Source organism: Telopea speciosissima, chromosome 1 (assembly GCF_018873765.1).
Source record: "Telopea speciosissima isolate NSW1024214 ecotype Mountain lineage chromosome 1, Tspe_v1, whole genome shotgun sequence".
NCBI lineage: Eukaryota > Viridiplantae > Streptophyta > Magnoliopsida > Proteales > Proteaceae > Telopea > Telopea speciosissima.
In genome coordinates this window covers 71,618,727-71,690,815 of record NC_057916.1, presented here as the reverse complement: position 1 = coordinate 71,690,815, position 72,089 = coordinate 71,618,727, and the positions used below count along the sequence as shown (strand labels likewise).

Genomic DNA, 72,089 nt, shown 5'->3' with positions numbered 1-72,089 from the left:
CCGTCATCATCATCACCAGGAGTGGTGGCAAAATTTCAGTGTCTACAGTTTGCCCCTCTTTGGCCGAGGCCTGTACCAACAGTCGAAGGGTAAAGACAAAAGACCAACTAATTTTGTCATCAAGAGCATGTACTGCTGATGCTTTACTCAAAGGCGGCAGAGTTGCCAAAACAAGCGGTTAATCACGATGAAATCCTTCAATAAACCTCAAAAAAAGAAAAACTCGAGAAAAACCAAATCTTTATTATGTGAGGGTAATATGATACCACTCAACCAGAGTGGCCAAACAAGCGGTTAATTGAGATGAAATCTTTCGATAAACCTCAAAAGAAAAAATTCGAAAATAACCAAATCTTCATGGGTTAAATGACAACACCGCTCATTCGGCAACTCAAAGTAATTTCATTCCACACTCTTTTATCGGGTGACCCATCCGGTCATACGTCTAAGAGTAACGGTCTTCATTCTGTCATTCCACACTCTTTTATCAGGTGACCTATCCGGTCACACGTCTAAGAGTAACGGTCTTCATTCTGTCATTCCGCACTCTTTTATCGAATGACCTATCCAGTCACACGTCTAAGAGTAATGAGTAATGGTCTTCATTCTGTCATTCCGCACTCTTTTATCGGGTGACCCATCTGGTCACATGTCTAAGAGTAACGGTCTTCATTCTGTACTCTTCTGGTAAGTGACCTTTCAGTCTTTTACTTGAGAGTAACAGGCGACCCGAATGGTCAGAAATCAAAGACTTAGACGGCCAGGAATCTTTTGCTAAATTTTGAAGAATCATTCGTTAAATCTTGAAGAAGATTCAGACGGGTTGGAATCATTTGTTAAATCTAGAAAAAGATTTGGACGAGCTAGAAGTTAATGAGGAAATGACTCCACTTAACCGATAGAGAATGCATGAGGGTGATATGGCACCGCTTGTTCGAGAATCAAGTTTTGAGGGTGATACGGCACCGCTCAACCGATGGGTTGATACTTTTAAACACATAGTCGGGACAAAACCCTAAAATACTGGCTCAGCCTTTTAAACATATTGGTGAATTCTAAAATGCTGGCTCAGCATTTTAAACACATAGATCGAGACAAAACCCTAAAATACTGGTTCAATATTTTAAACATATTGGCGAAACTCTAAAATGCTTGCTTAGAAATTTAAATACATAGGTTGGGACAAAACCCTAAATTGCTGGCTCAACATTTTAAACATATTGGCGAAACTCTAAAATGCTGGCTCAACATTTTAAATACATAGGTTGGGACAAAACCCTAAAATGCTAGCTCAGCATTTTAAACATATTGGTGAAACTCTAGAATGCTGGCTCAACATTTTAAACATGTAGATCGGGATAGATCCCTAACATGTTGGCTCAGCATTTTAAACACATTGACGAAACTCTAAAATGCTGGCTCAGCATTTTAAACACATAGATCGAAATAGAACCCTAAAATGCTGGCTCAGCATTTTAAATATATTAGCGAAACTCTAAAATGCTGGCTCAACATTTTAAACATATTGGCGAAACTCTAAAATGATGGCTCAGCATTTTAAACACGTACATCGGGGCAAAACCTTAAAATGCCGGCTAGGGGCACCTACGAGTGTGTGTTTTCATTTATTTTTTTACACATATATTCACACATATGTGTATAATTTTTTTTTTTATGGCGCCGTGCGGGTCTCACTGCACCGTGGCAACACTCCACGGCGCCGTGGCTCCAGTCATCCCTGTCTATATATAGGGGGTCCCTCTTGATAATTTTTATCCTTTTGGACCCCTAGACTCTGTCATTTTTGCCCCTTTTTTGCTACTTTCGAGTGAGATGGCTTTTCGTAGACGTCCTCGTCAGTCTTCACACGGCCCTCTTTTGGGCAAGATCGATGCGAACGATCGGGAGGGCTGGTACCCATCCGGACCGACGCTGAGGGATACTTCGCGCCACATTTGTTGTGCCATCTAGGGGCAGTCGCAGGCGGTAAGCACACTTACCCTATCTTTTCTGTTGATTAATGCCATCGTAGGACTTATTTATTAATTACTATCATGAACCCCTAAGACTCGTAAACCAAGGCAAAGCCCTAATACCGTAACTTAGGCATTTCTAGGCACATAAACTGAGGCAAAACCAACTTAGACATTTTTAAGCCCGCGAAACTAAACAAAGAAGTATCATGCCAAATCAGGCATCTTTTGATGTGCAAATCGAGGTAAAGTCGTCGAATACCGAATTGGGTATCTTTTGGCGCACAAATCAAGGTAAAATACTAAAGTACAAACTTAGGCATTTTTTAGGTACGCAAATCAAGACCAAGCCGTCAGATACCAAATAGGACATCTTTTGATGCGTAAATCGAGGTAAAGCCGTCAGATATCAAATCGGGTACCTTTTGGCATGCAGATCGAGGCGAAGCCATCAGATACCAAACCAGATATCTTTTGGCTTGCAAATCGAGGTAAAGCTATCGAATACTAAATCAGGTATCTTTTGGCACACAAATCGAAGCAAAACCTTAAAATACCAACTTAGGCATTTTTAGCTATGCAAAACTAGGCAAAGCCATCCGATACCAAATCGAGCATCTTCTAGTACACAAATCGAGGTAAAGTCGTTGGATACCAAACTGAGTATCTTTTGATGTGCAAATCGAGGCAAAACCCTAAAATACCAACTTGGGCATTTTTTAGGTACGTAAAACTAGGCAAAGCTGTCTAATACCAAACCAAGCATCTTCCAAGGCGTAAATTGAGGTAAAGCTATCGAATACCAAACCAGGTATCTTTTAGTGCATAAATCGAGGCAAAACCTTAAAATACTAACTTAGGCATTTTTAGGTCCGTAAATCAAGACAAATCTGTCAGATGCTAAACCAGCCATCTTTTGACACAAATCGATGTAAACCCCTAAAATACCAACTTAGGCAATTTTTAGGTACGTAAAACTAGGCAAAGCCATCTGATACCAAACTGGGCATCTTCCAGCGCGTAAATTGAGATAAAGCCATCGGATACCAAATCGGGTATCTTTTGGCATGCAAATCGAGATAAAATCGTCAGATACCAAACCAGGTATCTTTTGGCATGCAGATCAAGGCAAAATCCTAAAACACCGACTTTAGCATTTTTAGGCACGTAAATCGAGGCAAAGCTATCATACACTAAATTAGGCATCTTTTGATGCACAAATCGAGGCGAAGCCATCAAATACCAAATCAGGTATCTTTTGGTGCATAAATCGAGGCAAGGTCCCAAAACACCAACTTAGGCACTTTTAGGCACGTAAATCAAAACAGAGCCCTGAAATGTCTGACTCCGTCATTTTTTAGACTTGTATTCTTATTTTCTCTTTATTTATTGGAATCTGGTCCTTTTTTTTCTAATGTTTTTACAGGGTAAGACCCTCCCGATGCCGAAGAAGTATTGTGGCACGGAGAGAGTGCGGGAGTGGCATGGAGAGCTTTGTCCGGAGGTACTATCCCGGGTGAGGCGGACTGGATTGGGGCATATTGCTACCTGCTTCGTCCTACAGCTGGACAGGTTGACAGTTTGGGCTTTAGTGGAGAGGTGGTGGCTGAGCACTCACACTTTCCACCTTTCACTAGGAGAGGTGACTGACACCTTTTGACTTTTACATGATTACGGGAGTTCCCTTTGGAGGGGTGCCCGTGACGCTAGCCCCGGAGGACTAGGAGGACCACCATGATTACTGGAGGAGCATGACAGGGATGCACGTCACTCATAGGGGCCTTCCTGCCGCCATTATGAGGTAGTTCTGGACAGAGAAGGGGGTGACAGACCAGTCGCCCTCCGTGGAGCATGACTAGATGGCCCGATGTTTTCTCCTATATTTGCTGGCCGAGGTCGTGCTCGGTGATATGATCGGGACCGTGACCGTCGACCTTGCCTTTTGCCAATTCTTCGAGGACTTTGACCTCGAGGTAGGGTACGACTGGGGGGTTCGGCTTATGCCCACCTCCTCTACATGATGGACTTCCTAGTCCTAGGTTCTCCGAATCTTATCAGGTGCTCTTATGTCATCTGGGTGAGTTTTATTCCCCTTCAAAAATTTTTTTGACTACTGTCTACCTTCATTTATTGATTTTTTCTTGTTTGTTATATATTTTTTTTCTATTGTTGTTCCCCACAGACATGGAGTTATAAGATTCTGGGCTTCCAGACTCCCTTTTTTAAGGGGGGGAGAGGACCATGGTATCACTTTTCCTAGGGCCGAGCGATGGTCCAAAGGGACTCTCTTGAAGAGCGACCGCCATAAGGATCTTCCTTCTGTTCGGGGCCTCCTGAAAGAGCTACGGCCCGAGGATGTGAGTTCAAGACTACTCTCTTTTATTTTACTCCTGATTTTACATTTATTTTACTTATCAATACTTTTTTTGTTTGGCAGGCCTCGCTTCGACCCTACCTTCTGGAGTATCTCCCTGAGCCTGCCCTATTCGCTTGGGGTTCCGCTCTCTGTTCCTGACAGATCCTCTTCGAGGGTCCGTGGGGGTTCCCCTTCTACCTAGGAGAGCGGGTGTCTTTGCAGTGGTCTGGGGAGAGGCTTATCCCTTGTCTCCCTCCAGCTCGCATGCATACCCCTTCCCTCTTGGAGCCGCATGAGATTGAGCACTTGAGGGCGGGCGAGCCGGTGGTGTAGTTGGCTTCTATTATAGGGGATTATCCCTCCTTCCTCTTTTCGAGAGACTGTCTGCATCCCTCTTACTCCTGAGGGCCCTCGGGTATGATTTCTTTATTCTTTGTTAATTAACCCAGAAATGTTTGAATCATGCTAACTGATTTTGGTTCTTTTGTAGTACCCTGTCCGCCCCCTCTTCCCTGGGAGCTTTGGTCAAGGGCAGTCTTTGCGTGCCTCTCGGATGATAGGGGTAGACCCCGAGGCAGAGACTTCTGGTGGAGTCCCTCCTCTAAGGTTAGCGGGTATGGATGACCACATCCCTTGCTACCGCCCATGGTTCATTAGACATACCGATCCGGGTTGGCCTGATATTGTATTGGGACCTCCCAACTCTCCAGATTGCGACCTAGGTCTCCCTCTTCAGTATGATGGGGTAAGCAAATCCTTTTTGTGTTTATTTAAGTTTGCAAAGTGAAAATCCTCACCTACTTTTCTTTATGCTTTTTTTTTGAGGTGACCGCGGGTTGGTACGCTGATATGCGACGCATGATGGCCAGCATGGATGAGGTCATCATATTAGGAGTAACCTAAAATGCCCTACCCAAAAACCAGCTCGGGTAGGAGCGATGCGCGCTGGTTGGTGTGCAATAAGGAATTAAAGTTGTACCTTCCCTCACAAGATGTCCTTTAGGGGATTGGCAAGCGCTGGATTCTATAATTGGTATCAGAATAGGTGGTCGCGAGTTCGAGTCTCCCCGGTGCCATGGGTGCTCTGTTATTGGGCGTGCATTTGAGGGAGGCAATTATTGGGAGTGACCCAAAATGCCCTGCCCAAATCCTAGTTCGGGCAGGAGCGATGCATGCTGGTTGATGTGCAATAAGGAATTAAAGTTGCACTTTCCCTCACAAGGCATCTTTTGGGGGATTAGCAAGCTCTTGATCCTACCAAATAATGGGAAATTAAAAATTTATCAATGAAATGCAAACAAATAACAAAGATAACACAAGAGATTTATAGTGGTTCGGCCAATACTTGCTTACGTCCACTCCTCTCACCTTAGAGAGAATTTTACTAAAATGAATCTTGAGTATGAGCAAGAGAACTCATACAAATCTTGATTAAGAACAAGAGAACTCAACTAATCTTGATTAAGAGCAAGAGGACTCACACAACGAACTAATCTTGATTAGTGAGCAAGTGGACTCAAACTGTTCTTGATTCCGAGCAAGAGGACTTAACTACACATAAAATGAAAAGTGTACTAAGATTAGGATTACCTCAACCTTAGATGTGTAAAATTATCTTTCACCTTTGAAGCTTGAAGCTAATTGAGGTAGAGTAGTCTTGAGTGTGTGAGCTTGTGATGATTTGACGCTTGAATGCTCACTTAGGCTATTGCAATTAGAGCTTGTGATAAAGTCTCTTAATGATGATTATTAGTAGTCATTAGAACCTTAAATAATAGTGTATTTATAGGCTAGGTAGCTCTAATTAATATGGAAACTGTCTTAAGATTGGATTGATTTAGACAGCCTTAATCCGGTATACCGTTTCCCAATCCGGTATGCCGGTTCACCAAATTTCCTAATATGAAACAAGGTGTAACGGTCAAATTACAACAGTTATGTCTTGATCCGGTATGCTGGATTATGATCCGGTATGCCCGTTCAGGGTGAAACACAGCAAGCCTTTGATCCAGTATGTTGGATTTCAATTCGACGTATGCTAGAAGCCTATTGTAGGCAATTTCCTGAGATTGCAACACTGATCCGGTATGCCGTTTTAGATCCGGTATACCGGTTCACCAAATTTCTGCTGAAATTTATTAAGTCATTTGATTCGGTATACCTTTTCACCAAATTTCTGCTGAAATTTGTTAAGTCCTTTATTGGACTTAGTTGGATGATTCCAAACGAGTTTAGTCACATGGATTGGGTTTAATTTAAACCTCCTAAAGTCCATCTAAATGAATGCATGCTTGTGTGTGCATTACATCAATTGTGACTTTAATTATGATACAACTTGATACAAATTAAACAAGTTTTATGAGGTCTTGTATCCCATTTGATTGAAGATAAGTCTTGAGTTGTGTTCTTCTATTCAAATATCTTAAAAGCTTTGACTTGGTACATCAATCTTTTAAGTGCTCACCCTTACTTGATGTTCCGCTCTTATCTATGCATCTTTTAGACAAGAGTTAGTACAATTCAGTTTATTTGTTATCATCAAAACATTTATATTATCATGATAGATGATTGGAGTTTATGTATGCGGACTTTTCCTCAACAATCTTTCCCTTTTTGATGATGACAAATATTAACCAAACATAATGCAATATTCAATAAAACATTAATTGCATAATAAGTTCAAAGAAAAAAACTACAACTTTTTCTTCCCATTTCTCTCCCCCTTTGACATGATCAAAAAGCGGGGATAGAAAGGAAAAGAACTTAATAAAAATTTGGTCCCCAAAGTGTGTTGGGTCCATCGATGTTAGTATCATACCTTTCTCTTGGTTTCCAGATCATTTGGTTACCATTTGCATTTTGGTTGCTATACCAATTTGGGTATGATTGGGAGTTCCAAGGTCTTTGGTTTTGAGGTACCTTATGTGGTCTTTGCATTTTGGGAGGATCTCTCCTATATTGATCATAATAAGGTCTTCTAGATTTGTAATATGCTTGATTCGTATTCTTTGATCCCATGTACTAATTTTTCCATCGAGTATAATGGCAGTCTCAAATTGAATGTCCCTTTTTGTTGTAGTTATTACATACAACAATTTGAGGGGTATTTGGACTTTGAGTCTTCCCTTTGGGATTGGGGTTCTTAACTTGAGGACTTTTCTTCCTGAAATAGCATTCCTCAAGAGAATGTCCCTTCTTTCTGCAGTAGTTACAATATTTATTTTTCTTTTCTCCCTTGCTTGCTATCTTACTTAAACTTGGCTTTTGGGTTTGTTTTGAACTCATGTTCACATCATAGCCTAGCCCTTCCTTGTTGAAAGGTGCTTTGGATGAAAATCCAAGTAAGATATCAAGATTCTTTTTACCATTAGTAAAAGATTCCAAGTCTTTACACAATTTTTCTTTTTCTTCTTCCAAGTCGTTAACTTGAGAATTTAAAGTCGTGTTTTGGTTTTTGAGGGTATTTATCTCTTTTAAGAGATTCTTTTTGATAGTAGCTAATTCCATGCTACTTTGGTAGAGGTCTTTAAAGGCTTCTTCTAATTCTAGAAAAGTCTTATCTTTATGAGATGGAGAAGTGGGGGTTACCTCATTTTGACTTTCTTCATCTTTAATAGCCACAAATGCAAGATTGGTTTGCTCTTCTTTTTGAGAATCTTCGTCTTCCTCTTCTTCATTGCTTGAATCAAAGGAATGTTCAGCTTTGTAGGCCTTCTTGTATTTCTTTATTTTTGGACAGTCTCCCCTGTAGTGTCCTGGTTTCCTACACTCATAGCACACAATGTCTTTTGAAAAAGATTCATTATTTTCTTTAAGAGCATTTTTACCTTTTTGATCTCTTGAGAATCTCCTCTTGTTGAATGAGGTTTTGCCTCTGTTCTTCAGGAACTTTGATAGCTTCTTTGAGAGATATTCGATCTCGTCATCAGATAGTTCTTCATCATCATCATAGATTTCATATGATTTGAACGCTACAACCTTCTTCTTCGGTTCTTTTGGTTCATCCTCCTTGGTGTCCGGTTTGAGTTCCATTTCATGGGTTTGGAGTGATCCCAACAATTCATCTAGACTTAGCTTGTCGATGTCCTTAGATTCTTTGATTGTTGTAGTCTTGGATCTCCATTCCTTTGAGAGAGATCTTAATATCTTTCGAACATTTTCAACATTGGAGTAAATCTTCCCTAAACCTTTCAGCTTGTTTATAATGTTAGTAAAACGAGTAAACATAACATATATGTCCTCATCATTTTTCATTTTAAATATCTCATATTCATTTACAAAAATATCAATCTTAGATTGTTTGACCTTTGAAGTACCTTCATAGGTTACAACGAGTTTGTCAAACATCTCCTTAGCAGAGTCACACATATAAGTCCTATTATATTCCTTCTCTCCCAAAGCACATTAGATGTAACTTATAGCTACATAATTGAGTTGCACTTTTGCTTTACCAGCTCGAGTCCACTCTTCTTTGGGTTTATCTATATTGTTTGGTCCATTCTTGATGACTTTCCATGCATCAATGTTATTGGCACAAACAAAATTCTTGAAGTGATTCTTCCAATAGAAAAATCCTTCACCTTTAAACAGGGTGATCGGAAAATAGTATATCCCTCAATCCTTCGATTGACAGAGGATTCCATGGTCTTAAATTCTTAGTTGGATTGAAAAATAATAACGGTCTTGAGCTCCCACTCTGATACCAAATGTAGGATCACCTGCTTGCCAATCCCCCAAAAGACTTCTTGTGAGGGAAGGTATAACTTTAATTCCTTATTGCATATCAACCAGCGCGCATTACTCTCGCCCGAGCCGGGATCTGGGTAGAGCATTTTGGGTCACTCCCAATAATCCTCCCCCAAATGCACGCCCAATAACAGAGCATCTATGGCACCAGGGAGACTCGAACTCGGGATCAAATGTGAATTCACCTAGACGAGGGTTGAATAGGTGAAAGTAGTGGAATATACCAAATAATGCGGAATTAAAAAGTTATCAATGAAATGCAAACAAATAACAAAAATAACACAAGAGATTTATAGTGGTTCGGCCAATACTTGCCTACATCCACTCCTCTCATCTTAGAGAGAATTTCACTAAAACAAATCTTGAGTATAAGCAAGAGAACTCGTACAAATCTTGATTAAGAGCAAGAGCACTAAACTAATCTTGATTAAGAGCAAGAGGACTCACACAATGAACTAATCTTGATTAATGAGCAAGAGGACTCAAGCTGCTCTTGATTCCGAGCAAGAGGACTCAACTACACATAAAATAAAAAGTGTACTAAGATTAGGATTACCTCAACCTTAGATGTGTAAAACTATCTTCCACCTTTGAAGCTTGAAGCTAATTGAGGTAGAGTAGTCCTGAGTGTGTGAGCTTGTGATGATTTGATGATTGAATACTCACTTAGGCTATTGCAATTAGAGCTTGTGATGAAGTCTCTTAATGATGATTATTAGTAATCATTAGAGCCTTAAACAATAGTGTATTTTTAGGCTAGGTAGCTCTAATTAATATGAAAACTGTCTTAAGATCGGATTGATTTAGACAGCCATAATCCGGTATACTGTTTCCCAATCCAGTATGCCAGTTCACCAAATTTCCTTATATGAAACAAGGTGTAACGGTCAAATTACAAGAGCTTTCCTTGAGAAGATGCTAACATGCAAGCCTGAAATTCTTTAATAGTTGGGGCTATCCTGACCTTTCCAAAATGGAAGACATGTAATTAAGGATCCCAACATTTGGATGCTTCTCTGAGTAGATTATGATGGAGCTTGAAAATCTGATTCTCCCAAGTATCGATAAATTGAGATCGCCCAACAACATAGGACCATTCACATGCATACGAAGGGTCCATTGACGTAACTGTTTGCCTAGCCCTTCTTTCTTTGGTCCTCGCATTATCCCTGCGTCAAGGATCCTGTTAGCACCTTGGACATTAATAAGTCTTCAGCTAATAACCAGCCCCTGACAACCCTAGGTACACTATAAGTCAAAAGGACAGATTTTAAAGACCAAGTGGCGGGATCTACCGCATTTGCAGGGGACGCCGGTTGGCGGGATTATGGAATGGGCTAACATAATGCCCTCTTTTTTTTGTTATTTTTTTTCCTTTTTTTTTTGAGACCTCACTCGAACACGCCGAGTTGCCTATGCATCCCTTAAGAGGAATCAGGTCGAACGTAGTTCAAGTTAATCAGAGGATTTAAACCAACCCCGAAAATCTTCCCTCTCAAGGTCAGTGAGATGCACCGCTTTGCCTGGCAATATTGCTCTCGCTCTGTGAGGACCACTTCAATTGGGTCAGAATTCTCCCCTTGGGTCATGTATCGGGGCCCTTTGCTTCCTCCTTCTTTGATGTTTGGAGAGCGTACCCCCTTGTAGGACACTCTACCCATTCTTTGCTGATCTGACTTTCACTCCCTTTTCCTCATTCATTCATCTTCTGGTAGATGATTGCCAAACAATACTCAAAAGGTAGGAACTTGAACTTCCACAGGTAAAATGGCCTCTACTCCATATGTTAGAGAATGCGGAGTTGCCCCAGCTGAGGTCCGAATTGATGTTTGGTAAGCCCATAAGGCTAGTGGGAGCTTCTCTTCCCAGTCATTGTGTGCATCTGTCAGCTTCTACAATATGACTTTCACATTCTTGTTAGTCGCTTCCACTGCTCCGTTGGTTTGAGACCTGTAGATAGTGGACTTATGCCTTTTATGCCAAATTTAGCACAAAGCTCTTCCACCTTTCCTTGGAAATGCAAGCCTTGATCTGAAATCCATTGTTGAAGTACACCATACCTGTAGATGATGTTTTGTTTTATGAACTTTGCTACCTCAGCAGCGGTTAGGACCACATAATATTGAGCCTCCACCCACTTGGTGAAATAGTCGATGGCGAGCTCGTGTCCATTGAAAGCCTTTGGATTTATCTTTCCTATCACGTCTATTCCCTAAGTAAGAAAGATGGTCATAGGGCATTCAACGAATGTAACCCTGTAGGAGAAATGTGTACAAATATTTGACATCAGTGGCATCCCTTGACGAAAGTGGCACAGTCGACTTCCGTCGTTGCCCAACAGTACTCCATTTTGAGCATTTTCTTGGTAAGCATCCTTGCGATCATATGGGGTCTGCAGATCCCTTGGTGAATTTCTTCCATAATGATCTGAGCTTGTTCCTTACCTGCGCATAGCAGTTGAATGCCATCATAAGACCTTTTATACAACAGGCTTCCTTGGAGAATGAATCGAGTAGCATGCTTTCGTAGATGCTTCTTCTCTCCTTCTATGAAGTATTTAGGGTATTTCCTATCAGCTCATACTAGGGGCCTCCCATTCTTGGTGAGTAGATCAACTGGCTCTTCGTATGCTGGGCCAATTCCCTCTCTTCTTTTTTTTTGTGCTCCTTTTTTGGAATTCTCATTCATCATCAATTTTTTTTTGCTTTTTTTTTTTTTTTGAATTCTCATTCAATTTTTTTTTTTGCTCTTTTCTTTCTCAGAAGCTTGAAAATGGGTTCACACGTCGTAGTTAAGCGAGATATGAATCTACTGATGTATTGGATGCGGCCTAAGAACCTTCGTACTTCATTCTTCCTCCTTGGTGCTGGCATTTTGGTGATGGCTTTAATTTTGTCAGGATGACCTTGCCAATCTGTTGATTTGACCATCATATCATCGACATATACTTCCACTTCTTGGTGCATCATGTCATGCAGTATGGCCGTAGCTGCTCCTTGATACGTTGCCCCAACATTTTTATTTTATTTTTTACAAAAGGCACCACTCTATAGAAAAATGTCCTCCATGGTGTAGTGAAGACTCGATTCTTTGGACACATGCTAATTTGGTTATGGCCAGAGAATCCATTCATAAATGATAGGAATGCATGGCCTGCAGTGTTGTCGACTAGTATGTCGATATAGGGCAACGGGAAATCATCCTTGGGGTTGACAAAAATCGACATATATTCCGATTTTCCCATCCTTCTTAGGAATCGGAACAATATTGGATAACCTCTGAGGGCCTTGAGTCACTTGGAGGTCTTGTATTCCATTGCTTGATGACCTCTTCCTTGATTTTCTCACTCCATTCCAGCCGCATCCGTCTTGGTTTCTGCTTGTCAGGGGAAGCATTTGGATATGTAGGTAGCCTATACTGCACAATTTTTGGGTCGATGCCAGGCACGTCTTTGTAAGACCAGGTGGAGACTTTCTTGAATTCCTTGAGGAGAGAGATCATTCGGGATACAAATTTTGATCATTCGAGGGCATTGGTCAGTTCTCAAATTTATAAGATGAGGTCCTCTTAGACGGGTTGAGCCTTTCTTTTCTCCAATTGTTTTAAGGACATTATCATCCTCAGAAGAATAAGAAGAAGAATAAGATGAGTAATACTCGGAATAAACAATTTTATTTATGATAAGAGGGGGTGTACAGACAGACTCAGTAGATTGGAAGTTTCCAACCTCCTTTGGGAAAGGAACTACAAACTCAGAAACAGACTCAGATAGGACTACATCAGAGCTGGCTACAACTTTTAGATTCAACAATGTGAAAATTTTTGTCACCCTTGTTCAGTTTGCTATGGATCCTTGTAGAAGTTATATAAGACATTGAGGTGCTGGCCCTCCTTCTTCCTCACTGATTGCTGCCATTTTGAATAGTCCATCAATTCCCTAATCCTCTTGGATTCCAGCCTCCCTTGCTTGATCTGGTTCCACAGCTACCCAACCATGGCTCATTGTTTTCACAGTAAGGAAAGTTCTCTCCTTCCTTCTTGAAATAAAGAATGCTTTTGATTGCATGGTTTCTTTGTTCCAAGACACCTTTCTTTGGAATTCTTCTTGAACTGGAGCCTAAACCATGACGATTAGTGTTGGCTTGTATCTTTGGGAGAGCTAGAATCTCCTGTTGGTTCTTTCCCGATCCCAATCCTGGAAAATATTTCTTCTCCTTCATGATCTTCGCAGATGCCCTGCTTGCCCTATAGACATGCACATCCATTAATTTCTTCTTTCTTTCGATTGGCTTGATCAAAAGGGTGGAATCCCCTTATTTGGAATCCTCTTGTAGCACATTCACTCCGTGAGTTGGCAAAGGATTTGCAGTCATATTTGGTTGTTGCTCAACTTGAGGTTTGACCTTGCCATCGTCGATCAAGTCTTGAATCGCATGCGTTAGGAATATGCACCTGTCCGTGTGATGCCCCTTCTGGTCATGATAGTGACAATAAAGACTGGACTTGTACCATGAAGGTGGATTGTTCAGATCCACATGCTTAGGGGGAACCAAGTCAATCATTCCTTCCTTTTTGAGCTTGATGAACAACAGTGTTGGCGTCATTCCTCCGAAGTTGAAGGCTCTTTTGGGAGGTTTCGGCTCTGCCTGGGTCACAAGAGGTGTGGTCCCTATGGTCATCACCTGCACTTCTGCCGTTTGGTGGCTTGTTGCTACTATATTTGCTTCTTTTGCTTTTGAGTTTTTCCTTCCAGAATAAGCTCCTGCAGCCTCTCGGTTTACACTCGATGCTTGTTTCTCCTTGAAGATTTTATCTTCCATCTTCTCCCCAGTGGTCATGAGTGCATCGAAGGTCTTGGTATGTTGGTAGTTTATCTCTTCATGATACTTACCATACAAAATTTCAAGCAAGATCTCTACTTGTTCCTTTTTTGTGGGACAAATCCACATCTTTGCAACCTTTTCCCTGAATCTTGCAACGAAATTCAAAAATTCTTCTCGGTGCAAAGTCTCTAGCTCCTTTTTAATGATGTCCATCTCAGTGTTATATGAATAATGCTTTATAAAGGCCTTTACCACAAATGCCCATGATCGGGTCTGGGTATGATTCAGTTGAGTCAACCATTTTGATGCGGATCCCGCCAGGGAATACAGAAAGACCCTTCTCCACTGATTTTTTGTAAGTCCCCAAGATCTAGCAATGGTGGCAAAGATCTTGAGGTGAGCTCTAGGGTCGCCTGATCCGTCGAACTTGTCCAACTTCCACTTGAAATCTTCAGGGAATTTCCCTGCGGAGAAGAACACCAATTTTTCTTTACTCTTGTCTTTAACTGCCACCTCAAGCTCTTCAACCCTTTCTCTTATTTTCTTTTCTACCTCAGTTTTGAGGGGATCCGCAAATTGACTGCCATCTCCTTCTTCTACCAGTATGGTCCTCGGAGTTTTGGGGGTCACAGAGGTAGTTCTTCTTACTTCTTGTTCTGCGGATCCAGTGCGGACCCTTCTTTGGAAATTTCATGGACTGACTGCGCCAATTGTGCCACGAGTTGTCGCACTTCTGCCATATCTGTTTGCAATCTCTCTATTTGGTGCTCTATGTGATTTTCAAATAGGTGATCGTCCATTGGATCCATGTTGCTCTCTAGTGATATCTCAGTCGATGAACTAGATGAATGGGAAGAGGATGGGGAACTTGAAAAGGATGATGGACTGGCTTGGATCAGTCTTCCACCTTGTCGGGCCCAGACTGGTGAGAACGGCATTTATTTTTCTGAGAAATGGAATTGTGCCTCTACGAAAAAGAGAAATCCTAGTTTAGATACTAAGAGTGAGTTTTATTTGAATAAAAAAACTTCCAAAATCAAATAATCGAGGACAATTTTTTTTTTTTTTTCTTTTCTTTTTATATATTGTTTTTGTATTTTATTTTATTTTGGCTCAAGTAATCGGAGTTGTCATCAGAATTTCTAATATTGTAGAAACTCCCTTAGAGCATACTTCAAATGCCATCGTCGCCCAAACATTTCTTAAAAGAAAAAATAAACAAACAAAGAAAAAAGTTTAGTTTCAGGTTCCTGATGATTATATCTTGAATCAATACGAGGTGCCCCATTTTTGAGGGACATGTAGGATTCCATTAGAAGGGAGTGGACCTCCATCTTTCTCCGAGGGACTATCGCGGGACTATGGAATTTTCTACTCCGAGCAGCGTCTCATTTTGAAGCCAGATTAGTCATCAAGTGACCTTAAACTCGGTCCTTCTTAAAGCTAACAAGGGTTAGTTTGTGTTGTACCCTAATCATATATGGTCTATTTTCCTATATGATGCATGCAACGGGTAGGCTAGTAGGACAGAAATAGGTCACCCTTGACAGAATCGATATACTTGTTGCTTACGCGAGTCATTTGCACATGGATCTTTTAATATACCTGGAGAGTAGGTCACACAATCTCAGAGTAATCGTGCTAGTGCCTTTTTTGAGTGGCTAAAGCACCCCATAGTGCACTAGTGATTACCCTCCCTGGTGATTCTAAACTCATACAGTAAATATTAAAGGCTGTGGCTTCGCCGTGAATTACCCATGACTACTCATGGGGTCCAACGACTAACCATGGGGTAAATGTGTTCCCATGCCATGTGTGTGTGTATGAAAGTGGTACAGGAAGCGGCTATCATCCGATCTTAGAGTACTTAGTATGACGTACCTCACCTCACCGGAGGTAAAGGTATGACAGGGAATACCCTCGTCATTCGATTTCACTTCGAGTACTATGCATGATGTAGTTAGTACACAGAAAAGTTAGCCACATAGATTTTCATACAAAATTGGAGAGAATATTCTTGCATTTATTGGTAGCATCTATTTTAGAAAGCTTGACCTCAAGTGGATGTTTATCCACTTATTCCTCAGTGGAGTCGCCACTATAAGTACCTCAGTTCCCGGTGATAGGGTTTCCTCAGCCTTATTGGCGACAGACTATTAATCTGATGTTATGGGGGTATCATTTTGATACATCATCATGTGGTAAGGGTCATACTTCATAAAAATATTAAAATATGTAAGTACCGGATCAAACTGAGAGGGGGGTGAATCAGTTTCCCCTTTTTTTGTTTTTTGTAAACAACTCGGTCGCTTATAGTCTCACCTCGCACCACCAGAATGTGGCCAGGTCTACCAAGACTATAAACCCACTCTGCAAAACAAGGATTAGTCTCCAACAAAAAAACAGCAGGCAATGAGACAAGATTTATGTGGTTCACCTCACAGTATGTGAAGGCTACGTCCATGGAGCAATACCACTTGGGGTTTCGTATATGCCCAATACTCAACTCAAAATACAGTAAGCCGCCCCTACGGCCAGGATACCCCTTACCCTGCTTTAACCTCTCACCTCAGTGAGGGCAAGGACCTCAATCCCAATATGATAATGGCCTCAGCATTACAATCAATCAATCCAAATAAACAAATTCAATCACAAACCCCACCCATAACAGATTACACTCTAGGTTCTACCCAATACATTCAAGAACAGGAACTAAACCTAGAGTAGAGATGTTTGTGATCATGTTTACCTTCTCAAAGGCAAACCTCCAACTACAAGTGAGTGCTGTGAGATCTTCAATAGCACGAATCAAGCACTCGAATCCATCGCCAACACCAGATCTAAGCTCTCAAATGATCTCCTTTACGCCTCTGCTCTCGAACCACGCCAGAAGATGGAACACTATTTCTCTCCGATTTCCTTCTTCTCTAGGGCTCTAAAAGTGCATTTTCGATCATATTAAGCAAATATATATACTTTCCAATAAATACCCTCTGGACCGATAATAAGAAAACGCAAGCCCAACAGAATACTGTACCATCAACCATTTGCTGATGACCACCACTGCCAAACCTTGTTGCCAACAATGACAACACTGCCACGAGCACTAATAAAATAAAATGAGGAGTCGCCACCTAGGGTTAGGGCCTAGGACCCAATGGGTGTAGCCCTGTCCGTTATGAACAGAAACGGGCTACATGATTCCATATGGTATGGTCAGAGATTCAAGTAAGGGGTCAGGTTACAAACATGGGAAGGTGTTAGGCACCCATCTTGCCCGACAAAAATTGGTCTTTCTGTTATAGTTACTGAAAGGGCGAATATTCTCTCTTTCTATGACAATGAGGCTATATAATGTACATTGTACCTATTTACACTATATACATTAAAACGGGAAAACACAAAAGACTACATTATAATGACAAAAATGTAATGATTATACCTTCATAGGGGTAAACCTTAGATCTTGACGATCCCCTGGCTCAGGGGAAGACGGATGAATGGACCAACACCGGTTCTTTGAACAAGGTAACGACTCTCTGGAAGTGTCTTTCGTCATCTGTAAACAGACAGAATAACGGCTAATAAAAAGGAACTTTCGTTATCTATAAGTAGATAGAATAATGGCTATAAGAAGAAAGTTTCGTTATCTCTAAGAACACAAAATAACGACGTGACTAGGAAGGGATCGCTCTTCGGATGTGTGGGTAATCGACGGATCTACCCAACACTCGAAACACCACTAAAAATTCACTCACAAAAGCCTGAAAGAGGGCAAAAATCGGATTGGGAGGGTCTCCCTAGGCTTGGAATTGCTTGAAATGAGGGGAGGGGGACCCTCCTATTTATAGGGGGTGTCCCACACTCATGGCGCTGTGGAGGACATATCCACGGTGCTGTGGATGACATCATCCTACTGACATCGTAGCTCTCCACAGCTGCGTGATTTAGTACCCTACTGCCATATGAGGCCTCCACAGGGCCGTGGGGCACTGCATGTGCACGGCACTGTGGATAGTGTGGTCCCCCTCTTTCCACTTTTTTGAGCCTAAATGGGCTTTTTTGGTGTTTAGAGTATGTCTGGGCTCATGGGCTTTGTCTTTCTGGTCTTAGGAAAGGGAAGGGGTACGACGTCTATCGTCTGTGTTTCGTCGTCATCATCGCCAAGGGTGGTGGCAAAATTTCAGTGTCTACATTGGGTGATTCCTTCCATTCCTCCCTATAATTTTAATGGGAAGAAGGGGTACTTTATATACAAGTGCTTGGTTGTTTGGGTCTGATTATGTCCTTAATTTGTTCCTCTTTGCGTGGTTTCTCTTCAGTTTGATTAGGCTGTAGGTTGGTCCATTTTTTTGTTGTAGAGCATTCTCTTTGTATTCTTCCTTGTTCTTTCCCCTTTTATTTTTTTGGAGGGAAAGATTTTCGATGCTTCGTTAATATATTTTTTCATTCATCAAAATAATAAAAAAAAAATTTCAATGATGGTACCAATATGAAACCATTAAGACAGAAGAAAGACCTAGAGTCCTATTTATAGATTGCAAGGCACTCTCCCATCAAGGTGTGCTAAATAGAGTAGGATTCTATTCCCTTAATTAGCAAGATTGAGTTTCCTTAATTAAATCGAAGTCTATATTGAGATATACTTGGTCAACAAGTTATGACCATTTGGGATACATAATTATAAATCAATAACTTAATTCCTACAAATTATTCATTTCACCAAGAAATTAAGAAGCTCTCACTTAAGTTTTTACCCATTGTACCAGATAATATATTCTTCTTCAAGACTGTAGTTTATTAGTCTGTGTGAATTAGTGTATTACTGCATTCATTAATTCATAATTAAGCCAACTAGGTCTTAATACCCATTGATAATACTATCAGTGTCATGAATATATAACCATGTGAAATTTCGATTGTGCTTATTCTTTGAAAGGACTTAGCTTACGAGGGCGGCTTAGTAATTTATTAGCCGCCATTATTGATTAGTTGATTACTTAGAACAAGCAACTATATAATATCCATTGTACTTCTCATGTACACATATAACTCTCACATTCTCCAACCAGTAGAACCATGCAGATATTTTTAAGAAGATTGAATAATTAAAGATCAATCAATCACTCACTATCCTGTTATATATGGCTCGAATAAAACCAGCTAGCTTTGCCTAGTCTTGACAAAACCAGCACCCATTTCTGGCTAAATTGACGGGTTTCTTTCTCTCCGTTTTGTTTTTATATGCGTTAAATCATTTTTCTCAATGCTTAGGAAAGATGGAACAAAATCACATTGACCATTGAAGCACCGACTTTGTCTCATTACTTGAAATGGTATAATTGATTTTCTTTTTCTTTTTGATCTATACATTTTGATTGTCTTTATGGGAAAGAGCTTCTAGTCAAGGTATTCGGCTCTCCTCCAGCAGTGGTGGGAGCTGGAGGATCTAGCCCAGCAAAAACAGTGGGGTTCTTGCTGCCGCTGCTACAGCGCCTTTGGCGACTCTGCCCGTGACCTCCCCATACTTCTTGCACTCGTCCGATCAGCCGAATGCTTCTTTGGTTACCATTGCTCTTGATGGGAATAAGTTTTCCACTTGGCACAGGGCAATGACGATGGCTCTTGAAGCCAAAAACAAAATTTCTTTCATTGATGGCTCGCTGCCCCGGCCTGTTGCGACTTCTCCTGACCTTCCCCACTAGATTAGGTGCAATAGTATGGTTCATTCATGGATCGTGCACTCGACTATTCCCACCATAGCACACAGTATTCTTTGGTTTGATTCAGCCAGGGACGCATCGCTTGATCTTCATACTCGGTTTTCTCAAAAGAACGCTATACGTTGCGCCATATCCACTCTCAGCCAGGGCATGGACTCCATATCTGCCAATTACACCACGTTGAAAGGTCACCGTGATGAATTATTTTCATATCGGTCTTTTCCGGCCTGCACTTGTGGCAGTGTTGTCGAGCTCCATGTGATCTCAAAAATAGACTATTTGATGGATTTTTTACAAGGATTAAATGATTCATATGTGGCTGTGCGCAGTCAGATTTTGCGTATGGACCCCTTGCCGTCAGTTCCGAAAACATATTCACCCTTACCTTCATGCCATTGCTCCCACCACACTTGATCATGCTGCCATGGCTACCACTTCCAAGGATCTCTCGGCATCTTCTGTTCAGCGATCAAAATCCCATTACCACTGCACATTTTGCGACATGGATGGACATTCTGAGTTTCGCTGCTTCAAAAAGCACAGTTACCCTATTGGTTGGACCCCTCGGCAGCCTAGGCATACTGGCGGCCGTGGGCAGTACCAGTCTTGTCCTCCCATGGCTGTCGCTATTGCTGCCACTGCAGAACCGAGTACCACGCAGGCACCCACTCTGACTACTACCCAGATTCAACATTTATTGTCCTTGGTGCCCACTGGTAACACCCACCCTCTGGCCAATCTTGTAGGTAACTATTGCTTCAACGCGTCTTTAGGCTCAAATCCTTGGATTTTGGATTCGGGTGCGACGGATCACATTGCCTCAGATTATAATTTATTTTCCACCATTATGCCTCATTCCCACCCTATCCCCATCACATTACCCGATGGCACCAAATCTCCTGTTACCCATATTGGTTCAATTTCTCTTACACCTTCTCTTGTTCCGCATAATGTTCTGTATGTTCCATCTTTTCGCTTCAATCTTTTATCCATTCCTATACTCACTTTTTCCACTAAATGTCATGTTCATTTTACTCATGCTTTGTGTACTTTTTAGGACCCATGCTTGAAGAAGATTTTTGCGACGGGTAGATGCGTTGGTGATCTTTACCTATTGGACCGATCCACTTCCCCAGTTGCTGTTGCTATTGATTCTAATTTCAACCTTTGGCATTGTCGCCTGGGTCACCCTGGTTATTCTCTTGTTTCTTCTTTAAAGACTTTGGACTCTGGAATTTCATTTACACATTGCTTATGTCATATTTGCCCATTGGCTAAACAGACTAGATTACCTTTTTTTAATAGTTCTATTACAACTACTGCATGCTTTGAATTGCTACACCTTGATGTTTGGGGCCCATATCGCACCACATCTCTATCTGGTGCCCCTTTTTTTCTAACCATTGTGGATGATTATTCTCGGGGAACCTGGTTTTATTTAATGCAGTCTAAATCTGAAGTTAATACCCTTATCCAGTCTTTTTTTGCAATGGTCGGAACCCAATTTGGGAAACCAATTAAAATGTTGCGTACTGATAATGGGTCTGAATTTTTTAATGCCCCAACCAATACATTCCTAGCCAGCCATGGGGTCATACACCAATCTAGTTGTGTTTCCAACCTTCAACAAAATGGGGTGGTAGAACGTAAACATCGCCACCTCCTTAACATTGCCTATGCCTTACGGTTTCAGGCCCACCTACCGCTTACTTTTTGGGGTGACTGTGTTTTGACGGCCGCATATTTGATAAACCATTTACCTACTCCTGTCCTTCACGGAAAGACCCCTTTTGAAATCCTATTTGGAACCAAACCGTCTCTCTCTCACTTGAGGGTTTTTGGTTGCCTCTGCTTTGCTCGTAATAGTTCCACCCTACACAAATTCAATCAGCGGGTTGCCCCAGGTATATTTCTAGGTTACCTGTTTGGACAGAAGGGTTTTCGAATTTATGATTTAGCTACTACAAAAATTTATGTTTCCCGAGATGTCACCTTCCATGAAACGATTTTTCCATTTAAAACTATTGATAGTTCTCCATCTTCACCTGTCTTACCACTTCCCCTCCCTGAACCTGATGACACGCCCCCTGCCCCACACCTGTTGAGGTACTCAACCCGGTCGAGGTTCCTACTCCGGTTGAGGTACCCAACCTGGTTGAAGCACCACCTCCCACCGTTCCTGTATCCACCCGCCCCCAACGTACCCATCAGATCCCTGTCCGATTCAAAGATTACCAATGTGATTTTACTCACCCCGCAAGCTCTTCTTCGACCATCCTTTCAGGTACATCTCATTCCCTAGTCAGTTTTTTACAGTATAACCGTTTTTCTGCACCACACCTTGCTTTTCTATCTTCCTTGTCTGGCAATACAGAGCCACATACTTTCACTGAGGCAATGAAATATCCGCACTGGTGGGATGCGATGCAAGCCGAGATATCGGCCCTAGCTGATAATAATACTTGGTCTCTTGTTCCTCTGCCTATTGGAAAGAAACCAATTGGTTCAAAGTGGGTTTTTAAAATCAAGCGGCATTCAGATGGCACGATTGAACGTTACAAAGCTTGATTGGTCGCTAAGGGTTACACTCAGATTAAGGGCCTTAATTATCATGACACTTTTGCCCCTGTAGCTAACCTGGTTACTATGCGAATGCTACTTGCCCTTGCGTCCGCCAAAGGCTGGGTTCTACACCAGATGGATGTCCATAATGCTTTCTTGCACGGGGACCTCGATGAGGATGTTTATATGATGCCCCCACCTGGATATCGCCGTAAGGGGGAGAATCTTGTTTGTAAGCTTCATAAATCTCTCTACGGCCTCAAGCAGGCTTCACGCCAATGGTTCTCAAAGTTTGCCACTGCTCTTCTGGAATTTGGATTCTCTCAATCCCAGGTAGATTACTCATTGTTTGTCTTAAGGTGTCATAGTGTCTCTGTCTTCATCATTTTATATGTGGATGACATTGTCATTATTGCCTCTGATGCCTCCTTAATAGCTGATGTAAAAGCCTTCCTCAGCCATCGCTTTCGTATCAAGGATCTGGGTACCCTGAAATATTTCCTGGGCATTGAGGTGGCTCGGTCTTCCTCTGGTTTTTGTCTATCCCAGCGAAAGTACGTGCTTGACATTTTGGCTGATAGTGGACTCACTGGCACTCGCCCTACCGATATACCCACGGAGCAGAATCTTCGTCTAACTGACTCTCATGGTGACTTATTGTCAGATCCTTCTATCTATCGCCGCCTGGTTGGTCGATTGATATATCTCACTGTTACTAGGCCTGACATTGTTTACACAGTCAACATCCTCAGCCAGTTCATGCACCAACCACACTAGCGCCACTTGGACGTTGCTCACAGGTTATTGAGATATTTTAAAGCTAGCCCGGGTCAAGGGATTTTTTTACCCTTTGATGGTTCACTTCAATTAAAGGCTTATTGTGACTCGGACTGGGCGACTTGTCCAATGACTCGACGCTCCATGGCAGGTTACTGTATTTTTTTGGGGTCTAGCCCGATTTCCTGGAAGACTAAGAAACAGACAACGATATCTCGCTCATCAGCAAAAGCTGAATACCGGCCCATGGTGGTTGCTACTTGTGAAATAACATGGATTACATCCCTCCTCCGTGATCTCGGTGTTTCCCCCACCACACCGACACCATTATACTGTGATAATCAGGCGGCTCTTCACATAGCATCCAATCCTGTCTTTCACAAGTGCACTAAGCACATTGAAATTGATTGTCATATTGTTCGTGAAAAGCTCCAACAAGGATTATTGCAACCCAGAAAAATAGCTAGTGCGGTCCAGATTGTAGATTTATTCACTAAGGCACTGGGTCGGGAACAATTCCATCTCATATGTTCCAAGCTGGGCGTTTGTAACTTGCACGCTCCACCTTGAGGGGGAGTCTTACCATCTATATTTTCATCCCAATTAGAATGATGAAGATATTGTGCAGATAAATCAGCTTGTAGATTAGTAGGAGATAAATCAGCCTGTATCTTTTCCTTCTTATAACTTACCTTATTATTTCATGTAATATTCCTATATAGTGATACACTCAATACAATCTTTCAAGCCATTCAAGGCAATTCAAACATATCCACGGATATTATCTTAATAGGGGTTTTGATCATTTCACTTCTAGTCAAGGTATTCGGTTCTCCTCTAGCAGTGGCGGGAGCTGAAGGATCCAGCCTAGCAAAAACAGGGGTGATTGGGTCATTTCATAGCCCCCCTGTAAAATGACCCAATCACCCCTGGGCTGGATCCTCCAGCTCCCGACACAGCTGGAGGAGAGCCAGGTTCCTAGTCAAGCGAAGAGAAAGGCAAAATGGCCAAGTTCCTCTTAGTTTAAATTAACAAACGTTTTCTTTTCAATGAGGGTAAAATCTGTCATTTCACATCTATGATCAAAAAGTGTGGGAGACAATGGTAATTCTTTAAAATGAAATAATAGAAAATCACTTTCAAAGTAATTCTGAAAACCCTCTTTTATCCCGGGCTTAAAGAACTTTTAGAAGTAAAACAAAGGGCAATCAAAAGAAAGCTACATGTTCTAAATACACCTATGGATGTGTTATTTAGAGAATCTGCATGGTTCGTTAATTGGTTGGTGCACCATAAGTCAGATCATCTTAATAATCCAACATGAGGACTTAGGCAGTTTAAATGCATAATAATTCTAGTTGTAAGATGAACTACTGGGATGAAAACCCGAGTAGCATCATTATTTAACAATTCCTTTTTGAAATTTATATTTTCCACTCTAAAAGATATCCAAATTATTAGTGTAAAATGATCGTGCTAACAATAATAATTATAATTATTTCATGATCTATTTGCAGTGGTTATAATTTTTATGTCAAATATAGGGTGAAGAAGGTATGGCCAAGGTTGATGTAAATGAACTTATCCAATTGGTGAACAGTGGTTTGCTCAGTTGGTTGATGGCTTGCCAATAGATTGCATCTCCCCCCCCCCCCCCCTTTAGGGGTAGTTAAAATTTTTTGTAGTTGTAATTAAAGTCTCATTTGGCAGTTAGATAGGGTAGACCAAACCAAAAAAAATAAAATAAAATAAAAAGAATAACCTATCCTATTGCAATTAACCAATTAAATCATGCAAACAAGAATTAGAATACCCAAAAAAAGTGGTTACTTAGAGTTGGGGCCAAGTGACTAGGTTGTTTGGGTAGTTCTTTCTTGTGTTATAGAAGCAGTTTAAGTGCTTAGGGATTGTAGGGGTGTGGTCCTTTGACCAGTCTTCTCAGTTGGCTAAGTTCTCTCAGGTAGGCCCTGATGTCTGGTGTCTCTAAATGTTTTGGGCTGACGTTGTCCTTGTTTCCTATTGTTTTGGGCTGATGTTGTCCTTGTTTCCTATTCGGATCTCCCCTCCAATTTGATTCGTCTGTAGGGATAGGTTGGTTTTTTTGTGTGGGGCTCTCTCCATGTATTTTTTTTTTTTTTTTCCTGTCCTCTCCTCTATTTTTGGAGGGAAAGATTTTTGTGCTTCATTGAATATATATTTTAAGGCCAAATGTTTTTTGTTCTAGGCACAGGCTGTGCCCAGACACATGGAGGTGGGCAAAATGACCACCCTGCCCCCATGAATGGCAGGCAGCACTGCGGTACAGAGAACAGCAGCCCATATTTTAATGACCAAAACAAAAAAAATGGCAAAACACTCATAGTAATCTAACACAGACCCCGGAAACGTACTAAGAATGTAGAATGAATCAATAAGAAGCAAGACAAATCAATTAAATAAAAAGCTAGCTAGCTTTTATTAATAAGATAATCACTTTATTCGAACAAGTTGTTACTTGTTGCAGCACAACACACTAATTACCATTACAAGGGGACTAGTGAAGCTCTAGAGGAATATAAAACACGATTAAATGAGGAACAATAATTCCTCAAATCATCCTATCATAACCATTCCAAAGTCCTAAAACATAAAAAGAGAGGAATAGAAGTGCAGGAAAAGAAAGCTAAAGCATAGCTATAATAAGTAAGGTGGCACACACACACGCGTAGGCCTAAGAGCACTGGTAGCCGGATGGGACGTTCTTTCCGCAATAATTCAAAAGCAAGCTCAAGGAGACAGGGACGTTAAGGTTAATGCCCAAGAGATTGGCCTTGATGGCAGTGCAAAGGCAAACAGCCGCATCAAGATCAACCAGATTGTGAACGAGACTGCAGCAAGAGCTAGTGGGTTGGGTTCCCAAAGTTACGTTGAGCAAGCTCTGCAGCACGTTGGCACAAACACCCAGCTTAAGGGTGTCTATAGGGCAACCGGTAGACGACGGTGGTGGTGGGCTAGATGACTGTGGTGGTGATGGTGGTGGGTTAGATGACTTTGGTGGTGATGATGGTGGTGGTGGTGACTTTGGTGACTTTGGTGGTGACTTAGGTGACTTTGGTGGTGAAGGTGATGGTTTGCAATGGGTACACTTTGGTGGTGGTGGTGGGCAATAGGTAGACGAGACCAAAGTGAAGAAAAGGATGTTGACCAAAAGGAGAAGGGCAGTTGATGATGCAGCCTTGGAAGCCATGATCAATCTGATCAAGAAGTAGTATTAGACTACAGAGAATAAAGCTCAAGTGCACAAGTAATAGGTTGTAAATGGGATACAACACTAATTAAGGTGTTCTGAGGTGAGGATGTTCATGTGGGTTGGTCTGGGTTTTATAGATGGAGATTTGGAATATAAAATTGTAATTTTGTGGTGGCACATGGCTAATTGGATCAACCAATGCCACATGCATGCACGGCAACGCACGCAAGTGGAGGACGCGTAGGGCCCTAATTGCAGAGAGAGGATTAGATGAATAAGCTTTCTTGTACTGTCTTGATTGATTCAAAGTTTATCAGTTAACACTCTTATTCTCTTAACAAGGAAAAATCACCGCTTTAAGTTTCAGCGATGAAACTGGATATTTGCAACGGTTGAACTTGGTTGAATTATACGGATTGGCCGTAACTCGATTGGGCCAAATAAGTATAAAATCGGGTTTAATCAGAATTTGACCGTGAAGCTTGCCATGGCAAGTGACTCACAAGTCACAACACAGGATCTTTATCCCATCCAGTTCCCCAGTGCCTCTAACAGGGAGGGGCAATGACCACCCTACCTCTACCTGAACACTTTGACCGGGTGGGATCCACCCAACCCCCTCCCCCCTTATTAGAGGCATTGGGGAACTGGGCCGGACAGGGAATTGGAGGAGATAATTTTTGAATCTTTATTCCCTCCAGTTCCCTGCCGGGCTCAGTCCCTCTAATGAGGGGGGGGGGTGGACCCCACCCGAGCAAGGGTAGGGTGGTCATTGCACCCCCCTTATTAGGGGGACTGGGGAACTGGCCGGGCAAGAAACTGGAGGGGATAATTTTTTGAGGGAGAATGGTCTCTCTCTCTCTCTCTCTCTCTCTCTCTCTCTCTCTCTCTCTCTCTCTCTCTCTCTCTCTCTCTCTCTCTCTCTCTCTCTGGGTGCACAACTTGAATGCTCATTACAGCTGGGATAAACCTTACACACCATGTACGAAGAGGGAAAAAGGCATTGTATGGATGTGTTTTTGGTTAATATTGTTGGTACGATGTCTTGTATTTCATTATTTATGGGAAAAATTTTTGAGGACCATTGTTTCGTTGATAATGATACAAGCCCTAAACCCCCATATATAGCGTCTCGTGGAGTACAATATAGAGAAACCTTATTCCTTAAACGTATAAAATTTCCTTTAGTATAAACGACTTTGGGGAAGAATCACCGGTACTTCTTGGTTTAAGTAGTTGAGATCAAGCTTCTCCAATAACATTTTCTTTGTAATGCAATATGAAAGAGTTGTGAGGATGAGTGACTGTAACCCTATTCTTCATTGATAGTGAAACATATCTCATCACCACGGACGTAGATAATCTTGGTGAACCATGTAAATCCTTGTGTTTGTTGTTTGTAATTTCTATTCTTTTCTGCATCATTTTAGGATTCGTTTTTCAACAAATATCACACATCATATATAGATGCCATTGATCAAAATGTCCTTATAAATTTGATTATTTTTCCACACCTAGTTAAAGTATAAAACATGGAATGCCACACAGGTGTTATCCCTAAAATGTTCATACATATAAGAAGAACGTTCACACCATCACCGGCCTTATCACCACAGAACTTCTGGGGTAGGGAATTTCTACTTCTGTTGAGCTCAAAAAAATCCTTCAAGAAACAAGTAGATTTGGAAGGACCTACAACTAGTGCATGCAGCTCTATTTGACAATTAAGGCTGCATCACCCTTCCCAGTTTCACACCCTTTTTTGAAGTTCCCTTCCCAGACTCACTAGTAATATCTATCCAGAAGTATTCCTTCCTTCTAGATTCTGCTCCTTTAAATTGATTCATTGATTGATTGTGAAAGGAAAGAGAGAGAGAGTCAAATCTATAAAATCTATAGCCCCATTTCGGAAAGACTTCTCTACTTCTAAGGTGGACAGTACTTCCATGCGCCCAATTTTGCCCAGCGTACAAGGCGGGCAAAAAATACCGCTTTACCCTCGCTCAGGCAGGGGCAAGATGATACTTTCCGCCACCTTGTATGTGGGGCAAAGTTGTGCGCACGAAAATACCGCACGCCTTGGAAGTAGAGGAGTCGGATCCCCATCAATCAAGTTTACATTCTACAATCTAAAACCACATGTTGTCGTTATTGTTTTTGGTTCATTCACAGTAATCATAAGTCAACTTTGCGTTACATTTCCGCCTTTTAGTGATATGTCGTTTTGTGTTGACTATGCGTTTAGCCACTTTTTTGTTCCCTTAACTTTACTCAGAAAACGGAATGCCCTGATTTTACGTCCACTTCAATTTGGCTTAGCCGTTGGCCTTGGCATGTCATCACAACTCAGAAACGTGTGGGCATGGGACCAAAGTGGCATGTAAGGGTGTTAAACGATTTGGTTCAGTTTGGTGCAAGTTTTTTTTAGGTAAAATCAAAATCAAATTGTTTATTAAAGGAAAAATTTCTTAGATCTACTGGATAAAAACAAAATTTACAAAAATGGTAGATGTAAAAAATGTTTACAATCACACGATACCACCTTGAACAGATTTACCAAATCTCCATATGACTAAAAAAACCTAACTGAACTACCTAAAATACCCTTAACCTCCTTCTTTCTTTTCACTTCGATTTTGTTTCTTTATTCAATCTTTTCATTTTTTTAATTTTTTAGTAACCCTACCCTTCTTCTTCTTCCTCAGACAAAGGAACACCAACAACCACTCTCTCCTCCCTCTCCCTGCAACAACCCACACCGCCTAGAAAAGGAACCTCCTTCCACATCAATAGTCTTCAGGGGAACCCGTCTATGGATCTGCCCAGCCCCTCTCCTTACTCCCTCTCCCTCCACCCAAACCGCCTAGAAAACGAACCTCCTTCCACGTAAATATGATAAAAGATAAGAGAATATATGGGAAAAATGATTGTTTTCCTTGACTTGAATCGATTATACATGGTGGCTTTTATAGCCAGAGGTGTACATGATCAGTTCCTTGATTTAAGCTAATGGAATCCTTAGTCAATGCTGATTGTTAGGAGTTAGGGGTATACAAGATAAGATACAGCTGATTACATGGGATAAGGATTACATCTACAGCTAATATACAGGATTGGATCAAGGGATGTGGTTGCTGAGATCGTGGAAATCAAATAATTTCCAATACCCCCCCTCAAGTTGGAGTGGGTTGATAGAGTTGAAACCCACCCAACTTGGCAATGAGATTGTGAAACTGATTCTGTCCAAGGGGCTTTGTGAAGACATCAGCCAATTGTCGAGTTGTGTGTATATGAGCAGTGCGGATAAGGCCACGCTGGATTTTCTCACGAACAAAGTGACAATCCAATTCAATGTGTTTAGTACGTTCGTGAAATACTGGATTAGCCGCAATGTGGAGTGCAGCCTAGTTGTCGCAGTAAAGGGTGGCGGGTTCAGTGTGGGGTATACCCAGGTCCGCAAGTAGATATAAGAGCCATTGCACTTCACAAGAAGCATGGGCCATGGCTCGGTACTCGGATTCAGCCGAAGACCGAGAGACGGTCGTTTGTTTCTTTGAACGCCATGAAATGGGGCTGTTACCGAGAAGAACACAATATCCGGTCGTGGAACGACGAGTGAACGAACAACTCGCCCAATCAGAATCAGTAAAGGCGTGAAGCTGCAGTGAACTGGTAGAGGGTAAGAAAATGCACTGGCCAGGACTTTGCTTAAGGTAGCGCAATACGCGAAGGGCAGCTTCATAATGAGGAGTGCGTGGAGTCTGCATGAATTGGCTTAGCACCTGCACACTGTAGGTGATATCTAGGCGTGTAAAAGTGAGGTAGATGAGGCGACCAATGAGGCGGCGATAAATGGAAGGATCGGGTATGGGGTCACCATCATCGAGGTTGAGTTTGAGATGCTGCTCCATAGGTGTGGGAGAAGGACAACAACCTAACATGCCCATATCATTTAATATGTCCAATGTATATTTGCGTTGACAAAGAAAGATGCCATCATCATTCCGCGAAACCTCTACGCCAAGGAAATATTGCAGTGGTCCTAAGTCCTTGATGTGGAAGACAGTACCCAAATGCCGTTTGATAGAGTCAATTTCGGCCATATCATTCCCTGTGATGACCAAGTCATCAACATAGACAAGAACAAAGGTTGAACCACATGCCGTATGCTTGGTAAATAAGGAATGATCGACTGTAGATTGTAGAAAGCCAGCTTGATTTAAGGCATCAGTGAGTTTGGCAAACCATTGGCGACCAGCCTGCTTTAGACCATACAAAGATTTTTGCAATCGACAGACTCGACGGTCCCCTTTCTTGCAATAGCCAGGTGGAAGGGTCATGTAAACCTCTTCATGGAGATCTCCATGCAGGAAAGCATTGGTCACATCTAATTGATGAAGAGACCAGTGTTTGATAGATGCGATAGCAAGGAGACAACGAACAGTGGTGTGCTTGGCGACCGGAGCAAAGGTCTCATGGTAATCGAGACCCTCTGTTTGGGTGTAGCCCTTAGCAACAAGACGGGCCTTGTAGCGTTCGATTGTGCCATCCGATCGAAATTTCACTCGATAAATCCATTTGCATCCAACAGTAGTCTTGTTAGGTGGTAATGTAGTGAGTGACCAAGTTTGATTTTTCTCAAGAGCGGCAATCTCTGCAGCCATAGCATCTCTCCATTTAGGATCCTGGACAGCTTGTTCAAACTTGGTGGGTTCAACAATAGAGTCTACAGAAGAGAGGAAAGCACGACACTGGGGTGATAAATTTGTGTAAGATAAAAAGTTGGAGATGGGGTGAGGAATACCTGGACGAGGTTCCGATGAAGCAGGAACAGCTGTGGAGACCATATTACATTGATAATCTTGTAGATAGGCGGGTGAACGACGAGTGCGGGTAGGACGGGGAGTGGGAGGATTGCTGGGTGGCAAAGCCTGTGGTGATGGGGGATGTGGGCTTGGTGATATGGGATGTGGGGTTGGTGATGGAGTGGGGAATGAGTCTACTGGTGGGTCGGTGAGTCCAATGTCAAATGGAGAGGAATAATGATCGGGAATTGGAGTAGGGAGAACTGGTGAGGTGGGAGTGGGGGATGGGACATCACGGAAAGGGAAAAATTTTTCATGAAAGATTACATCCCGGGAAGTGTAAATTTTCTTGGTTTCCATATCGTAGATACGATAGCCTTTTTGGCCAAAAGGGTAACCAACAAATATACCTGGTTTGGAGCGAGCATCGAATTTCTGGCGATGTGGGGAATGATTGTGTGCAAAAACAAGGCACCCAAATACATGCAAGTGTGCGTAAGATGGTGAGGTTTGTAACAACATTTCATGAGGAGATTTTCCAGAGAGGGCGGGAGTGGGTAATTTATTGATGAGGTAAGCCGCTGTGAGTACACATTCCCCCCAAAAAGAGATTGGTAGGTGACTTTGGAAACGGAGGGCCCGAGCAACTTCAAGGAGGTGGCGGTGTTTACGTTCGACCACCCCATTTTGCTGAGGTGTTCCTACACAACTGGTTTCATGGATAATTCCAAGCTGTTGGAAGATGGCCTGGAGGTCTTTGTCAAGAAATTCAACGCTGTTATCACTGCGGATTTTCTGTACACGCAATTTGTATTGGGTGGAAACAAGGGCCAAAAAAGCAGTGAGAAGACCTTTAGTTTCGGATTTATATTTCATGAGATAGAGCCATGTGCAGCGAGTGTAATCATCCACAATCGTCAAAAAATAATGAGATCCAGTGGAGCTAGGTGTATTGAACCGACCCCAAATGTCACAGTGTATAAGTTCAAAAGGAGATTTGGTGGATGTAGTACTTAAAGAAAATGGAAGACGGGAATGCTTTGCCAAGGGGCAAATATTACAAAATTCTAAATGAGAGACAACCACAGATGAATCATTTTTTGCAATTGTATGCAGCCGTGAGGATGATGGGTGACCAAGGCGCCAATGCCAAAGGTCATATGGAGAAGAAGCAGCGAGCAAAGTAGTGGGTTTGGTGAGGTAATAGAGTCCGTCACGAGCATGTCCCAGTCCAATCGTGTTCCTCGTTGACAGGTCCTGGAAGATACAGAAATCAGGGAAAAATGTTACGGAGCAATTCAAAGATTTTGTAATTTTTGAAATGGAGAGCAAATTGAACTGAAATGATGGGACATGCAATACATTATGGAGACAAAAATTAGAATTAATTTCCACAGAACCAATATTAGAAATAGAAGCATGAGTGCCATCTGGTTGTTGAACGGTCATGATACTAGGACTGGACTCTAGAGAACTCAATGAATTGATGGATGAGCAGATATGTTCATTAGCACCAGAATCGATGATCCACTCAGTGGGTGAAGAAACAACAGATGTGAGAGCAGTACCTGCTAAGTTCACACTAGGCGGAGTACTACCTTGTTGAAGGATGGTAAGTATTTGTGCATATTGATCAGCAGAGATGGTAGGATTCTGTGAGTTGGAGGCAGGTGTGGTATTCTCAATATGTCCTGCAGCTTGAAAACCCTTCGGCTGGGAAGGACTTGGCGATGCTTGCTTTGGAGGATAACCATGAAGCTTGTAACAGGTTGTCACTGTGTGACCAGTCCTTTTGCAATAAGTACAAGTATTAGAGGCAGAAGCATCTCCTTTCTTTGGAGGATATCCATGCAATTTGTAACAAGTATGGATGGTGTGGCCATCCATAGAACAATGGTCACAATGAGGTCGACCCTTTTGCCCACGTGAAATAAGGGCCGATGCTTCAGGTTTGGTACTAGAGATAGAAGATATCTCACGTTGCTTCTCCTCTTGTAGTGCTAGAGAATAAAGTTTTGCAACTGAAGGCAAAGGGTCTTGCAGAAGAACTTGACTCCTTAGAGGAGCAAAAGATTCATGAAGTCCTTGAAGAAACTTCATGGCATAATCCTGTTGAATAAATGCATTCAATTTATGCGAAGCGCCGCATTTGCAATCTGGCAAAGAGACATAAGATGTCAGTTCATCCCACAAACCTTTGAGTTTTGTGAAATAGGCAGTAACGGAAAGATTATGTTGCTTCCAATCAACGATATCTTGTTTGATCTGATAGATCTTGGTAGTATTTGGTTGAGAGAAACGATTCTGGAGTTCTGTCCAAATGGTATGAGCAGAATCTGCATAAATGACACTAGCTGCAAGTTCTGGAGTGAGGATCGAAGAAGCCAAGACGTCACCATATCGTTGACTCGTATCCATCGAGCATACTCGGTTGCGGCAGCATCCGGCATGGGTATTGTTCCATCGACAAACCCAAGCTTATTTTTTGCTCTTAAAGCCATCGTCATGGCACGAACCCAAGTATTGAAGTTGTCGCCATTCAGTGAAGGAGACGCAAGGATAGCCGTGGGACTATCGGAGTGATGGAGAGTATAGGGATTGTTAAAGGGGTCATTTGGTTGAGCAGCAGATGACGTATTGGTGGTGGGTTCTCCCATGAGAAGAGAAGAGAAAGGAGCGTAATCAGGTTCAACGCTCTGATACCATGATAAAAGATAAGAGAATATATGGGAAAAATGATTGTTTTCCTTGACTTGAATCGATTATACATGGTGGCTTTTATAGCCAGAGGTGTACATGATCAGTTCCTTGATTTAAGCTAATGGAATCCTTAGTCAATGCTGATTGTTAGGAGTTAGGGGTATACAAGATAAGATACAGCTGATTACATGGGATAAGGATTACATCTACAGCTAATATACAGGATTGGATCAAGGGATGTGGTTGCTGAGATCGTGGAAATCAAATAATTTCCAATAAAATAATCTCCAGGTGAACCCGTTTGTGGATCTGCCCGGCCCCAATGGTGCCATCCTTCTCAGCCAGAGGGCGTGATAGCCCGAGAACTGAACATACTGGCAGCGTGGCTGGAGGGGATAGGGCCGTCCAATCTTTTGAGTGAGAAGATGAATGATATGATATATTGACAATTTGAGAGAGAGAGAGAGAGAGAGAGAGAGAGAGAGAGAGAGAGAGAGAGAGAGAGAGAGAGATGGTAAAGGATTGTTCACGTTTGAGGCTTTTAACCTGTCAATTTTCTCCTTTTTTTGATCCTTAATTAATTATTCATGGATAAGTTTTTACTCTTTAAGTGTTTAAACATTTATGAGGTATTGTAGTATAAGTCTTCCTGCTATTTTTTATGGAAACGTTTTCCTGCTAATTGCTGAACAGGGAGTTTGGTGTTGGTGTCTGCAGAAAAGTGAGGATGTCTGTATCACAGAAAGCCTGTTTGTGTGGGTACGTGGGTTATAGTGTCCAAGACTTCCAACTCGAAGAACACTGAAAATGGTGAGCTTCCTTTTCTAGGCGGTGTAGGTGGAGAGAGGAGAGGTTGCATAGGAGAGGGGAAGGGGAGGAAGGTGGGAGTTAGGAGGAAGAAGGGTGGGGGGTCAGTAAGAAATGGAAAGGTTGAATAAAAAAAAAAGAACGAGGGGAGAGAGAGAGAGAGAGAGAATGATGCTGAGGGTATTTTGGGTTGTTTGTTTAACTCTTTTTACTTACACGGGAATTTGGTAAATCTTTTCAACTTGGTAACTTGTGATTGTAAAACATAAGTTTCATTTACCAGTTTTGTAAATCTTTTCATTATCTAGTAGATCTAAGCAATTTTCCTTTTATTAAATGGTTTCATATCTTGAATTGAAAACCGTTTATAAACGGAAAAAAAAATCCTGTGCATTGCCTTAATCTTGCGGTGCCTTGCAGTTTGGGTCTGAGAGCTCTACATGTGGAAGATGTGACATCCAACCGTGTCAAGATCGAAAAGAAAAAAAAATAGGGACAATCGAGCTTGCACCATCCACGTGTCGAGCTCTTAGGCCCGAACTGCAAGGCACTGCAAGATGAAGGAATTGGAGAGGATTTTAATCATTTATAAACAGTTTCGGTTTTATAAGATTTTTATAACTTTTTTTTTTATTCATATGGCTACTTTCCCATTGTCTTTTAATTTTTTTCTTCTAGAAATGGAAGTATGAATTGAATTCTTATATATTTTCTTTAAATAATTGTTTATTTGTACCATTACATATTTAATAATTATTTATTGTTACCATTAATGCTTAATTATTGTCATTACATAATGCGAATATTTGTTTCGATTTAAACGGTTTATCATCAGTTTAAACAGATTGGTTCGGTTTACACCATTTACCTAAACGGTTTCAATTTTTAAACCAAAACGAACAATTTATTAAACGGTTTCATGGTTCCGGTTTGATTTTGACACCCTTAGTTGCATGTTGATAATCACATCTATAATGATATGCGACCAAACACGTCAAAGAGTTTATAATCTCGCCGACTTGGGCTATACATTATGAAGGTGTGGTATGAAAATTATATGAAATAGTGATCAACATACCAATTTCTAAGTTGGTTTGGATTTCAAAACTGAATAAGCCCCATGAGACAAGTATTGGAGGTCTCATCAATAAGAGCCACCCAAATGCATATGCTTCATCTAAAGAAGATTATTTGGGACTGGGTCAAAATGTCCCAAATCATTAGCACAAGTCCTCGTAACTGAATGAGGCTTTACTTGTAAATAATGTGTATTTTTAAAAGACCTCAGTTACTGAATGAGGTAAATACACCACATAGCCTCGATAGTCAAAAGGAAGTTGATAACCAAAGTGTGCAATACATAAATGACCATAACACAATGATGCATAGGGATTCTCGAGATTAAAATGAAACAGAATTAAGAAAGTCAATTGCAACTGATTACATAAATGAGAAATCTTCCATTAACAAAATACATCAAAAGATCTAGCTAATCCCATATTAGTAACATTTCTCCTAGAAAACTTTAGGAGTTAAGCCCTTAGTTAGTGAATCAATAATCATGCTATTTGTAGTTATGCACTTTGAACCTAAAGTACTTCTATCGTTAGTAGAGGAACGAACTGTAGCAGAGTTTTCACATAATATCCTCAATGGCTTAGTTAGCGAATCAATAACCGATTTGGTATCCATCTTCTTGCTGCTCACGTCTTTGTTGCTCGTGTTATTTCCTCCATCATGTCAGATCCCTCTTCCCAAACCTCGGCTGATTCTCCCACCGCTCCGGCTTCAATGGCATTGCCTTTGCCTATGACCAGTACTGCCGCCATAGATCCTTCGTCACCTACTATCTTCACCATTCAGACAACCTAGGAACGCTCCTGGTTTCCACTCCTCTAGATGGTGATTAACTATCCCAACGCCACATCATGTGTATGGCTCTCTATGCCAAAAACAAAATGATGTTTGTGGATGGCACTGTCTTTAAGCCACTTGCTCCACCTTCCAACGTCCAGCTCTGGGTTTGATGCAACTTCATGGTTCTCTCTTGGATCTTGAATGTCCTCATTCGTACCATTGCCGATAGTGTTCTCTACGCAGATACTTCTCAGTCCGTTTGGTAGGACCTTGAAGAGCGCTTCTCTCGTAGTAATGCTCCACATATTTTCATCTCAAGTGCTCTATCTATACTATTCAACAAGGCACAGACTCTCTTGCTGCTTATTACACCCGCTTGATTCATCCTATGTTCTAGTTCCCACTTGCTCTTGTAGGGCGCAATCTGCTCTACATTCGGCCAATCAATAGGAACGGGTTTATCAGTTTCTGATGGGTCTCTCTGACGGCTACGCTGCCATCCATTCTAAGATCCTCAACATGGATCCCTTCCCATATGTCAACCATGCTTATCATCTTCTTCTCTAAGACAAACAACAACGGGAACTTTCCCTACCCGTGGCTGTTTTGGACACTGTTGCCATGATTGCCAATTGTCCTTCCCATGCCCCCCACCCCTCAATGCCAATTTAATCCATCTACTGGCCACAACAGAGGGCAAGGGAAGGGGCTCCTCTTTTATGATCAATGCCATGTGTATGGGCATACACGCTCCACCAGTTGGCGTACGTCTCCATGGTTAACCTCCAGGTCATCAACCTCATTCCGATTGCTCCACTCAGGGCTCCAAACAAGGTTCCACTCAAGGCCGCCATCCACAGCCCCATGTCACTGTTGTCGCCACCAACACCACCCCCGTTAATTCCCAGTCTCACACTAGATCAATTTTTAGCAGCTTCTTTCTTTATTGGGCTTGGACACCTCTCATTTCAATGCCAACTTCACAGGTATAGAGACTTGTTTATCTGTTTCAGGTACGGATTCTGCCCTTGGTTATTCAACTATGGGGATACTGATCACATGACTTGTGACGTTTCCAGTCTTATCCATTCCACCCCTACCTCATGTTACAAACTCGTTTGCCTCCCTAATGGTCTCACCGTACCCATCACCCACCGTGGTTCCAGGCCTTTTGGTCCTAATCTCATCCTTCAGGACGTTCTATTTATTCCCTCTTTCTAATTTAATTTGGTTTACAATTAGTAAATTAACACAATCCTTGAATTATGCTATTCTTTTTTTTTTTTTTCCATCCTTTTGTGCTCTATAGGACCTGTCAACGAAGAGGCTAATTGGGGCGGGAACAATGCATAATGGATTGTACCATTAATCTCCTTCCATATCCTCCATACATTCTCTGGTGGCTTCTCCTGCATTTCGTGATCCCTCTTCGACGATTTTGCATATGTGGCTACGCCACCCCTCCCCTGATCGTTTATCTTGTTTGCCTTCTTTTATTTCTAATGCTATCGAGCACCTTGTTTCCCCCATCCCCTGTAATGTTTCTCTTTTTTTTTTTTTTGGCTAAAGGTCAGCAAAGTATGTATTAATAAAAGTAAAAAGGGGTTACATGTAAGTCATGAAAACTACCATAAAGCCTTCACCGAAGTCAGGCCTTTCACCTTCGGCAATGCCATCAGCAAAAAACCTAACCCGACCAAACTAAGTTCAATAAAAAAGAGTGGAATAACCCAAGTCCCAAAAAAGAAAGGGGAATTATGTGATTCTATAGTAAGACCGTCCCTGTGCATCCCACGAGATTGCTTGAGCAATGAAGGAAGGGGAAGCTTGCTTGCCACATGTAAGATGATTTTCTTTTTGTTGCATGATTTTGCTAAGGCGTCTGCAGCGACGTTAGCTTCCCTGTAGCAATGTGTAATTCTCCATTGGATAGAGTCAAGGTAAGGAGAGATTGACCACCAAATTTGCATAAAACACCAAGGGATCTTGCGTGATAGAATTGCCACAACTGTAGCAGCAGAGTCGCTCTCAACCCAAAGCTTTGGAATCCCTAACTGCCGAGCCTCTTTAATGCCCACCAAGAAAGCTGCCATCTCCGCCATAAAGTTTGTTCCCACACCTTGAAAAGAAGCAAAGCATCGAATAGGAGCGCCTAAGCTGTTCCGAAAGATCCCACATGCTCCTGTAGAGCCTGGGTTCCCCAACAAAGATCCATCAATATTTAGTTTCGATCACCCTGTAGGAGGCAGCTTCCATTTTACCTCTAGTATAATTTTTGTTGGTGACTTAGAGATGGCGACATGCATTTTCCTTGCTAGGATCAAATCTTGGACAGATTTGACCTTCACTCCTTCGATGCTTAAGCAATCTGAGGCCTCTCTGAAGCACAAACGTACCACTTGGGAGTGGTGTCTCCTCAAATTTTCATATCTTCTCCTATTACGTTCCAACCATATTTGGTGACAAGTAATTATAAGCAGGGGTCTCCAAATGGTTGGCAGTGGTACAACCTTGTAATGTTTCTCGTTTAGCTAAACAATCTTGACTTCCTTTTCCTCTTAATAGTGAATGTCGCATCACCTTTTGTTCTTATTCATTGTGATAATTGCAACGGTTATCACACTGCATCTTACATTGGTGCACATTATTTTTTAACTTTAGTTGATGACTATTCTCGTAGTGTTTGGGTTTATTTAATGCGTAATAAATCTGAGACTTACCATTTACTTACTTATTTTTATGCCATGGTTCATATTAGATTTAATTCTCGTATCCAACAAATCCGTACTGATAATGGGATGGAATTTTTTCACAAACTTTGAAACTCTTTTTCTCCCAACATGGCATTTTTCACCAACATTCCTGTGTGGGACCCCCAACAAAATGGTGTAGCTGAATGTAAACATCGCCACCTACTCGAAGTTGGCCTTGTCCTATGTTTTCAAGCCCACTTACCTGTTAGCCTTTGGGGTGAATGTATCTTAAAGGTTGCCTATCTCGTCAACAGTCTCCCCAACCCCATCCTTGCTAGCAAGACCCCCATGAACTTCTTTTTAATAAGGTACCAACTTATCAATATCTTCGCATGTTTGGTTCACTATGCTATGTCCACAATCATGCCCTTGGTCACAATAAATTTGAGCCTAGGGCTATTCGTTGTATGTTTGTTGGATACCCTTATGGTCAAAAGGGCTATCGATTATTTGACCTCCAGTCCCACAAACTTTTCTTGTCTAAGGACGTCACTTTCCACGAAGGAATTTTTCCTTTTTTCCAATGGCCCCCTGTGAATTCACCACGCCCTCCACCATACTCCCTCTCCCTTTACCAGATACCCCCATCTCCCTTCCCATTCCCCCACCAAAGGTCATTCCATCCCCTTCCCCACTCCCCTCTTCCACCACCAAGACCCCCCATCCCTTCTTCCACCGTCCCACTCCACATCCCCTCCTCCACCATCCCCCTCCCCTCCTCCACCGTCCTCATCCCCTCCTTCCCTCCCTCCATCTCCCTCCACTTCGTCATTCTTCCCGTCTGCATACCCTTCCTCCCGTTTACAGGATTATGTGTGTTCCTCTGTATGTTCCCCCTCCATCATGCCGCAATTGCTAGTTAATACCCCCTACCCCATTCATAATTTTATGTCTTACCACCATTTTTCGGATTCCCATTTTTCTTTTCCCTCTACTCTCTCTTTTGAGCATGAACCTACCATTTTTAGTGAGGCTGTGAAACATCCCCATTGACGTAGCACCATGGAAGCATAAATTCTTGCACTAGACTAGAATAACACTTGGTCTATTTGCAGCTTCTTCCTGCAGGTCAATGGGGATGTTTCACAACCTCACTAAAAAAAAAACACTTGGTCTATTTGTAGCCTCTTCCTGCAGGTAAAACTCTTATCGGCTGCAAATGGGTCTACAAAATTAAGTGCCACATTGATGGCACTATTGAACGATATAAAGCCCGCCTCATGCATGGCTAAAGGCTATACCCAACAATTTGGCTTGGATTACACCGACACTTTTGACCCCGTACCCAAACTTGTCACTTTTTTCGCAATCTCCTTGCTATTGTAGCCATTCGCGGATGACACTTACATTAACTTGATGTTAATAATGCCTTCCTACACGGTAACTTACAAGAAGAGGCATACATACACTTTCCACCTGACTATTCAACCAAGGGGGAGACCCACATCTGCAAACTCAACAATTCATTATTTGGCCTCAAACAGGTGTAACAGAATTGGTTTGGTACCCTCACACGGGCCCTCATAGATGTTGGTTATCGATAGTTACTAGCCGATTATTCTCTCTTTGGTAAGTCGATTGGCTCCAGTTAAACTGCAGTTGTAGCTTGTTTAAGTGAACGATATTATTGTTGTTGGTAATGATCAACATGCAATTCAAGGGATGTTTTCTTTTCTCCAGCATCGATTTCACAGCAAGGACTTGGAGCAACTTAAATATTTCCTTGGGATTGAGTTCACCTGTTCACCGGCTGACATCTTCATCAATCAACATAAATATACATTGGATATTCTCTCTGAGTCTGGTTTACTTGCTACCAAGTCAATTATATTTCCTATGGAACAACAACTTTGCCTTGATAATGATATTGGTCTTCCATTGGCCAACCGTTCTCAATATCATCGCCTCATTGGTCATCTCATCTACCTCACCATCACTCGACCAGACATCACGTATTTCGTCAATACCCTAAGCCAGTTTATGCAAGCTCCACTGCAACCTCATTTAGATGCTGCTATGCGGGTTCTTTGTTACCTCAAATCATCTCCTGGAATGGATATTTTCTTCTCTTCTAAGAATGCTCTTCACCTTAACGCTTACTCTGATTCAGATTGTGCGGCTTGCCTCACTACACGGCGATCTGTCACTGGCTATGTCACTTTTCTAGGCAACAACCCCTTATCCTGGAAGTCTAAGAAACAAAGTACTGTATTTCTCTCTTCAGCAGAGGCCGAACACTGTTCCATGGCCATCACTACATGCGAGCTTGTCTGGCTCTGCTCCCTCTTGCATGATCTAGGCGTTTCCCATAAGACACCTATGCGCCTCTACTGTGACAATCAAGCTACCGTACACATAGCTGCCAATCTGTTTTTTCATAAGTGCACCAAACATATCGACATTGATTGCCATGTTGTTCGGGAACGTCTACAGTCTGGTTGTATTAGTACTGCCCATGTCTCTTCCCATATGCAGCTCAAAAAGCAGATAACAAAGGGAGAAACAATAGCGCAGACGACTAAAGTGGAGAACCAAATGACTAGGCAGCGGCAACATGATTGTTATATAGGATTACAATCGGTTGCCCTAAGACAATCTCTATACCAAGAAGGATTTTATTATGATTACATGTGAAATAAGGTTACCAGATATAACCCAAACTCTACATATGATATGGGTAATCCTATATGTCGGTTGATAGTATATTTAGCCCACGTACATGGATGAAACTGATGATCGAGGTCTGTCATCCATATATATATAAAGATTAATTAGCAGGAGGAACTATCCATTCATTGTGATGTCTACTTCAATTAGTCACTTATCAGAACTGATTTGGTTTGTGATGTGTACCTCATTTTGGATTAACGAGTAGAACCACAGGGCTTTGCAGATATTTTTAATAACTTCACTATTCTGATATATATGGTCGATAAAACCAGCCAGCTTTGCTAGTCTTGACAAAGCCAGCAACTATTGTAGGATAGAACAAATTATATTGACTTGCGAAGCACCGAATTTGTCTCATTACTTGCAATGGTACAATTTGATTGTCTTATTCTTTTCGATCTATACATTTTGATTCTCTTTTTATTAGGGAAATACCTTCTTGTCAAACGAAGAGAGAGAGACAAATTAAGAATGGGCTTGGAGGTAATCTTCCGTTTGCATTGGTAATTGGTAGGAAGGAAAACCGAGGCAGAGGACTTATAACTAGAGCTGATGTACAATCTACAAATACGGGAGAGGATTGTTGGGGGTATGATGTCTTCTATTCCGTTGCGTGCATTAGTGGGTTGATTCTGAAAGGCTGTTAAGAGGCTTGGCCCACCTTGTACGTTAATCTACGTTACTAGCGGGGTCATGACGAGCTAGCAGGTCCATGCGGCAGTTCTGGGGCAGCAGCCCTGAGGAAAATTTTTTTGAAGGCTATATGGGTATTTTGATAAAATTCCTGAATAGGGTTGAGGTATATATTTATAGCAAGGGTTAATTTCTTTCTCTACAATGATGCAATTTCAGAGAGGTGTGAGGATGAGCGGCTGTAATCCTATTCTTCATTGATAGCGAATCACGTAAATCTGTGTGAGCACTATGTGATTGTTTGTTTGTGATCTTCATTCTTAATTTCTTGCATCGTTATAGGTTCCATTTTTTACAGAGGATTCTATTGCTCACCTTACTTATTTACGACAGCTCAAAACTCAACTAGTCATCATTCTGAGCTCATATATAAAAGGGATTTTCTTATCGACGGCACTTTAAGATGTCAAATAATTTGTAATCTTATTTTTTTGCCCTCCCTAGGCCTGATTTGGTATAATTTCTATTTCAATTTAATGGGTGATTTTTATTTCAGAAATGGTTTTGTTTGAGTTTTACACCTTATTTCAGTGAAATAGAAATCAAATGGAATAAGTTTCTATTTCATTTGATTTCACTCTTGCTCTTTAAAGAACACATGGTTAATTTGATGGGCATAGTAATAATTTCATGTTGGAAATAAAACACCAGCCTTCTTTTTCTCCTAATGGTCTCACCACCACGTACCACTGCCACTGCCATCTCCACCTCCACCACCACCACCACCACATCCCCATCCCAACCCTGCCCTTGCCACCATCAGCCTTCCCAAAGAAATATAGAGAATCAATTCTCAGAAATTGAACTACAAAATGAATTTTTTTTACTTGAAATAATTCATATTGATACAACCAAAACAATTTCAATTTTTTGACCAAAAATCTATTTATTGACTATTTCATGAAATCGTTCCGAATGAAATAAGAAAAATCATACCAAATCTGGCCTTAGTGTAAACTAACGTACTTTTCATTTCAGTGAGGATAAAATTAGTCTGTTCACATGTATACTTAAAAAAAAATGTGTGAAACAGTGACAATCCTTGAAAATGAAATAATGGAAAGTCGATTTCAAAATAATTTTGAAAACCTTCTTTTATCCTTAACTAATTTTTAGGAATAAGACAAGTGACAATAAAAAAAAAGTTACATGCTCTAAATACACCAATAGAGGTGTCATTTAGACAATCCCCATTTAGATATATGAAATAAGAAAAATCATACCAAATCTGGCCTTAGTGTAAACTAACATACTTTTCATTTCAGTGAGGATAAAATTAGTCTGTTCACATGTATACTTAAAAAAAAATGTGTGAAACAGTGACGATCCTTGAAAATGAAATAATGGAAAGTCGATTCCAAAATAATTTTGAAAACCTTCTTTTATCCTTAAATAATTTTTAGGAATAAGACAAGTGACAATAAAAAAAAAGTTACATGTTCTAAATACACCAATAGAGGTGTCATTTAGACAATCCCCATTTAGATATTGTGCATGGTTTTTTGGGGAATCATAAGTCAGACCATCATAATAATCAACCATAAGGGCTTAGGCAGTGATAATATGTGATAACTAACCCAGTTGCCAATGATTTTCTTTGCTCTAGACGTCTGGGTATTCCTGAAACTCGTACGAAGCCTTTCAATTTTATTGTGTGCGCCTTCTTTTCCTTGGTTTAAACTAAATGTGGATGAGTATTCTATTGGAAATCTGGGTCATGCTGGTGGAGGCGGTATTATTCGTGACTCTCATGCTAGACTAATAGTTGCTTAAAATATTTTTTTTGGGATTTGTTCTAATTAACTATGAGGCTGAGTTCAAACTCTTATGGGAGGAATTGCAGTAGCTATGGAGATGGACATTCATAATCTTTGGATTGAGTGCGACTCTACTAGAATGGTAATTGCAGTATATTGTAAATATATTCATGGTTTGTTTATCAAAACTAGAGTTATCTTTAGACCTATTTATCTTCTATCAGGTGGAAGCTTTCCCACTGTTTTTGTGAAGCTAACCGGATGGCAGATTTCTTGGCCAAGGACACTGCTAAAAATTCCTTGTCTACCAATTCTCCTGATTTCCCACCTTCGGTGCAAGACGAGCTCTTAGTGGATGTATAGCATAGACCGAGATATCGGTTTCAGAGTCTGTAATTTTGTTCTATTTCTTGCCCTCAATCCTGCTGATGGCAATACCGTAAGTGGAGTTGGGGGTTCTAGGATTCTATTATTTTGTCTTTTTTGAATTGTATTTTTTTTGTTCTTTACTTAATACAAATGACCTTTTAGCGGGGAAAAAAAATAGTGATAAAAAACCCTATTTTCATCTTTATTTAACGAATGGATGTCTAAGATTGATGCAAATGAACCTTCGATGAATGCTGCATGAATCAATAATTAAGAAGCAAGACAAATCAATTAACTAAGGATATGCTTTTATTAATAAGAGAATCAAGTGATACTCATTACATTTCATAAACTACACAGACTCGCGTACATGGTCGACAGTTTGGCTAGTTTCCACTCTTTGGTTGCTTGAGCTATGTCCCCTGTCTAACCTTGTGTTGTAGCATGTTTTGCTTAATGAAGTTCTTCTTCATACCAAAATAAAAAAAACTACACAGATTCACTTTATTCCCAAGTAGTTACTTTTACAACACATTCCAAAGTCCTAAAACAGAAAGAGAGGAATAAAAGGGCTGAAAACAAAAAAAGGAAAAGAAAGCTAGAGCATATAAAGCTATTATAAGGTGACTGACACACACGCTAAGAGCACTGGTAGCCGGATGGGACGTTCTTTCCGCAATAATTCAATAGCAAGCTCAAGGAGACAGAGACGTTGAGGTTAATGCCCAAGATATTGGCCTTGATGGCCGTGCAAAGGCAAACAGCGGCATCAAGATCAACCAGATTTTGGATGAGACTGCAACAAGAGGAAGTGGGTGGGGTTCCCAAAGTTACGTTGAGCAAGCTCTGCAGCACGTTGGCACAAACACCCAGCTTAAGGGTGTCCATAGAGCAACCGGTAGACGGTGGTGGTGGTGGTGGGTTAGATGACTTTGGTGGTGGTGGTGGTGGGTTAGGCGACTTTGGTGGCGATGGTGGTGGTGGGTTGGGCGACTTTGGTGGTGATGGTGGTGGTGGTGGGTTAGGCGACTTTGGTGGTGATGATGGTGGTGGTGGTGGTGGAGAACACTCGTAGCCGGATGGGACGTTCTTTCCGCAATAATTCAATAGCAAACTCAAGGAGACAGGGATGTTGAGGTTAATGCCCAAGATATTGGCCTTGATGGCAGTGCAAAGGCAAACAGCAGCATCAAGATCAACCAGATTTTGGATGAGACTGCAGCAAGAGGACGATGCTGCGGTTCCCAAAGTTACGTTGAGCAAGCTCTGCAGCACGTTGGCACAAACACCCAGCTTAAGGGTGTCTATAGGGCAACCGGTAGACGGTGGTGGTGGTGGTGGGTTAGGTGACTTTGGTGGTGATGGTGGTGGTGGGTTGGGCGACTTTGGTGGTGGTGGGGGAGGGTTAGACGACTTTGGTGGCGATGGTGGTGGTGGGTTGGGCGACTTTGGAGGTGATGGTGGTAGTGGTGGTGGTGGGTTGGGCGACTTTGGTGGCGATGGTGGTAGTGGTGGTGGGGGATTAGGCGACTTTGGTGGCGTTGGTGATGGTGGTGGTGGGTTAGGCGACTTTGGTGGTGATGGTGGTGGTGGGTTAGGCGACTTTGGTGGCGATGGTGGTAGTGGTGGTGGGGGATTAGGCGACTTTGGTGGCGATGGTGATGGTGGTGGTGGGTTAGGCGACTTTGGTGGTGATGGTGGTGGTGGGTTGGGCGACTTTGGTGGAGATGGTGGTAGTGGTGGTGGGGGGTTAGGCGATTTTGGTGGCGATGGTGATGGTGGTGGTGGGTTAGGCGACTTTGGTGGTGATGGTGGTGGTGGGTTGGGCGACTTGGGTGGCGATGGTGGTAGTGGTGGTGGGGGGTTAGGCAATTTTGGTGGCGATGGCGATGGTGGTGGTGGGTTAGGCGACTTTGGTGGTGATGGTGGTGGTGGGTTGGGCGACTTTGGTGGCGATGGTGGTAGTGGTGGTGGGGGGTTAGGCGACTTTGGTGGGGATGGTGGTGGTGGGTTAGGCAACTTTGGTGGTGAAGGTGGTGGTGGGTTGGGCGACTTTGGTGGCGATGATGGTGGTGGTGGGTTGGGCAACTTTGGTGGTGATGGTGGTGGTAGTGGTGGTGGTGGGGTAGGTGACATTGGTGGTGATGGTGGTGGTGGGTTAGGTGACTTTGGTGGTGGTGGTAGGTTTGGTGACTTTGGTGGTGGCTTATGTGGATTTGGTGGTGGGTTTGGTGACTTTGGTGGTGGCTTATGTGGTGGCTTATGTGGATTTGGTGGTGGCTTATGTGGTGGCTTATGTGACTTTGATGGTGGTGGTGGTGGGCAAATGGTAGATGAGACCAAAGTGAAGAAAAGGATGTTGAGCATAAGGAGAAGGGCGGTTGATGCAACCTTGGAAGCCATGATCTCAAGTAGTTTTACACTGCAGAAAGGTTGAAGTGCGCAAGTAATAGGTGTAAATGAGATACAACACTAAGGTGTCAATGACTAGCTCTGTGTTCTGTGGTGAGAATGTTCATGGGTTGGTCTGGGTTTTATACATGCATGGCAGCACAAGTGGTGGACGTATAGGGCCCTAATTAGAGATAGAAGACTTGAAGCTTACTGTGTACAGTATCTTGATATTTTTTTTAATGAAAAACAAAACATACCATTGAAAAAGAAACTTACATACATTATCTACATGACCACAGCAGATATCTTATCGGTATGAGCCTTATATGCCAACTTATGATCGATAGATATAATATCTCTTATTTTTTTTACAGTATTCACAGACTGAAAAGATTTCATCAAGCGAGAGGTATCAAGAAGAAGACTGAACACCTCCCAAGGCCACCCTTTTGATGTTTACTGAGTAAGCCATGTTACGACTTGCTCTTAGTCCATCCATACCATTAACGACGTCCACTCATGATCCTTTGCTTGCTGCAACCCTTGAAACATTCCATGAATTTCCGATTCTTGTGGCGACCCTACAAAACCATTATTCACTGCAACCATGCATGATAAATTTAGAATCATGTAGGAAAATGGATCGGATGACCATCCGGCCATACCCGAATCTGGCTCAAAACTACCATCACAAATAAGGAATCACTCTACCCCTCCAAATAATCTTTGGCAATCTTCTAGGATAAAAGGACATCGGAGACTTGAGGAACTAAGTTTTCTTTAGGAGGGAGAAGAAAATTTAACTCATAGGTCCACTTTTAAATAAGTCGAACAATGCTGACCAGGTTTAGCTTTTCATTCTTAAAAATAACAGAATTCTGAAGCATCCATATGAAATAAAAGGTCATGATGGCTAATGTAGAAACAATACATTTTTTCTTAGATTTACTAGTGGTAGGATCAGATATAAGCGAAGCAACCAAGTCATAGATTGAAGGTGATGAAAAGAATTCCGTCCTCAATTCCAGAGGTCCAGCTGCAAAGATTCTTTTAGAAACCTCACAGGACAAAAACAAATGCCACCCACTTTCGACTTCCTTATTACACATATTATAGTAAGGATTAATAGATAAGAAGAACTGAAGCTGACACTTGGTACGTAGAAATAACATTGACAAGAACTTTCCATAGAAACTTGCAAAACTTTGGGTGAATATTCAAATGTCAAAAGTTCCAACTCAATTTTCTTGTTGAGTTTGAAGCCTTTCCCACAGGAATCCACCATGCGATGTCTTTGAATGTGGAAAAGCTTTGGGTGGAATGTGATTCTCTTTCAGTGGTGATGTGCATTTTAAGTCAGCGTATACCGTTGATTTATCAACAGAGATGGTGGCATTACAAGCGGTACCTGGAAAACACCTCTTGGAGAGTTTCTCATTGCTTCTGGGAGGTTAACAGTGTCGCGGATAGACTGGCGAAACATGCATCAACTACATCAACTAGCACAGATTGGGATAGCCCCCTCCCCCCCCCCCCTTTCCTCACTGATGATATTACTTGGGATGCTCTTACGAAACCTAGATACAGGTTCTTGTAATTTTGTTTTGTTTGATTGGGTTACTACTCTGCTGATGGCCATGCCGAAGGTGGACTAGTAGCTCAATGATGTTTTCTTTCATTCTTTTGGTTTGGTGATAGTAATATAATTCATTGCTGATCTTTAGCAAAAAAAAATAAAATGCAATAATAACTTAAAAACAATCTAAAAGGTTAGATCTAAGGATCACATAGATTATGAGTACTAAGGGGAATACGACAGATGACATTAACTATATCAGCAGGAAAAAGAGATTGGAGAACATTCATATTCCAAGACCCATTCACAATTAACTCATTAATATTATTAAAAAAAGGTTGGGCTGAATAGAATCACAAATTTTAAAATTTTCTAGTAATGGAATCCATGGATCGCGCCAAATTGAGATTCTACACCTGTTACCGACTTGTCAACAAATCATATTCTTCAATAATGGCACTACCTTAATCACATTATTCCAAATAATAGAACCACATCGGCCTAAGGTAAACTCATGAAAAAAAGATCATGAGGTGGGGAATTTTTTCTCCTGTGCTTCTAGTAATTTGTTTCTTTTCCCTTCGTTTAATATTTTTGATCTTTTAGTAAAAAAACAAATCTAACCCAAAGCAACTCAGGCTGGGAGAGCAAATGCTATGCTAATTTTAAAGAAAGGCTTTATTATGGATAGCCATAGACCTAAATCCAAGCCCTCCCAATGATTTTGGCTTACAAAGAACAAACATATATACCACGCAACGGGACTCCATTTCCTATTACTATCCCCCTCCCCCATCCAGAACCTCGCATTAATAGAGTCCAACGACTTTGAACATAACTTTTCAGGCATCATAAAACAAGAGATCCAATAGGTTGGAATAGAGCTCAACACAGATTTAATTAGAACTGCCCCTCCAGCTTGAGACAAAAGGGGGATTTTCCAGCCTCCTAATTTCTTTTCTAACTTTTGAACTAAATGATACGAGTCCTTCCTTGAAAAGAACTTAGGAGTACCTTGATAAGAATACTTGTCTAAAACCGGCCCAACTCCAAGGCTACAACGTACTATATTCTTAATATTATCACCAACATGCTTAGAGAACACTACCTCACTCTTAACAAAATTAATTTGCAGACTAGAAATGCCTTGAAACAAGTTTAGGATGGCATGCATGTAAGTAGAAATATCATTTTTATTAGCACGACAAAAAATAAACGTATCATTTGCAAAAAGAAGATGAGTGATTATGAGGACTACGGGTTTTGGGGGTGGGTGGGGGGGGGGGGGGGAATCAGGGATTTGGCTCCTGCCCTGCAGTGGCAGCGAGAGCTGGAGTGTCCAGCACCCCCTGAGATCTCTTCACCTGCCCTTAGTAGTATCCAACGGCCTTAATTAATAATACTCAAATTTAATCCCATTTGGTTCCCATCTTCCTCTCTCATCCTATGAACCCGACCCAAACAACGAAAACTGCACCGGCGTGGAAGAAAGGAGATAGCCAGGGGAAGTGGAATAGAGAAGTTGCAAAATGTTCGAAAGATCCTACTACACACCTGCAAAGCTGTTGTCAAGGAAGGGCATTTCGAGTAGGCACCGTCGAAGCTTTTCCTCCCTTTCCTAATTTAATGGCACCAAGAAGAAGACCATCGGGGCCCGTCTGTACTTGCTTATTTACTCTGGCTGTGCTGTGTTCTCCTCTCAGGAAATGACAACCTCGACGGTCTTAGGCTTGGACGATATAGAGTTTGTTAGGGTTTAGGGTTTAAGCACAAGGTTGCTTAAAGCATTACACCCTGAGTATCTAGTTTGGAATACCCAGACTGCTGCCTCCAGCTAGTATATATAGAAAAACTAGGGTTTAGGTCGGATGGGCTAATTACTAGATTGCCCCTCACAGCCTGGGCATTAACACAAGTAGGATTATATTAGAACATATGAAGGGATATTACATAAATACCCTTACAATCTCCTCCTATGTTCTACATATATCCATTACACATGTATAGGAACCATTGTTCAATTAGTAATTGAATCAATATAAATTGAATAAATTGAATATCAATAATCCAATAAATCAAATAAGAAATAAGTAAACTTCAAGAAATAAAACTAGGGTTTTAGATCAAAACTAAATCCAACAATAAATCCGAAGTTCCACATGCAAGTGGCTAAACCAAAAGAAATAATCAAAAGGAAAAGTCCTTGCAATCCATGTGACTTTACTCATCAAGTAAGTCATCCTCATCGAGATCCAGATTCAACCGCTCTCCTCCATCTTTGCCATTCTCTGTAATTTGTCAAATATGAATTCAATCATTTGCACAATAGTATCTAGTTCAACAATAAGAACTTAGTACATTTCATATATGGCTGAAGGTAAATCAAAAAATAATAAGCATCATCATCAAGTTTCTTTACAAGAACTCGATCCTATATAGTCTCTATCATAAGGACCATACCATGTTTCCATTTGGAATACTGTGTTCGTCATATCAGTCATAGATTTATGTTGTATCATCAAATTTGGAATGGTACACCATACTATGAAAGACATGTCATCAAATTTGGAATGACATAAAGACTAGCACAATATCATTGAAACATATCAGACATTTTTCATATTCCTTTGTGGAATAACAAAGTAAGGAGACTTCACATGAAAATTTGCTACACCATCAATTTTGGAATGGTTTCACAAACCCCCATACTTAGTAACCTAACTAAGTTATCTGAAACATGTAAACTGCCCCGAATGCTTACCAAGGATAGATGAGATTCAAATAATTCAAAATAATACTGGGTTAGGTTAAGACCTAACTAAATGGTCTTTAACCCCATCTCCCCTGTAGTTTTGAATGTTCGATCTTTGTTCAATCCCTTTGTAAGGGCATCGGTCGTATTATCCTTCGATCTCACATCAATCAAAGTGATAATCCCTTGTTCTGTTCTATAATTCAGCATGCCCTGTTTCAGCCTGATGTGTCTCCTCTTGCCATTAAAGAGTGAGTTATTCACAATCGTCTTTGTTGCTTGATTATCACAGAATATAGATATAGAGTTTAACTTAAAACTCCTCAATGGAATATCCATGATCAGATCCTTTATCCACTCTACTTCATCTCCCGCAGAAGCTAGAGCATAAAGTTCTGATTCATAGATGGCAGAGCAATACTAGTCTGTCTCTTGGATTTCTATGCTACAGCTGCTCCTCCTAGTGTAAATACATAACCACTGGTGGATCTGCTGTCTCCCAAATCTGAGCAGCAAGATGTATCAGAATATCCTTCCAAAGTTGGAGGATGTCCAGTATAACATAAAGCATAACCTTGAGTACCCCTAAGGTATCTCATCAGCCTCGATAGGGCATCCCAATGCTCTTTTATAGGATTACTAGTGAAACGACTCAGCATGCCTACCGTAAAGGCTATGTCTGGCCTAGTGCAACTCATTGCATACATGAGACTACCAATCAGTTTAGAATAATCTAACTAATTCACGGTGTCACCTGTGTTAGGTTTCAAACATTTGTTATAGTCATAGGGTGTCTCAATCGGCTTACAATCACTGTATCCCCAACTAGAAAGTAGCTTCTCAATGTAATGAGTCTGACTAAGGGTGATCCCTTGCTCACTAAAGCTTACTCTCATCCCAAGAATGGTGTCTACCACACCAAGATCTTTCATGTCAAATTCTTTGGACAAGGTTTCTTTAATGTCACTCACTACAGAGAGATCAGAACCTAGAATCAACATGTCGTCTACATACAAGCAAATAATCGCGACCTTGTTTGACTCAGACAAAAAAAAAAGGCACTTATCCGAGTTGCTGGTTTGAAAACCAAGGCTCTTTACTGTCTTGTCAAACTTCTCATGCCACAATTTAGATGCTTGTTTAAGACCATAGAGAGATTTGTTTAATTTCCAAACTCTTTTTTCAGAACCTTCCATGGTAAACACTTCAGGTTGGGTCATGTAGATTTCTTCTGTTAGGTCTCCATTAAGGAAAGTTGTTTTTACATCCATTTGATGCACAACATAGTGCTCAATAGATGATATGACAAGAAGAATCCTTATTGTTGCCAAATGGCAGACCGGGGAGTAGATGTCAAAATAATCTATCCCTCTCACCTGTTTATAGCCCTTAGCTACTAATCGTACTTTATACCTGGCTATAGACCCATCCGGATTAAGTTTCTTCTTCAGTACCCACTTACACCCTATTGTCTTGGCCCCTCTAGGCAGATCAACAAGGTGTTAGGTCTCATTCTGCATTAAAGAGCTCATTTCCTCATCAATGGCTTCTTTCCATAACAGTGAGTCCCTAAATCTCATCGCTTCCTTATAGGTGGATGGATCAGCCTCTAAATGGTAGGTCACAAAATCCTCACCAAAATTCTTGGGTACTCGATCTCTAGTAGATACTCTTCTAGATTCTGATTCAAGGAGCATTGTGGGAGTAGTGTCAGAAACAATTGGTTCAAATTCCAAAGGTGATTCTGTAACCACTTCAGTCAGACCAGGTACGGTCAGGCCTTTATCTCTAAGGAATTTATCCTCAAAGAATATAGCATCCCTAGATTCTATCACCACATTAGTTGATAGATCGAAAAACCGGTCTGCAGCACTATCTTCTGCACAACCTAGATATACACAAGTATTTATTCTAGTTCCCACCTTAGGTCTCCTAGGGTCTTGTATCCTAACATAAGCTATACAACCCCAAACCTTAAGAGTGTCATATCTACAGGGATGATTATGCCATAGTTCATAAGGTGTAGAAGTCGATTTTGAATGTGGTAGTCTATTTAGAATGTGATTTGCAGTCAACACTGCTTCTCCCCAATAGCAAGAGGGCATGCCAGCTGTCAATAACATGGAGTTTAACATCTTTGTTAACGTCCTGTTCTTTCTTTCAGCTATGCCATTTGATTGAGGTGAGTAAGGAGCAGAGTTTCAAGGATTATGCTCACAGAGGCACGAGAATTCCTTGAACTCACAATTTGTATTCTCCTCCCCTATCACTTCTAAATCTTTTAATTTTCAAGTTCAACTGATTTTCTACCCTATTCTTGAAAATTTTAAATTTTTCAAAAGCTTCATCTTTAGATTTTAACAGGGATAAATGACAATATCTAGAAAAATCGTCTATAAATGTTATCAAATACTTCCGACCTCCTCTAGTTGTGTAGCTTTTAAAGTCACAAATGTCAGAATGTATAAGTTCAAGAAGTTGAGTGCTCCTAGAAACCGGTCTGAACGATTTTCTAGTTATTTTGGTTTGAGCACACACTTCACATCTGTTAAATCTAATTGAAGTATCTAACGGTAAATTATGAGTTTTAGCTAGTTTGAGCATTTTCCTATAGTTCACATGTCCTAACCTACAATGTAGTATTTTGGGATCAATTGAATTATAGTTAACCTGGTTTATTGTCTCATTAGCTAAACTCAACCTAAACATACCATTCAAATTATAAGCACATCCAAAATAAAAGGAGTTAACAGACAATGTTACTCTACCACTACTAAAAGTAATAGACATGCCAGCATCAAGCAAAATTCCAATGAAAATTAAATTCTTTTCAAAACCAAGAAAGATTTTAACATTTTTCAAAGTTAATATTTTACCTGATGATAGAACCAGGTTCACTGTCCCTTGTTGAGCCACTTCCACGACGTCTCCATTTGCAACAGTGATAGCCTCTGCTACTTGAACAACATCAGTGAGCAGGTCCTTGCTATTGCAAACATGACAAGTCGCTCCAGAGTCTAACCACCAATCTGTAGATGTACTGGCCAACCCCTTACCCTTGCCAACCATGGCAACAAAGTTAGTAGGCTCAGTCTTGTCCACCAACATGTGAACTTCCTTCTGTAGTGTGTCAGTGTTCCCTTTCTTAGGACCCCTACACTCAGATGCATAGTGACCCCACTTTCCACAGTTGCGGCACTTGCCCCTCTTTTTAAAATTAGTCTTTTTGGCCTCCAACTGTTGGGGTTCTTTCTTAGGTGGCTTGGACTGCCTAGGATATTTCTTGGGTTGTGAAACCAAATTGGCAGATGTCTGTTGTTGTTTCACCATCTCCAAGTTATTCCTGGCTCTGTTCTCATCTTCGATTCTAATGAACCGTTTGAGATCATCCAGCTCCACTTGTGTTTTCTTTCTATGCATCTCAGTTTTAAAGGAATGCCAGGTAGAGGGTAACTTAAAGATAATTGCACCCACTAAGAATGCATCAACAACAGGGATGTTTTCTTGGTTCAATTTTGTTCTCAAGTTCTCAAAGTCTGTTACTTGTGGAAGTATCTCCTTATCTTCTTGAAACTTGAAGTCCATAAACTTGTCAACCAAGTGAGTTTTTGATAGGTCCTCCTCCTTTTTGAATTGGGCTTCTAGGTTTTCCCAAATCTCTTTTGCAGACTCATATTTACTATAGGTCTCTGCCAGCCTATCTGACAGGCAGTTCAATAGGTAGTCTTTGCAAAAATCCTCATCACTTATCCATTGGGCTTCAGTTAAGTCTGTACAATCAGAAAAAGAATTTACTATAGTGTAGAAAATATTGAGGTACTTCAGTCCAAACTGAGTCCTCCTTTTCCAAGAACTAAACTCAGAGCCACTAAAGCTTTTCAATTTGATCATCTCAATTGGAACAGCATGTTTCTCCATTGTTAAGTGATTTGTTTATATCCCATGCAAAAATTCAAATAAAAAATAAATGCTTCAAAGAACAATCACACCTGGAATGAAGAACCCTGGATTTGGATGGCGAAAGAAAAGATCACGATAGTGCGACGACGTCGGCGCTGGTGTTGACTCTAATGGTGTAGATCCGATTCGATTTTGTACAGCCGAAATCAAGAGGAAATAAGATTCTCACAAGTTCTTTTAACTTCTGATTTTTGTCTTCTTCTGTTTTGTCTTTTTCTACCTTTCCTTTTTTTTTTTTTTTCTTTTTTTTTTTTTTTTCAATGGTCAAATCAAAGGAAATAGAAAATAGCAAACTTTCTGCCAACGAATTTTGCAAAATTCGTATTCTGCAAAAGCCCCTTTCTCTCTCTTCTTTTTTATCAAATCAACAATACTGTTTTTTTTTTTTCAATCAAATCAAAAGATCAAACAAAAGCTATAGACAAAAAAATGCCAGATCCCCTCCAAATTTCAGATCAATACAGTAGGCTGCCTAAGCTTTTCCTTTTTAACTAGCCATTGATGTCAGTACTACTGTTGCGTCATTATCAATGATGACTTAGAATATCAAAACCAAAGCCTTGATTGAAGAAAACCAAAAAACGGTTCTTTTCCTTTTTTTTTTTTTTATCAATCAAATCAAAACTTTGGCAAAAGACAAAAATCTAGCCAAATCTGCAGATTCTTTTCTAACCAGAACTTAGAAGAAGGAACCCAATGTTGATCGCACAATTTTTGAAGCTTTCTTCCAAATTAAAACCCTTGACCAACGATCGCAGATAATATCAAAAGCGTGAATCCAATCTTCAAATGTAATGCGATCTCCAAACAGAATTGTGAATCTGAAAATTCAAGTCGATCTTGATCATAGAAAAACAAAAATCCTAATGCTTTAAGATTGTTAGGGTTTAGGGTTTAAGCACAAGGTTGCTTAAAGCATTACCCCCTGAGTATCTAGTTTGGAATATCCAGACTGCTGCCTCCAGCTAGTATATATAGGAAAACTAGGGTTTAGGTCAGATGGACTAATTACTAGATTGCCCATCACAGCCTAGGCATTAACACAAGTAAGATTATATTAGAACATATGAAGGGATATTACATAAATACCCTTACAAAGTTGTGGGTGCACCTGCTTCAATACCAAGTACAGATACCTCTTGAATACTACCCTAACAACACTCACCCCACTCCTCCTTTTCCTCCTCTTTGTCCCATCACCTTCACTCTTTGGTGGTCTTCCCCTCTTTCTTGTTCCCTTCCCTTCCTCTCCATGCCCAACCCCAGCTTCAAGTTTTGAGGCGCCAGCTTATCTTCTTTTCTCGGAGTAGGAAAACGAGGAGGAAGTCCCCCTGGACTAGGGGTTTTGATCACCTGGTTATTCGTCTCTTCTTTAATGTTCTGTTCCATTGCGACCTTTAAGGGCTTTTTGGTGGGTATTGCCGCTCTGATGCGGGTTGTAAGCACAGCGACTTCCACACTCTCTGCAACCACTTTCGTTGTTGTCATCTTCACCACCTCCTTCCTCGCTCGCCTTGGAGCCATTCTTTCTCTTTTCGAAATCAAACAATCTCTTATGAAATGGGAAAAACAAATCCCAATTTTTGCCTTTGAATTGATGGAAAACAAAATAAGAGTAGAGATGGAGTTGGGGTTGTGAACAAGTGGTTCATGGTTGAAGCTAAGTTCCCGTTAAGATCTGCCACTAGGCTCATCGTGGTTGTTGAATCGAAGTGGGGTATACTTAAAAGAACAAATTCCTGAAGCCAAAAGCCAAGCGATGAAGCAAAACTAGTAAGCTAAAATGAGAAACTGGAGAGAAAAGATTTAAGAGAAGCTACCCAACTGCAAGTTCGAGAGAGAGAGAGAGATGTGAGTTGATGATGTGGGGTGGTCAGAGGTTTGCTGCTACTGCTGGTATTACACATGGATTGTGTTTCAATACTCGCTTTCCACATAAAATAACTGCATAGAGAAGAAGAAGAGAAAGAAGAAACAAGCAGGGAATTAACGTGGTTCAGCTCTTGAGAGCCTACATCCACCGATCAACCTCCCACTCAACTTGTTTTTTTGGGGAGAACTCTATTATCTTTAAATAGATTACAATGAGAGTGATTTTTATGTTTAATATGGAAACTACAATCACACTTTGATCCTATCTTATTCCCTACTATAATGGGATTGAGATAAGGATTAGAATGGCTACAATTATGGGCTGTCAATCCGATCTCACCAACACTCCCCCTCCAAGTTGGAGTGAAGATTCCATCTGAAGTCAACTTGGATATCAAGGCTTGAAAAACAGACTTGGAGAGAGCTTTGGTAAACACATCAGCCAACTGGTCTTCACTTCGAATATAGGGCATTTCAACAATTTTCTCTTGCACCTTTTCTCTCACAAAATGGCAGTCAACTTCTATATGTTTTATCCTTTCGTGAAAGACAGGGTTTGAGGTAATATGAATGGCAGCTTGATTGTCACAAAATAATTTCATCGGTACATTCGGAGTACCAAAACCCAATTCTTGAACCAACAATCAAAGCCAGACCAACTCACTAGTGGTAGAGGCCATGGCTCTGTACTCTGTTTCTTACTTTTCCAGGTAACTAGACTACCCCCAACAAATGTACAAAAACCAGAAGTGGATCTTCTGTCCGAAGGGCTACCAGCCCAATCAGCATCAGCATACCCTATGATTTTAGCATGCCCATGTTTCTCCATAAGCACTCCTCGTCCTAGACAGGACTTTAGGTATCGCAATATCCGATCAACAAGAGCCATGTGCCCTTCTGTAGGGGCATGCATGAATTGACTGACATAGCTAACGGCGTAGGCAATATCAGGCCGTGTGATACTCAAGTAGATTAACTTTCCTACCAACCTCTGAAACCGACCAATGTCTGTCATTGGGGTCAAGTTGTCAACAAATTTACTACTGTAATCCATAGGTGACTCAGCAGGCGCGGCTCCCAACTTCCCGGTCTCTTTTAAGAGATCAAGAACATACTTTCTTTGAGATAAAAACAAGCCCTTACTTGAATGAGCAATTTCAATACCAAGGAAATATCGCAACTGCCCCAAATCATTGATGTCAAACTCCTTATTTAAATGTCGCTTCAGAGACTCGATTTCCAGGAGATTGTTACCTGTGACAATAATATCGTCGACATGGACGAGAACAACCACGGTCCCTTTGCTATTGTGTTTAATAAACAACAAGGAATCTGACTTTCCCTTTGTGAAACCAACTCCTTCAAGAGCAGTGCTTAATCTTTCATACCAAGCACGTGGCGATTGTTTAAGCCCATATATAGCATTGTTAAGCTTACAGACAGCTCCAGATTGTTGCTCCAAGTGATGTCCAGGGGGGACAGCCATATAAACTTCTTCCTCCAAATCTCCTTGCAAGAATGCATTCTTGACGTCCATTTGGAAGAGCGGCCAATCATTATTAACAGCAATAGACATCAAAACTCTTACAGTATTCATTTTCGCAACAGGTGCGAAGGTCTCTTTGTAATCTTCCCCATATGTTTGAGTGTACCCTTTCGCAACCAAGCGGGCCTTGTAGCGCTCAATAGACCCATCATTCCTGTATTTGATTTTATACACCCAGCGGCAACCCACAGAATGTTTTCCTTTAGGTAAAGTAGTAATGCTCCAAGTGTTGTTTCTACTGAGTGCTTCTAGCTCTTCCTTCATAGCCTTTTGCCAAACAGGGGAATTTTTTGCTTCAAGAAAATTTGCAGGTTCTTTGTGAGTATCAATGGCAGATAAGAATGCCCTAAATCTGGGAGAAATATTGTCATATCCCACATAATCCTGTATAGGAAACCGAGTGGAGTAATATGTGGTGAAGTCTCGAAGCCTGGTTGATGGCTGAGAGATGCGAGTAGACCTGTGAACAGGTGGTGCAACAGTAGTTGCTTCACTTTGATCACCTACATCACCAATTGTATCAACAGTAGGTGTATCAGTATGACTAGTTTGGTCATGAGCATGAGCCTCGATCTGGCTGATTGGACCATGAATATTACCATCACCATCACGAGGTTCATTGGATGCATTATTATCAATTTTTGGCATAGGGACAGCTTCAACATCAAGGTCACTGTAATCACTATAATTGGGTCTTTTCCCACATGCGGTCTCCCCCTGAAGGTGGTCCCTATGAGAAAAAAACATGCGAGTCTCATCAAATATGACATCACGAGAGAAATAGACTTTGCGAGTGGAGGGGTCAAAACACTTATATCCTTTCTTGACGGAAGAATATCCCAAGGAAACACATTTATGAGCCCTAGGATCAAGTTTTCCACTAGGGGAATGTACAAAGCACACACTCCCAAAAACACGTAGATGAGACAAGCTAATGGGACGTCCCAAAAGAATTTCTATGGCTGACTTGTATTGTAGAATTTTGCTGGGAAGCCGATTGATAAGGTAACAACTGGTTAGAACCGCATCTGACCAGTAGGGCTTAGACAAATGCCCATAAAATAATAATGAACGGGTTACTTCAAGAAGATGACGGTTTTTCCGTTCAGCCACTCCGTTTTGTTGAGGAGTGCCAACACAGGAGGTTTGGTGCACAACCCCAAGGCTCTTAAGAAATGTTTGAAAAGGAGTATTTGTATACTCAGTGCCATTATCAGTTTGAAGAACCTTAAGTTTCGTGCCATATTGAGTGTGAACCAAATTGCGGAAATCCTTAAACACTTGAAGAACCTCACTTTTAGAAGTCAGAAGATAAAGCCAAGTGGAACGAGACATATCATCAATAAAAGTGACAAAAAATTTAAATCCATCCCTAGAATCAACCGGGGCAAGGCCCCACACATCCGAATGAAGAAGAGAAAATAATTCAGTAGCTTTATGAGTGCTAGAATAAAAAGGTAACCGGTGCTGCTTCGAAAAACAACATGTATCACAAGAACTGGAATCCAAAGTAAACTCTGAATTTATGTGAGAGAGCACATTATCTGAGGGGTGCCCCATACGCAAATGCCAAAGCTGAGTAGTAGCATCTTTATTTTTTCTTGCAATCAAGGCTTCTCTTGGAAAGTCCAGAACATAAAGACCATTGTGAAATCGTCCTTCACCAATCGTCTTCCCTGTGAGTTTGTCCTGAAACACTACCTTTTGATGGGAAAACACAATATTGCAATTCAAATCTTTAGTGAGCTTAGTGACAGATAATAAGTTGGAAGACAGATCTAGCACAAATAACACATCACAATTTGTAGAAAATAAATTTAATGTTCCACAACCAAGTACTGGAACTTGCATGCCATTTGCAACAGTAATTGGGGAATGAGACCCATTAGAGAGTGCACGAAAATTAGATAAACCATAAGATGTACTACACATGATCAGTTACTCCCGAATCTATAATAAAATAATTATGAGTATTTAAAGCGGCTAAGGCAAGAGAATTACCAGAGTGAGCCATATTGCTCGAATCGGGTGCAGCAGGAGAACTGTTTGCTTGTAACAGCAGTTGAAGCTGGGAAGCAATCTTTCCCAGAGAGGTTTGAAAATCAGGAGTCGCATTCTGAGTTGCAACTTTTGCATCACCCCCTTTATCTTTGTTGAGCTGAAGATGCAGATACAACTTCCAACAGCGATCCTTAGTATGCCCATCCTTGTTACAGTGCTCGCAGTGAAATTTTGAATTGCGAGGTTTGCCCTTGTTTTTATCAGAGGCAGATCAGTTATCAGAACCTGATTGGGATTTTGAAGAGTTGGTAGCAGCATGGGCTGAGATTTCAGCCAAATCTCCACCTGATTTGGAATCAAGATTCATCACTCGACGTCGAGTCTCTTCCCTTTGTATGGTGGCACAGACCGTGGCAAAAGATGGGAGAACAGGATTCATGAGAATTTGTCGTCTAAGATCTTCAGACTCTGGTCAAATACTGGCCAAACACTGAAAGATTCGGTTCTGTTCTTCCCGTTGAATATAATCCTTAACATCCTGAGTGGTGGGTCGATATTGTCGCAATTCATCCCATTTCTTTTTCAGAATGCCAAGGTGTTCAGTAAATGTCTAACCAGAGGTCTGAGAGGTATGAACAATTTCTTGTTGTAGTTCAAAAATACGTGTAGCATTGTCTTCAAGACCATACATAGTCTTCAAAGCATCCCAAAGAGCCTTAGCATTCTCGGAATAAGCAAATATTTCATATATAGATGGTTCCATGGATTGAAAAATCCAAGTCATAACTTGGTTATCATTAGCATGCCAATCGGCAAATTTGGCATCAGTAGTGGCAGGAGCCACATCGGTTCCGTTAATGTAACTGTAAGTACCGCGGACCTTCGGGACGAAGGTTTCCTTAGCCCTTTTTGTTGGTGTATTGGTGACATAGGGTTTTGGGAGATACATGTGTGTGTGTATGGATATGGATAACATTGTCAATGTATGATATCGATAAATGGGGGATTGGGATCATGCATTAAAATATGCTAATATAATGAGAAGTCGCCACCTAGGGTTAGGGCCTAGGACCCATTAAGTGTAGCCCTACCCGTGGTGAGCGGAATCGGGCTACGTGACTCCATATGGTCCGACCAAAGGTTCGGGTAAGGGGTCAGGTTACGAGTGTGGGAAGGTGTTAGGCACCCACCTCGCCCGGCCGAAGCCGGTCTCTCTGTGTTAGATGCTACATAAGGACGAATGTTGTCTCTCTCTTATTACGGGGATGGGGGATATTATGAACTACATTCAGATGCTATGGATTGAACTAAAGCATAATAAACTACATTATATATATGAAAAATGCGGACTAAAACGGTAAAATATGAAAGGACTACATTGGATCAACAAAAATGCAATAATTATACATGTATGGTTGTATGGCCCCGGCTCAGGGGAGATAGACGAATGGACCGATGCCGCATCTTTCTCGGCAAAGTAACGGCTCTTTCGAGTGATTTGGAAAAGAGTAAAAAGACAGAACAACGTCTGTAACAAAGGGGTTTTGATGGTTATCCGTGCACAGACAGGATACCAAAGCCGAGGAGCCAAAGCGCTCTATACTCAGAGGGACAATCGAAGGATCTGTCCGCCACAAGAAAACTTCAAGCACTCACACACTCATGAGAAAAGGAAGGGAAATTAGGGTGAAAAAGGGGGAAAAGATGCTAGGAATCACTTGGGGAGGGTCTCTCCACCCAAAATTCCTTGGGAAATGTGGGAGGGGACCCTCCTATTTATAGGGAGGGACCTTTTCTCTCTCCTGGCCGGACAAGTCCTCCACGACGCCGTGGAGATGTCCACGGCGCCGTGAGGGATTTTTCCACGGCGCCGTGGGTGACGTCAGCAGGCTGATGTCACACCCCCTCATGGCGCCGTGGAAATCTGGTACACATCCTCACAGTGCCGTGGGAAGGTGCCCACGGTGCCGTTGGAAGGCGTCCACGGCGCCGTGGGAAGATTCCACAGCGCTGTGGGAGCGCATTGCCATTTTTCCTTATTTTTTGGCCTAAAATGGACCATTTTGTGCTCAGCATGGTTCTTGGTCCCATGGGTCAGGTATCTTTGGATCTGAAAAGAGGGAAGGTGCGTCGTCCATCGTCCATGTCCCGTTGTCATCATCGCCAATTAGGGGGTGACAAAAAAAATCAGCGTCTATAGTAACTGAGTTTAGATCGCCCTCCAAGGGCCACAAGAACAGCTTTAGACCACGGCAGATAATTTCTGCCATTAAGGAGGATCGACGTTAGTCGATTATTGGTCTCGGTAGTGCTCGATTTACTTGAATCAGCCATTGTAAAAAAACACAAATATAGATATAGGATGCAGAAACTTATCTGTGAATAGAAGAAGCAGCAGACGTCTCCAAAAAAAAACACCAATCAATAGCACCCTTCTCCACTGAATGAGGAAAAGCACGCCTCCCTTTTTTTTTTAAAAAAAAAAAAAACTGAGACTCAAGCCTTCACGTGGTTCCTTTCTCTTGGACTGAACCACAAGGAACAATTGTCACCAAGAACGCAGGTCTAAAAAATGCAGGTCTTCTTGAATAAAAATGGATCTGAAACGTGGAAACCAGATTGGTCTTCCCACTTGAATAAAAAATGACTTCTAGAATAAAATTGGATCTGAAATGTGGAAACCAGATTGGTCTTCCCACTTGAATAAAAAATGCAGAATCAGATTTCAACTTCTGCAAGTCTTCTTTTTCCAGAATGAGGAACCCACCAAAGCTTAAAAACAAAAGAAACTCAAGAATGAAGATGCCTCGTAACATCGAACCCGCTCTGATACCATGTTTCAATACTCGCTTTCCACATAAAATAACTGCATAGAGAAGAAAAAGAGAAAGAAGAAACAGGCAGAGAATTAACGTGGTTCAGCTCTTGAGAGCCTACATCCATCGATCAACCTCCCACTCAACTTGTTTTTCTGGGGGATCTCTATTATCTTTAAATAGATTACAATGAGAGTGATTGGTATGTTTAATATAGAAACTACAATCACACTTTGATCCTATCTTATTCCCTACTATAATGGGATTGAGATAAGGATTAGAATGGCTACAATTATGGGTTGTCAATCCGATCTCACCAACAGATTACTTAGACAAGTAGTGGGGTGGTCGGAGGTTGCAGCAGTGGTGGGGCTGTTGTGTGCACAGTGGAGCGGTGGTTGAAGAAGAAGAAAGAAAAAGAGGAAGAACCGGTGCAGTTTTCGTTGTTTCGGGTCGGGTTTGTATCGTGAGAGAGGAAAATGGGAGCCCAATGGGATTAAATCGAGTATTATTAATTAATGTCGTTGGATGCTACTAAGGCTAGGTGGAGAGATCTCTAGGGGGTGCTGGACGCTCCAGCTCCCACCACTGCAGGACAGGAGCCAAATCCGGGAAACCCGACCTCAAGTGTCTCATTTGACAAGAAGTCTCTTCAACTTCTGTTGAATGCTACTTCTTGGAAAATTTCTCACTGCTTCAGGGAAGCTAACCTAGTGGCCGATTTCGGATCCTCTTGTGTTTGGGATTCGGTTCTTCCTTCCCCTATAAATGGTTTGCTAGGCAGACCTGGTTGCAACTTCAACCTTTTTTGAATGCTATTTCTTGGAAAATTTCTCACTACTTCAGGGAAGCTAACCTAGTGGCCGATTTCTTAGCCAAGTTAGCTGCTAGAAGTGGATCCTCTTGTGTTTGGGATTCGGTTCTTCCTTCCCCTATAAATGATTTCCTTTTACATGATGCCTTGGTCGCCAAAGGTTTTAGATTTGACCAGCGTGCTGACTAATCTGTTCTTTTCCTTTTGTTAAGGCTTCTGCCTTATTTCCTGTGGTGTATCCGACTGGGTATGCCTGGACGTTAATTCTTTGTTTATTTTTTTTATATTAATATATTATTTGCTGATCATTAGCAAAAAAAAGAAGTCTCCACCGAGATTAAGGTATAGAACTCATTCTAAAAACAAAACAACATAACTCCATCTAATCTGGTACAATCCAAAGGGTGGGATCCGTGTCAGGTTGTGATCCGAGGAAGGTGTTAGGCACCCTAGTCCATCCATTAAAAACAGGACTTCTACCCTAGATTAATGTATTAAGAGAAACAAGCATGCTAGGAATCACACACAAATTAATCACAAGGGAGGGATGGATGATATACCTTAATCCAGCTTTGCTCTACAAGTTTAGTGTACTGGAATTTAAAGCATTCATGGAATGAGAAAAATAAGAGATCCTATGCTAAACATGTTGTAAGACATCAATACACATGCTGAAAATTACAAATTTACCACTCAGCATACAAAGCATGAAAAACCAGCATTATGAAGCACAAAGAGCATGGGAATCATGGCAGACGTGGTAAGAATGAATATTAAATTCCTAAGCATAGCAATGAACACATATTGTGTCGAAAAGAATTAATAAATAAGGGAAATTCGTGCATAATGGAAATTACCAAAATGCCCTTGACTAGCCTAGCCTAAAAAGGAGAAAAACACGAAAATATGGAGGGGGATATATGGATCTAAAGCCCAAAGTATGGTGACATCAATTAGAGAAAGCAACAAAACAATGATAAAAACATCTAAATAGTACTGAGAAAAATTAAAATCAAATAGATAAAACAACGGAAATCATGATTGGAAAAATAGGGGGAAAGCGGTGAAACTAGTCTAAACAAAGGGGGAAAATCTAAGCAAAATAGGAAGATGATGGTAAAAATCTCAATAAAATAAAAGACGCAAGTTAAAAGGGTGGGGAAAATTATGGTGAGAAGTGCTTCTTGCAAAGCCTATTTGATAGCGTAATATAAATATGCACAACATTGTCGTCGTATGAAGGGCAGCAGTGAGGTGTGCTTAGTACAAACACTACAACAAAAAGGGCTTATAACTGCGCTTTTTTCCACAGTAAAAAGTCAAACAATCCGCAGCAATAGCCTATAGCTACGGATTACCTGCGGTTTTCAAACTGCAGGTACAAGTGCCGTCGCTACTTCTGTAACTACGGATATCCTACCGCAGGAAAAGGGTACTCTATAGCTGCGGATGTTTAGATGCGGACTTTTCACAGCAAATCTATAGCAGTGGATGTTTAGATGCGGACTTTTCCGCAGCAAGTCTATAACTGCGGAGTTTTAGATGCGGACTTTTTCGTAGCAAGTCTATAGCTGCAGATGTTTTAGATGCTGACTTTTCCACAACAAGTCTATAGCTGCGGATGTTTAGATGCAGACTTTTCCACAACAAATCTATAGCTGCGGAGTTTTAGGTGCGGACTTTTCCACAACAAGTCTATAACTGCGGATTTCTTTGATGCGGATTTTTCCACAACAAATCTATAGCTACGGATTTTTTTATGCATATTATTCCACAACAAATCTATAGCTGCGGATTTGTAGTTGCGAATGTTTTCGCAGCAAATATAGCTTCAATTTTTTAGCTGCTTATATTTTCATTGCAAATCTATAACTGTGGATATTTTGATGCGGATTTTTCCACAGTAAAGTTATAGATGCAGATATTTAGCTGTGGATTTTCCTGTAATAAATTTATTACTGCAAAATTTTGTGGCTAAAAACTTGTGACTGCGATTTTCTAGTTACAGATTGTTGTGCTACGGATATTAGCTGCATATATATACACACACACCTATTTCTTGCATCCACATAATCCATTCAATGCAAAATAGATAACAACTATTTATCATCCCAAATACATATAAATGCATAAATCTTGTTTATCATCTAAAATTAAAATCATGTTCATCATCTGAATCACTTAAATTCAAAATACCTGATAAATTAACAATCTTATCCTATAAAACTCAACTCCAATAATTCATATTGTTTGCCCCCCCCAAAAAAAAAAAAAACTAGACTAGACTAGTAGTTGAATGCTCCTTGTTCGGATCTTGATTGGGTTCGTGCCTCCCAAGCTTTATACTATTAGGGAACTCTGCAATTGTCTTACCACCTCCTTGATTGACAAAATTTTGAATTTGTTGGATAGTTCTTGTAATCAATAGTAATAAAATTAACAGTTAACAATCATTTAATAAATACGGATGACTAAACCATAAATTGTATATCAGTTTACCTTGTTGAGATGAAGAAGCATTACGATTCGCTACAGAAGAGTGATTCCCTTGTAGTGTTGACTCATCGTGACCACTATAGAGATTAAGTACCTATCACACAAATATAGATAACCAATGATTATTCTCAAAGTAAATAACAGTTAAAAATAAAAAGAAAAATTATCAACACCACCCCCTGACGTTTACCTATATTTTAAAGCACACCCATTGACTACAATATATCAACTGTAACCCATTTTTGACCCATAATCTCTGAAGTTTAATTATTCAGCTTAGTTTTTTGTATGCGATTCTCGGTGTGACTAAGCCTATTCTTGGATCATTTTTCTTTCTCAAACATTAATTTCACAGAGATTATAGGTCCAATTCTTGAAATTAAAAATTTGATATAAAGTAACAGCTGTAAAATAAAAGGGGGCAACAAAAGTACCCTGCCGCTGGACATAAACTTCAACAAGAACATAAATATGTTAAGGTGTGTTTGGAAGGCATTTCAACCCTTAATTTGCAAAAGGATATGCAGGTGTCAATTAGAATACAGATGAAGGCATCTCAAGCAATGTTTAAACACTGGATCAGACATCAGAGTTTCGGGTTGGAGATCAGCAGTCCAACCTTTGTTAGTAAATTTGGGAATAACTGGCCTAAAAAAGACATCATAACTCTCTCCCCCCCCCCCCAGTGCATGTCTGAGAGAGTGTGAAGAGATGATAGGCTGAGAAGAGAGTCGGGGACCAACAGAATGAGGAAGGAAGAATCAGCAGAGGATGGTGGGGTTGCTAAGATTTAAGGAGAAGAGACAAAACAGGCTTTTCTTCCAAGCACCTTGAGAACAGAATAAGGAAGTACAATGCTGGGAAGGGCCCTTTAATGAAGGGTGTCAACTGGAAGAAAAAACTGAAGAGTACTTGTCTTTCTTAATCAAATTTTTATAAATGAAAAGATCTACCGATGCAGGGTAGAGTACAGAGCAAACTTGGGTGGGGGTGTTTAAGAGAGATCTTCCAGATAACTACAGCTTATGATTAGAATGATCTTTCAAATAACTTCAGCTTATGACCCATAAAGGAATGAGGTCCTCATTCAGGCAAGTCAGCAACAAAATTTCCTCCTTTGTATCCCCCAAAATGAAATGCATTTTGTCTATGAAAGAATCATCCTTGGATTATATTGCTAACAGAAGAAGAATTAAAAATAAAAAGGATGAGACAAGCGTTGCAGGGTAGAGACCCCAACCATCAAAACCTTTGCTGAAACAGTGGATAGATGTGTGCCTCTGTGTGTGTGTGTGTGTGTGTGTGTGTGAGAGAGAGAGAGAGAACAATATGAAATTCCCAGGACTAACAACCAAGGCATGGTACATGCATCCTCTTTTTACTTCTAATTTGGAGCTTATAGGAACCATACTCTAATCAAAAAATTACATGCATGATGCATTGCAGCTTTAATGTACAAAACAGTCATGAACAGTATGGAATAATCATATTCTTATACCCATGGCATTTGCATTCCTAGAAATGCTTTTCCAATGATCACGTTTTGGGAGTGTTTCAATGCTAAACAAACAAAACGCATACACACACACACACACAGCTATAAATATAGTTGTCACAGTGGTGGAGAATGGGGAGAATAGGAGTGTGGGACAGAGGCAGCTATTATGTCTTGGAAGAGCCTTACTAAAGAGAAGCAGCATTCTTGTTTTAGATGAAGCCACAACCTCTGTTCACTCTGCAACTGATGGTGTGATTCAGAAGGTCGTAAGCTGGGAGTTCAAAGATCCTAAAGTTGTACATACGGTTATAGACAGTGATCTTGTTCTAGTTCTCAGTGAAGGTAAGCTTTAATTGACCAGGTAAAAAATTGAAATTGAACAAATGAAAAAGCAGACATTTAAATTAGTAATTGATTCTATTTTAGCAAACAAAAAAAATTAACTTATTCTTCTGTGAGCAGGTAGTGTAGTGGAATATGATACACCTGCTAAATTGCTAAAACAAGCGGAATCATTCTTCTACAAGCTAATAAAGGAGTACTCTCTAAGATCACGAAGCTTCCTCAGCAAATCCAAAAATCAAAATGCAGGTTTGATTTCTTAGAATCTACAAATCTCAGAATTTAAACCAACGAAAGGAGTACCTGGTAGCTTGTGAGAGTCTCCAAGAACAGTCCGACAAGAGCAATTTTTCCACAGATTGCAGATAAAACTCTGGTAAGGGATTTGCAAAAATAAAAATGTTAGTATTCGTTCAAAATCAGAGAGAGAGAGAGAGAGAGAGAGAGAGAAAAAAAAATTACCCCAGACAATAATGAGTCTCCAATCGAGTTCCAAAAAAGCCACCGAACAAGAAATCCTACAGGTTTGTGCTAGAACTATTTTCTCTCGGAGGAAATTTGCATAAAACTAATCTAGGGAAAGTGAGCGACAGGCAGAAAAACAGAGAGAAGGAGTGAAAGAGAACTCTCAAACGATTGAGAAGATTGAGAAAACTATCTCTTAAGTAAACCAGAGGAGATTTAGTAGGGATGAAAGTGGAAGTCGGAGATAATGAACGGATTTCGCGGGAGGATGGATGCATCGTGGACGTTGGGCTGTAGCAGAGATCGAATTTGAGCGGGGAAATACAAGAGGAAGCGGGGTGAGGAGGGAAACTCAAAGGGTAAATTGAGTTTATCAAAATAAAATGAGATCTCCCAATAAATAAAAAAAACACTAAGAGAATGAGATCGTGCTATTAACCTACCACCGTGTACTTGGATTTACTTACCCAAAAAAATTAATTAAAAAGCAGGTACATGGATTTAGTAATGTATCGATCTCGACACCGATTTAGATCGGTCTGTAACGGTTTTGATCGAATAGATATAGCCCTGTATTCTTCCAAAAATCAGATTTTTTTTTATATTTTTACCCTTTTTCTTACCGATCTGCTTATATGGATTGGTCAGGGTGTCAAAATCAAACCGAAATTGTTTAACGAAGCCGAATCGAACTCTTTAAGCCGTGAAACCATTTAATAAACGGTTCGGTTATGGTTTCAAAATTGAGGCCATTTAGGTAAACGGCTTGAGCTGAAGTGAACCGTTTAAAAATGAAACGTTAAACCGTTTAATAAATGGTTCGGTTATTGTTTCAAAAGCGAGACCATTTACTTAAATGGTTTGAACGGAACCGAACCATTTAACCGAAACTAGACCGTTTAACACACTTAGGAATCAATATCGGTCTCCACCGATATCGATACGAATCAGCCAATCCGATACCAATTCCACAAACGATGGCTGGGTATGGGAATTCAAAAAGGTATAAGCATTTGTTTTTATGGGTAGAAAGGTATATACAACTTTATCAATGTAAAGGTATAAGCAACTTTAAGGGTGTAAATCGATTTGGATTTTGAGATTCAAACTTAAATCGAATTGCTCGGTACGGTTCGACTTGGTTTTTATTCGGTTCTGAACATCAGTTCTTATACGATTCGGCTTGGTTCCTATACTCTAATATACAGTATATAAAATAATATATTATACTATAATATTATAATATAGTATATATTATTATTATTATAAAATCTAATAATAATATTAATATAATGTATACTATATATATATATCTATATTATAATGTATTGATATTTTTTTTGGTAGAGTATAATGTATTAATATACAATAATATATTAATGGGAAAGAGAACGCTACCTGGTCCGGTCCAGCGTGTGGACCCTGCACCCAAACACAGGGCGTGTCACGTCCTCAAGGATTTCCGCCTTTCATGGAGATGAGGAGTTCATTTCGTGTGGCACTGTGTCTAGATGTAGGGGCCTTGCCCTGCATGTGACTAGGTAGCATTATTTCTCCCTATATTAATATATTATAATAAACTAGTATCCAAAATATGTTTGGATTTGGTTCTGAAATTCAGTTTGACTTATTCGGTCTGGTTTCAATTTTGGTTCTGGAATGAATTGACACCCTTACGCAACTAGGCAAAAGATCTACACATGTACGCACACCCGTACAAAAAGTGAGGGCTCTACAAATATTTTTTTTTTTTAATTTGGGAGAGGATTTCCACACAGACGGTGTGGAGAGAAATCTGCACACTACACCAATATGTGTTTTAAAAAAAGTATTATTTATGTGAGACCCACATTTTTAGAAATAAATAAAAAAAAAAAATATGCAAGAGGGAATTCCTCCACCGTGTAAAAATAATAAACGAAAATTTCAGATATCACAACCACATTCCTCCACTATTTATATACGTTGTCGTAGACCTACATTTAATTAGACGTCCGTTAAAGTATATTATTTGATAGGTAGAGAAATTAGGGCTGACAAGTTGGGGGATAAATATAGTTATCGTAGTTTTAAATACAGCATCAATAAATATCTCATATAACTACGATTGTTAAGATTATGTTTCTGCAATTGTAAGGTCCTCTATTATTGCGATGTTAAATACCGCATCAATAAGTATCTCATATAACTACGATTTTGTTTCCGCCGTTATAAGGTCCTCTATTAGTGCGGTTTTTAATACCTTAGCCATAAGTATCCCCTATTACTACACTTGTTAACTACAGTTTTGTGTCTGTAGTTATAGGGTCCGCTTTTTACTACGGTTTTGAATTCCGCAATAATAAGTATCTCATATTACTGCGATTTTTCACTGCGATTTTGTTTCCACAGTTATAGGGGTCATCTGTTACTGCGATTTTAAATACCACAGCAATAAGTATCATATACTATTGAGACTTTTAACTGCGGATTGGTTTTCGTAGTTACAGGGTCCTCTGTGGCTACGGTATTTAAAATTGCAGCAATAAGTACCCCATTGTACTGCAATTTTTAACTGCGGTTTTGTTTCTGCAGTTACAGGGTCCTCTGTTGCTACAGTCTTAAATACCGTAGTAATAAGTATCTCATATTACTACGATTTTTAACTATGGTTTTGTTTCCACAGTTACAGTATCCTCTATTGTTGCGATTTTAAATACTGCAGTAATAAAAATATCATATTACTGCGATTTATAACTGCGGTTTTGTTTCTGCAGTTAGAGGGTCCTTTGTTACTGCGGTTTTTAAAACCGCAGTAATACGTATTCTATATTACTGCGATTGTTGACTGCACTTTTGTTTCCACAGTTATAAAGGCATTTGTTAATGCGGTTTGTAAATACCGCAACAATAAGTATCCCATGTTACTGCACAAGAAGAAACCGGCAGTTACATGACATTTATAGCTGCGGTTTTAT

General features: G+C 40.8%; 4 protein-coding genes across 4 annotated transcripts; 1 reads left to right on the top strand and 3 right to left on the bottom strand.

Moving 5' to 3' along the window:
- Positions 1-25,431: 25,431 nt before the first annotated feature.
- On the bottom strand, positions 25,432-26,186 carry LOC122656704 (pEARLI1-like lipid transfer protein 1). Its single transcript, XM_043851324.1, has one exon. It carries the CDS (start codon positions 26,184-26,186, stop codon positions 25,671-25,673), a length of 516 nt encoding a protein of 171 aa, XP_043707259.1. The 3' UTR covers positions 25,432-25,670.
- An 18,956-nt stretch (positions 26,187-45,142) lies between these two features.
- On the bottom strand, positions 45,143-45,495 carry LOC122656721 (pEARLI1-like lipid transfer protein 1). The gene has a single exon (XM_043851344.1). It carries the CDS (start codon positions 45,486-45,488, stop codon positions 45,240-45,242), a length of 249 nt encoding a protein of 82 aa, XP_043707279.1. The 5' UTR covers positions 45,489-45,495; the 3' UTR covers positions 45,143-45,239.
- Positions 45,496-45,623: 128 nt separating this feature from the next.
- LOC122654043 (14 kDa proline-rich protein DC2.15-like) lies at positions 45,624-47,075 on the bottom strand (the record flags this gene model as incomplete). The annotated part of the gene is made up of 2 exons (XM_043848015.1): positions 46,871-47,075; positions 45,624-45,931 (listed from the first exon to the last, which is right to left on the bottom strand). Coding segments are annotated over exons 1-2 (441 nt in total), but the record flags the coding sequence as incomplete, so codon positions are not given.
- Positions 47,076-68,384: 21,309 nt separating this feature from the next.
- Positions 68,385-68,945, top strand: LOC122654022 (putative ABC transporter C family member 15). The gene is made up of 2 exons (XM_043847998.1): positions 68,385-68,667; positions 68,788-68,945. Exons 1-2 carry the CDS (start codon positions 68,385-68,387, stop codon positions 68,928-68,930), a joined length of 426 nt encoding a protein of 141 aa, XP_043703933.1. The 3' UTR covers positions 68,931-68,945.
- The last annotated feature ends 3,144 nt before the right edge of the window (positions 68,946-72,089 follow it).

Excerpts from the sequence above, each read along its gene's own strand:
- LOC122656704 (XM_043851324.1), bottom strand. The coding sequence starts at position 26,186 with ATGGCTTCCAAGGCTGCATCATCAACTGCCCTTCTCCTTTTGGTCAAC.
- LOC122656721 (XM_043851344.1), bottom strand. The coding sequence starts at position 45,488 with ATGGACACCCTTAAGCTGGGTGTTTGTGCCAACGTGCTGCAGAGCTTG.
- LOC122654022 (XM_043847998.1), top strand. The coding sequence starts at position 68,385 with ATGCTAAACAAACAAAACGCATACACACACACACACACAGCTATAAAT. Across the intron at positions 68,668-68,787 it reads TGTTCTAGTTCTCAGTGAAG|GTAGTGTAGTGGAATATGAT; the intron begins GTAAGCTTTAAT and ends TTCTGTGAGCAG.